Genomic DNA, 72,089 nt, shown 5'->3' on the forward strand with positions numbered 1-72,089 from the left:
TTACATTGGAAATGTGGAAATAAATGTACAATTGATAAATCAGATATAAATATAACAGTGCCTTAATAAGGTTTAAGTTCTGTAATGTTTATATCACTTGGGCCACCCTGTACCCAAACATTATTTTTAGTCCTATTCCTGCCCCAGTTTTTCTACTGTCATCGTTGTGTGAGCGAACACACGTGCTGATGATACATAGGCCACAAACAACAGAAAATTGATCATTTGTTTGTGTCTTATGTTTGTGTGCAGGTAGCCTTATGGCAACAATAACACATTTTTAAATGGTACTTGATGTATCTCTATGCCCGAGCAATACATTAAGGGCAACATTTGGGGTCAAAATGTAGTTTGAGACTATTGTGGCTTTGTTTCTCCAGCATCTATCCCTTCTTCACTGTCACTATAGTTGAGAATAAATCCCCCTTTCAGAATTTGTTGTCAGTTGTCGGGAAGCATGCCAATAAACTGTTTGCCACATATTCTAAAATGACCCTAAGTTACTGAACTAAAAATTAATTTGCCATATTTATTTTCTTAAAGTGCCACATTATACTTTTTTTCTAAAAATTAATGAAGTTGGATGGTCTCATTAAAATGGGTAGATTTCTTTGCAAGTAGAAGCCTACACAAAGCTCTGCTGCATTTCTGGTGCTTTTACCGGCAATGTACAAAACAAGAAGAAAAATAATAGATACTTTCAAAGCACTTAGATAATTCTAAAAGGTTTCTATTCAATCTTCATCAGCTGCGTGACAAGATTGCTGTTTATTTAAAAGCCATTAATGTGCTTTCCATTAATCTTTGTAGATGCATTGCGGCTTAGTGACAATGCCTTTCATCCAGGTACGGCACAATATAACAGGATTACAGCTGCTCTTTATCTAAGTCTTATGCATGCATTTTGAAGATTTATAATTATCTAGAGGGACAGTTTAAACCTAGGGTATGTGTTCTTTGTAAAGTATACAAACATGCATAAAAAATCTTAGGCATTAAAAAAGCGTCACAATTTAATAAAATAGTAACAGGAATACATAGCCTCATTCAGATTAAGTCCTCTTCAATGTTGATCCCTAATGTATCCATCTTAATAAAGCCTTACTTCAGTGCAAAAGGCATGCACAATAGTTGAACATAAAGATTTCTATATGTCCAGCACTCGAAATGCTAATTAGAAACACCAATCTTCACGGCTGCGACAGTTGTTATGAAACCTTTCTTGTGTATCCTTCACTGGTAAGAGTTTACATTGCAAAGTTGAAGCAAACTTAGTGCCCTTTCTCATATTTTCTTCTTCAGACCACATCTATGCTCAGCAGTGAAAGGACTTTAATCTGAATGAGCCCCATAATTGCATTCACATACTATTCCATTACATAGCATGTCTCTGTTGCCCCTAAAGACCATATATTAATGTATCTTATTTTCCATGACTTGAGAGGGCACATGTGGATAAGTTTCTAACTATAGCCAGCCTCAAGTTTCATACATGTTTCAGAGGAACATTTTGTTTGGTGCCCATTCTGACCAATCAGAATCCTAAGATTTTAACCCTGACTAGTAGCGATGGACAACAAGGACTATTCTCTCTGACCCAGGTCTAAATTTGAGGCCTAACTTATCTACGGAATATCACTATATTCATTACAAAGAAAGGTAAACAAAAATAGTATGATAACTTCTTGGATCAACTAATACCTATAAATATCTAGTAAAATGCCAATCATTGAAATGCTCCTTAAGGGAGAAGATAATAAGGGTGAAGAAGATAATATTCACATTTTCTGTACAATATAAGTAAGCATAACATTCAGGGTTAAACCTTTTTTTAATTGTTATAATTCTTTGTTCCCTGTTCTTTTATGTCTTCAGACTAACTTATACTTCATTAAATAGATGATAGGTTGGTCCAATGAATGGCATCATACTATAAACACTTTCTTTGCTCACTGCACACGGAAGCCAATGTTAGTGTATACATAAGCATGCAGCATGTTAATTTTCGTATATCCCGTGTGACATGTTAAGATGTACTAAGGGTTTGCATGAATATACACTAAAGTACATGATATTGAGCAAACTGCCTGAAAGCACAATATACCTAAAACAAGAAGAAATCCATGGTAAATGTTTCTTAGAAAGACCTAATGAATCCAGTAATGATTGAGCATAAATCTCCATTTTGGTCTGAACTGGAGATTTCTGCCAGTCACATTGAATAAAGACAACCTTACATTCCAACATGAGATCTTACGACAATCATTAGCAAAGCAATTTATGGTTAGAGTCAGACAGGGTAATACACTGATAGTATATCAAGTGTGTCATGCTGTAGATTAGTAGAAGATCGATTGATAGGTTAATTGCAGATGCTCTCAGTAGAGCCTTCAGCATGCATTGGTAGTTAGTAAGTATTAGTCATTTTCTGTACAATAATTTTATACATTGCTTTCTATGTTATGAAGCGTTATGCGTGCATTTTGCATTAGTATTATTGTCACAAAGAGTTGGAAATTCTGAAGGAAAACGCTATCAATAGTTCTCAGTGAATTTTTTTGCATGCAATATCGGCATATCTGAAAAAAGGGGGGACATGCAAGATTTTCTATTTGGATGGGAGGAGAATATTTTTTTCCACAAAGAATCAGAAAGCACAATTTGAAATTTAGCATCTAAGATGCACTAAAGCAAAATACTGTTTTCCACAAGACACTGGAACATAATGGCAAACTACTCTAGTCACTAAACATTTGTTTGCAGTCAGAGGAATGACATGATTTCTGGGAATTAGATTCAGAATTTTCTATAAGAAATCTTGATGGTAATGACTGTTCATGGGTTATGGTCCTTAAGTTCTTTGCCAGTCATGCATTGGAAACTAGCGCTTATGTACTTGATGTAATGTCTTCGAATCAACTAAAGATACTATCTTTAGTATTAGAAATAAATACATGGCAAAGCAAAGGACTTCACTGCCATGGCCCAAGGTAAGTATGTGAGAGGCTATGTATGAAGCTCTTTATCTACTAGTTCTCATCAACATTTGTAAGAACAGGCATATTTGCATACTCTTAGTAAATTTTGTACTTTCTAATAGTATGGTCTGAACACTTTAACTTGATAATGCTATATGGATCATATTAAGTGTCAGACTGGACAAAAAGTCAGTCCAAAATTCCCAAAAAATTGTAATATAATATAAAATGCTTTCTGTGTTATAAGGTCCTGAAGAGGACAACTCATTTATGCTTTGCCATGAAGTTTTAAGCATTTGTTTGATCACAAATTAATTAATTAAAAAATACAAATATTTCATTTTTGTAAATGAACAATTTCTACGCAGTAATGGTGGCGAGAGAGTTTTTTGAAAAATTGCATATTTTAAGCCCCAAATATCTTAGCTGATATTAGCAAATAAATCTTCATACATAGCCTCATTCACGGTAAGCATATATACAGTAGTAACCTTGATCAATAATATTAGGAGTATGTTAAAGGGAACCTTTCACCAGGACAGGCCCCTTTTACATTTATTACATCTGTAAGAAGCCTTAATGATGCTGAACTAAAAGTGCAATTGTACCAACTATACCAAAATGTGCCAAAATGTAGATGGCTTTAAAATATCATTTATGTCATTCTTCTGCATGAGTTTGCCCAGTCATTCCATGGTAACCAAAAAGTGTTATTCAGTATACTGCATAGTTACAACCAACTCCCAAGAAACTGCAAGTAGTGTACATCTTGAGATACATATGGGGGGTAGGCTTACCTCTTATTTGGCCTCCCTGTAGCTATTTGCTACAATTGCACATAATTGTTCAGCTTTATTAAGGCAACTTTCAGGTGCCCTAATCTAACAGGAACCTATTCTGTAACATTTTCTCTTTTTTGTTTCTCAATTAACTGAAACCTGGTATATTGGTCAGTGTGAATAGCACAGAACTGTTTCAGTACATTAGTGTGTTAAATATTGTTAGTGTTGTTAGTAGTCGTAAATGTTAGTAAATGAGCATTGCAGACTCCAGATCATTTCCTCTGAGTTGTCACACTCAGTTGAAACACATCACCAGACAATTGAAAAGACAGGACAGGCAGTTGATGTTAGTGAGTTTGCTATTTACACGTTAGTAAAAAGAGAAAAAACGGGCAGAGTCAGTAACTGGAACAGTTTGCTGTGTCTCTGCATGGTTAGTAGAAAGTGAGGTTAGTATAGCATGCTTTAGTTCCTGGTTAGTTTTGTTAGTTAATATTAAGTGGTGTTAGTTTTAACCAAAGCTGTAGACTCAGTTATTGCATTTACTGTGTGTCTGCAGTTGTTAGTATGTTAATACACATGCAGTTGTTCACCAATAATACGACTGGGATGCACACATAGACTGGTTACAACAAATATCAAAGTCATTTGATTGACATTAATCTTGTATAGACATTATGTCAATCTTGAGAACCTTGCATCATAACTCAAATTAAATTTTATAATATTAAAGATTCCATTTTTTTTTCTTATTGGCCTGCCATTCCCTATGTATCATAAATGCTCAAACCATGAAAATATGAAGAAAACATGTAATAAGTCACATGATATAAAGAAGGGCTAACTTGTAAATTCAACTATTTCACGGTGATCAACTATTTCACAGATGATCTGTTTTATGTCACAATGTCATTCCTAAATTTTGTGACTTCAGTCATTGATTTGGCCTTAATCATTTATAATGGTTTCATGAGGACAAAGCAATACATAGAATATGTAAAGTAAAAAGAGCTTTGGACAAGAAGGAATGAATATGCAAGTCAACACACTCAAAAGGGCTCTATAATCGTTGAGTTCAGTCGGAACATGATCATCAATTCCAATAAATGTGGTGTAAATGGGATGGGAGATGTTAATTGGTGCAATGACCCTTGCAGTATATGAAAATGATGTCATATCATCTCAAGGTCTGCTAACCATATTAACTTCTAATCAGGCTGCAAGTGACCTATATTCTGCACATGTACTACATCATCTCATCATACTTCCCCCAACCTAGATTTGAGTTGTTCTTTTTCATGTCTCTTTTCATTTCTAACTGGTTAAAAATAACTTTCAATTTGAAATTCAAACACAATATATCCTGAAGTACTACTGCATAGATTACTAGAGCCATAAGTGGCAATTATTTCAAAATGTGTAATTCACCATACTTATCATTGCAGAGATTATAGTGGTGAGGAACTTGTATATCTCCTAATGACATTCCTCATACGTTGAAGAGTCTAAAGTGCTCAAGAGCAAAACCCTGAGGTAATGGCTTCTTTTCTTTAATACTGCCTTGAAAATGTCATTTTTACAGATCATTCGAACCGTTGACATACACCAACAAGATAGAGGGTTTTAAGTGCAAAAGAATAGAGCCCTGAGAGACAGCATATTATACTTTGACCCATAATTGCCATATTCACTGTATGATCATTGACAATTTTTTATAACCTCCAGGTACTAGAGGATAATTAATGTCTACAGAGAGGGGACAGATATGTCATTGGTTGTGCAACCTATGGTGAATATATGGCTTAAATTCACCTTAACTAATTGACCCAATTTTACTACAAGTATATCAGTATAAAATGAGATTGCAATACATTGTATTCTGCATGTACTCCATATTGTTAGGAGCCAATCTTCATAATCTCTTTTTACAGTACCCAGTCTCTTAAATTCTTCTCCAGCACAAACATTCTAACTACAGAATTATCCATAAACTAAAAGACAATAACCTGATGGTTATAGACTACTGTTTGACTCTTCCAACTAGAATATACTGGTATAAAATGAGAGAAGAAAGCTGCAACAATTTCCTTCTAGCACAAAGGGAATCCAAACAAAAGTGTGTCTAATGTATCTCATTCCCTGTCCACTGTATGCCCATTACACTACATTAAAGCTCTTGATATAAATGTAACATTAAAGCCAGATACTAATAAGCTGCCTACAATGACTGTAATTATCCCTTGCCTGAAATCTCCATTAGATGTTCTTTGATATCTTTTAAAGTGTTTTGGCATTAACATACAATGGCCAAGGACCTTTCTTTAATAATCACTATGGATGAACCATCTCCACAACCTCAGAGGAAACTAAGTACAGCTAACTACTTTATTGTATGCAGCAGATGAGTAATCTACTAATTCAAGCATAATAAAAAATAAACAATCAAATAAGAGCAGATGACATTGGAGAGGAAATTAGCTTAATTGTCTTTAAGCATCAAAGGAGTGTGAAAGCTTATTTCGGAATGGAATATGCATTCCGACTTCTAGTTGCTAATTATTCCCATAAAGAAAACTGCATTTTCCAAGATAATCTGCTCAAACAAAACATCTGCAGATCATTTGAAATCACAAAAAGGTTCCAAAAAGCCACAGAGCACCTTGGATAATAAAAGGAAAATGCATGATAGAAAATAAACATGTTTGTCAACAAATCTATTGAGTTTCAAGGTTAAGAAGAGACTAAATGCTCCACTGGATTGAATAGCCTGTGCGATAATATAGATATTATGCTACTCGTATACACCACATTTAACAGATTCAATGAATTGGTAGATTTTCAAATTACTACATACTAAATACTTTTTAGAAATCAGTTTATAGTAATAGATTTCTGACCTATAAGAAGCACTCTGTCAAACATATGTCAAGTACACTGCAAATGATGACATTTTACTGTAGTGTATGGGAATAGAAATATGTTTAGTATCTTACTATTAGCAGTGAAGGTTTGTTGAAATTAATTCATCTCTGATGGCTATGTGTGTGTGTGTTTGTGTGTTTGCTGGTAGTAGTGCGGTTTACATAGAGATGCTCAAATCTCATAGACTGTTAGCTCTTGTGAGCTATTGGTTCATATGACTGTTTGTACTCTGTAATGTAGTATATTTGTATATGTCCCCTATGATTTGTAAAGTGCTATGAAATTTGATAGCGCTATATAAATAAAGATTATTATTTATTAAATAGCAGCCTCTATGGATGTGATCAGGGGTGTAACTACAATTAAGCAGATGCAGTTATTGCAGGCAAATTTGTGAACTTTTACTGTTTAAGAGTAGTGATCTGACAATGGGGGCTGTTGTACTGTAAATTGAGCATATCAACAGGTATCATATCTCTACAGGTTGCTATGTGGATTTATGAAAGTGAAGAAACACACAACCCACTTGCAGCAGGTCAGCTCCCAAAGACGCTTAATTTCCATACATACTGTACTACATACAGCACTATTTCCCAGCATACATCAAATGTGTTTGGTAGCCTACATAATGCAGCAATTTAATTCGCCATTCTTCATTTCCTTTTCCTGAGCTGAAATTGGAATTCCAGTTTTCAATCATGCACAAGAAACCATCTGTGTAGGTCCTTAAAATAAAATATCACTCTGCTGATGTGATCACATTGTTGAGGTGTACTGTACGAGTACGTGCAAAGTAACGGATCGTGGCTTCTTCCCTGCATGCAGCAGCACATTGATTTCTGGAAATAGCGCTCCACAGACAAAGCACTTATCTGCAAAGAATTGAAATAAATACACCATCAAATGCCGTTCAGTTGTGCCTGCAATGTTATGTAGAAGTAATTCAATTCTGCTGCCTCCTAATTACATCTGGCCTCAACTCGCATCTTAAATTCATGCTGATTGGCAAAGTAGGTGGCAGATCATTGTCACAAATTGTATACACTTGGGTCTTCAAGGCTTAAAGGATGATATTGATTAGTGCTTGTTGACATTCAGATGGAAGAAAAAAAAATAATTGGTTCTGCGGATTATTGTACCTTGGGTTCATTTTCCTGACACAAAGAAGGTGCGACTTATGACTGCAGGTTTAAATTTAGCTTTTCTACCATGATGATCTGACACTTTGTAAATTACCATTCAGCATGCTACCTGGTGCAATTTAATGCTGACAAGCAAATGATCGTTAGCTGATTAGTAAAATGACGGCACTTAGTTAAAGCTCCAGCCTCATTTCGAGTCAGAACTATTTACTCAGTATTCTGTCTCCTATAAGAACACCAGGATCCACTATGTCACTGGATAGGAAGTCACAGAATGTCACTATTGTAGTAGCTTGAACTCATTTTAGCATTCATTAAAATGTTTACATGTATTTATAGACAACAAAATGGAAGTAACTTTAGTTTGTTTTAACAATGACCTTACATGTATGGACAACATTGTGTTACTAATTTAACCTTTTTAAAAAAGGGAAGGTGTTATAACTGAGGTTGAAAAATGTGATCACCCTTTACCCCAGCTGAATTAGCATTTATTAGGAATTTAAAAAGGGATAATGGAATTGTTGTAGGAGCTTTTATAGTGACAAAGATGGCTAGATTCGCTAGATTCTGTACAGTGTAGTCAAAAAGTGGATGGTTAAGGAGGCCTCGACTATTCACATGTGGAGGAGAATAATTTATCTTGGCTGAAGGATTTGCTAAAGTGAAGAGTGGGAATCCGAATTGTATTTCTTTTGCTAAAAAATGGCACACTTGGATTGATCTTTTCTACTCGTTGGAAGGAAAGTTTCTCCTAGGCATTGGGGATGCTTAGAGATAGTAGTTGAACCGGGGGGTTGATGGTAGATCAAGGAGGAGGGGGAACTCTGTGGGGTTTTTTTTGTATTTTTTCATGGGGTGATTGGGGTATGGGAGGATAGAGCTAAGAAAATAGTGTAGATAAATAAGCCAGTATTTCTGAGGTCCAAGGTTCCAATGCGATTACCATTGTTACAAAATGTTTTTAAAAAATTATTTTGTGATTTTTTTGGATGGTATAAATGTATATCAGGATGTTTCCTTTTGATTAATTGTACTATTATAGTGTTAAAAATTGGGGAAAAAACTTTCTATAAAGGAATCTTTCGTTCAGGTGCAGACATATCAAGGGGGAAACTATGGTGCCAGTAATTAAGGTGGGGCTACTACAACCATTGTAGCCACATCCAACTGTATTCTATGTTAAATTCTGTATTGTATGCTAAACAAAATTTTTAACAAACTAGGATGACTAGGATGTCATTTTTTCCGGGACAAGCTGACATTTTCATTGCTACCGCGGCCTATTTATCACTTCTTTCAAATTTCTTATGTGTTGCAAAACGGCAAAAAAGTGCATTTGGCAGCATTTTTTTGTTATTGAGTTCACCTCCATGAATAACTGTTTTTATATTTTTATAGATTGGGAATTTTGGAAAGCAGTGATACAATCAGATGTTGTGCTTTCTTATTTATCTCCACTTTTTAAAAATTATATATTGTTTTATATGTGTTGGGGGCTATTAGGACATTTTATTTCTTTAAATTATTTTGTGTTTATTTTTTTACATTACTAGCATATGAACTAGTGATCATGTGATAACTAGTTAATACAAATGCACAGCAATAACCATGTATCAGAAGTGTCAGTCTATGAATTTATTTTCCGGAGAAAGGATCAGTGCTACCAACAGTTGATTTGTGGAGGTGCTTGGTGGTAGACCCCCACTGATCTGATATTCAGAACTTATATGTTGTTTTAACATTAATACTATCAATGTTTTTTCAGGAAATCCCCTTCACATACCATAAATTTATTGTAAAGGTATGAAAGATGTTGATAGGTGATATCTACATTGTACTAATAACATGCAGTGAGATATTTAATGCTTTTGACTTGATATACTCAGAGACTCAGGGCACAGCACAGAACGTGTTATTCCTTTTCTTAAACACTTTATTATGGCTGCAAAACAAGCACCATCTGTTCATAAGAGCTCAAATTTCCTGTAAACAAATGGGATGTAGTTTTTTATACAAAATTAAAAACTAAAATTGCAAACCTGGCAATAGTTGAAAGCTGCAACTTCGACACCAATCTTTGACACAAGCAATGCATTTGTAACAGGACAAAATGGCATAAACACAGGTCACCAGTCAACAAATCCTAGAAGAAAAAGAGAAAAAAGCAACCGACGCAGCAGAGAGAAAAGACATGCAGCGTGCTAAAGCCAATGGGTTGTCTACTATATCTGCTGTATGCTCCCATAGGTATCATGGTATGCCAGGAGTGATTATTAGTGACTTGAAAATATACAATAGACTTACTGTCATTTGGAAATTAAACTATTAAGATAACTATTTGATCTGGGAAAATGAAATCTTGAACATATTGCTATATATGTGATTAATTCATACATAATTGAACAATTAAGAAATTACGCTTAAATCAACTGTAAGAGCACTGACCTTATAGAAACGTTCATTTCCTAATGCAGTCACTATGTACATACATGGTAACTTGAAGGTAGGGATCTGACCAGCTTCACAAACAGTGATTTCTAAGGAACTAATTGAACTGTAATTACTATACATGTACATTATGGTTATAATGGCGATAGCATAATGTATATATGGAAATGCTGAAATATCTGCTACATACCTCTGAGTCTTACTAGAAAGATAAAGCTTCACTGGTGTTCTCTACCCAATGTCATACATGACGTTAAACATTTTCATGTTAGCTTGAAAAAAAAGAGAAAAAAACGTCAAACTTTATTATTATCCTATGAAGACGTCTACTAAATACAGAATTGTGGCCTATTTTGTGCCAAAATGTGTTAAATAAAAGGCATGTGGCTTAAGATGTAACAATATGAACCTACATTCTGACTCTTTACTTCTAATTATTGATTGCTAGTAGATGCAGCACGATGCTCAAGCCACTGGGAGAAATCTGTCACAGTATTACCATACTTTTTAGACCATATTATGTACCTTTACTATGAAATGCACCTAACATTTATTCATGCATAAAAAGGAAGAACATTCTTGACACCAATTAAAAATTCCCTGTTAGTCGTGCACAAGGACCTCACTCAAATCTCTGCAACATACATTCATTCCCAAACAGCTCTGCAACATCCATTCATTCATACACAGCTCTGCTACATCCATTCATCCACATACAGACATAGCCTGCTACATCCATTCATTCACATACAGCTCTGCTACATCCATTCCTCCACACACACATAACCAACTACATCCACTCTTTCACACACAGCTCTGCTACATCCATTCACTCACACACATTCACTAAAACTTGAGCTGTTCTTTATTATATCTGATTTCACTAATATTGTTTTTAAGAAAGTGAGTTTTAGACCAGTCAAGTCCTTAAAATTTGGTGTCTTTGTTTGAAAAAAAATGCTGTGAAATTATTGTAAAACTGCATGTATCTACTGTGAATTTCCCAGATAGACAAGAGACATCAGTCAATCTGTTCTACACTGGCAGGCTTTCCTATTTTCACATCATAATAGACTGCTGTTTCTTTAATATAGCATTTGCTAATTCTGTGCCACTGTTTTAATATTGCTTAAAGGACACCTGTCATCAGGTCTGTGTCACTTGTCCTGTCACTACTACCTGTTGGAGCAGATCACAAGGATCCCATCACAGCCTTTATCTAGTAATTTCATACATTAATCATTGTAAAATCATCTATTTTTTATCATGTAAATGAGGCTGGTCACATGGTCAGAGGCAGTGATGTCACCCCTGTTTCCCCCTCCCCTCTCCTCCCCCTGCTCATGTCTGTGTGTAATGTATAGTAAAGCATGGCTAGTGTGTGTATGTCATCTGCTGACATGCTGCATCCTCCTAATACACAGACATCAGCTACACATGTATCTGACATGTTCTGCTGTAACATGTGTGAGACACAGACATCAGCTACACATGAATCTGACATGTTCTGCTGTGACATGGCTGCCTGGAGCTGCTGTATCTCTCCTAAGCACACACACATGCACACACAGGCTGCAGGGGGCGTGGCCACCAGCACCAGGAAGCACATCATTATACAGCCTCACATCATTATACAGGCTGTCAGTCAAGCACTGGGGGTGTGGCTGTGCCTCCCACTCATGAATAGAGTGGACAGCTTGAATATGCTAATGCTTCATTGGACATTTCACAGGTCATTTGCATACAGCTTTAGGACCTCTTTGCTCAGGTTTACAGGCTTGTAGAGGGACAATAAAGGGATTGAGGCAATGCTCTCTAATGGCAGTTTATGAAAATATATTTAGTTTAGGGGGGTTATTTTGCATGACGGGTTCTCTTTAAGGGTGTTGAAACTAGACATAAAATCCAAATCAGATAAGTCAGCAATAATATAATGATTTTTTTCCCAGGTTGCTTGAGGCGTTTCTACCTTCTATTGTCTTCATTTTAATGTAATTTCTGTTAAAGAGAGAGAGGTCTGTATGAGTAAACGGAATATATTGCTGGGAATATATTAATTTTATGCTAATATGACTGAATAATAGAGTAGATTCTCCAAAGCTGGAAGGCACATTTACATCCTGATGGTGTGAATAGTAGTTCTAGCATGATACACTAGGCAGTTATGGCTCGTGCTAGATAGACAAGCATACAGTGATTCATCCTATCAAGCAACGGGCCATCTTATAACACAGTGTTGTTCTCAACTGTGTGATATCAGCAGATTTCCTGTCAAAAGATAATTAGCAATGTGCCTTCTATGTGACAGCGCGGGCCTAATTACAATATGTTCCAGGCTACATCCCTACACTGCATTTAAATATGAATACAGGCGGTCCCCTACTTAAGGACACCCGACTTACAGACAACCCATAGTTACAGACGGACCCCTCTGCCCACTGTGACCTCTGGTGAAACTCTCTGGATGCTTTAAAATAGTCCCAGATTGCAATAATCAGCTTAAAATTGTCTGCAATGAAGCTTTATTGATAATTCTTGGTCCTATTACAGCAAAAAAATTTGAAACTCCAATTGTCACTGGGGCAAAAAAAAAAATTGTCGGGAACTACAATGATAAAATATACAGTTTCGACTTACATACAAATTCAACTTAAGAACAAACCTACAGTCCCTATCTTGTATGTAACCCGGGGACTGCCTGTATATGCTGTCATTTAGTAGACATTCCAAAAGTTGTAGTAAACTTTTTTTTACACTTAATATGATGATGAGTCAACAAGTAGACTTAAAGGAACTCTGTCACCAGGTTTTAACCCTTTTAAACTACTACCCTCTTCGTGTAGGGTATGTAATGTCCTTTCTAGAATTCCCTCTTATGTGAAATCTCACCCTTTTTACCTATAAAAATCTCCTCCAAAGTCCAAAGATTAGTCAAGTTTAGAGTCTGCAAGGGAAGTGTTACTTCAGGTGCCTCTGTATTCAATTCTATTATACCTATAAATATGCTTTTGAAATTATATTAAAGACAAAAACTACATCACAAAAGGGTGTTTCTAGGTTTTATACTCTGAAAATAAGAGCATGTGAGATGGCACTCCCCCCACAGCCTCTAAACTTGTTTAACTGTAGGCAAAATCTTATAAATCTTTTATATTAAAAGTCAACTGTTTACTTTTTATCTGAGATCAGATCGAAAGGCTCAGAGGGAGCATCAATTCTTGAGCACTATAGTAGCTAGAACTATAGTTCTGGTATCATATTAAAAATGAGAATTTCATCTTTCAAAATACATCAGGAGTGTGGTTTTGTATGCCAAATGTAGTCCACAAAAGTAGTTCAACGGTTATACTGGTAGTTAAAGACATACATGAGAAGGTGAGCTACAGATTGACACCTAAGTCTTTGACTCCTTATATATCTGCTCAGCACCAAATCAAAAATCTACATACTCCACCATGTATCAGCAATTTTACACCATTATTTATCCCTTCATTTATCCTCCATGGAAAGTGGGCATGGAGGGGTGTGAAGGGATGCACCCGGCAGCAAAGCGGTTGGCTCCCTACATTTGCACATGACTTTGGAGGTGATTTATTTGTTGGTAAATGGCTAAGTTTTAACATAAGTGTGGGATTTCTAGAAAGGACCGTCACATCCAACCAGAGGTTGATTCTAGATTCTAGTCCAAATAGTCTGACCAGTATGAGTATATATTCCTCAAGATGTTTGAAGGTGTCCTGTAGTGTCTACCACCAAGACTTTTGCAGGAGCTTTTGCTGGTACCTAAGGTCAGAATGGATACTACTAATAAGCTGTGATACATTTTGTGTTCTACAGTAACCAGATCTAACTTTTTTGTTACTTTGTGCTCCAATAGTCTTTCTGTGGGATTGGACCAGTTACATCAGTGGGCACCATTGACCCTGTTTCTTGTTCACCTGCTATCCTTCACAAGATCTGCTTTTATGGAGATATGATCACCGATTTGTAAAGCCATCTAAATTTGTTCTTCTCAAGGTCACTTGCATCTTTACACTTCCCTTTGCATGTGAGTAAAGAACTGTACATTTAAACACCATTGTAAAAACATAATCAATGAAATAGGAATTCCCATCAGTTGCTGTTTGTTTCATTTTGTAATCTTAAAATTTCATTTTGTATTCTTTAAAGTCAATAAAGGCTTCTTTGATGGGCCCAGTTACTGTCTCCGGCCATTGGATATTCTGACTTTAGAATCATAGTTTCTAGAAATAATAGAGAGCCTAACCTCTTGACACCAATTTAATGTATTTTAAGAGAGGCTTTAGTGCTACTGAGAAGCACAGATGAAGATTTATAGTCAATTGTTACTAAGCCAGCTATTTCTCCATACCAATTCAGCCAAGTATGCAAGTGTTTGTTATAGAAGTAGGAAATTAATCTCACAGTCAAAAAAAATATTGCCACCCCTTTACTTCTTTTGCAGTGTGTATGCCATCATGCGAGATCCTCTTACACTTTATAAAGGCACTTGATTCCATCAAAACCATCAATTTTAGCCAATCTTTGTGAATGATTGTGCACGGCCAATTTAATAAGTGCTAGCCCAGTTAATGTAGATAGGGTAATAGAAAGAAATAATTGGAGCTAATATTATATTTTAAATAAAATTCCCAAGTGGAAAGGTACTGAAAAAGTGATAAATGAGTTATTCTCTGAAACATAGGCACGGATTTTTTTGAAATCTGGCATAAATATATTGTAATTTTTTTGATTTATTGGCCCATGTATGCCATGAATACATAGGTGCAAGCAGACTCAAATAGGGCTAATTTATCAGGACTTCTGTGGCGTAGAAGCCTGGAAATAATTGTGAATGCTAGCGTATCGCTATCGTGTGTGGGGCGGTGTGAAGGGGCTGACAGGAGAGTGTGCCAGCGCAGGGTTTTACGGTTCCCCACACCGGCCCATTCACTTCAGTCAGCAACTTCTCAAATTTGACACCTTCCTGATCATGTTTCCTTCATGGTTCAGCGTGGTGGCATCATGTAGAAAATGTACTTTGAAGTGAGATGTAATATGGTTGTATAAAGTCAAGTAGGTGGAGAGCTTATCACTGAAGTCAAGTTCTTACCACCTAAAAACAACACCTCCCGTGATTCATGATCCTAAATCCAGGGTTAACATTAGCTAGTTCTTCTGAAGTCTGGTGAATGACATCAATCACAACAATAGGGGCGTTTTGAGGTGGAGAGAGCTTGAGCTTATAAAACCAATTTACACGTCCCTTCATGAGTACATTTTCTGGATGATGCCACCACACTGTGAACGGTGTTTAGTTGCTTGACAACATACTGGTAGTAATTTATTAGGTCAATTTTTTCTGATAGATTCCCTTTAACTGACCTGTTTATGCTTAACCCCTTGCCACTGATGCCCTTTTTTGATTTTGCATTTCCATTTTTTGCTTCCTTCCTTTAAAAATCCCTAACTTTATTTTTCCATTTACAGGGCTTTAAGAGAGCTTAACAACTTGTTCTTTCTAGTGGTGGTATTGAATATTCCATGCTGTGTAGTTGGAAGTGGGAAAAAAAATTCCAAATGCAATGAAATTGACAAAATAAATGCTTTCACACAATTTTCTTGTGGGCTCTGTTATCACAGCTTTCATTGTGCGCTCTGAAATGATACCTCTACTTTATTCTCTTGGTCAGTATGATCATGGGGATACAAAATTTATATAGGTTTTATAATGTTTTAATAGATTTAAAAAAAATTAAAACCTTTTGTATAACTTATAATAATAATAATTCAGTGTATGGAGCTGTATAAGGCATACTTTTTACAGATCTGTGTAAGGCTACATTCACATGAACGTATGGGGGACGTATATACAGGCAACGTATATGCGGCGTATATATGTCGCCCATACACTTTTATGGCCTCACCGTTCTGTAGCCCATAGAAAGATAGGACATATCCTATCTTTCGATGGAATACGACATTGCACGCTGTGTATTCCTATGGAGAGGGGTGGGGTGAGCATTGCTCATCCCCTGCTCCTCTCCCCGGCGCCAATGTATGCCCGCCGTACAACGGTAAGGTGGGCCTACTTCGTATGAATGTACTTTTTTATGGGGATATTGCAGATGACCAGTAACAATGTGCCACCAGCACACATGAAGAGACCTATAGTCTTACATAGACTCTGGGCTGTCATGGAGACAGATTGTCGGACCCTAATAACGTCTTGCAGAGCAATGATCCGATCTGATCATTAGCTCTCAGTGTTTACTGTAGTATGGTGTAAAGTATATCTGTAAGGAGAGGGCTCAGCCCGTGAGCCCTCTCTATACCACCTTAACGGACATGTGATGTAATAGTATGTCACATATCGTTAAGGTGTCAAACATTAAGACTTAGCCACTTTAAGTTACACTTTTGGTTGAACATTAATATAAAAATATATAATATAATTTTATCTTAAATATTAAATCAATCGATTAACTTCAGTATGACAAATTTTGCAATTGTACCAGCAGTATATAAATCGTGTTTTTTTTCCAGTTATGTCCTTGGTGGTGACCCTTTTATGGTGTTAGAAGTATGTTTAAGGGATTAGCCTCATATAAAATGCATTGGACATTTGACACTAGTGCAAACTGACAAGGGGAAATGCACGTGTCACACTTTAAAAGGTCATTGTGATACCTTTACTTTGTTCTACATCATGGTTTATAATGGGCTTCCATGAACCTGTTACATATGACATACTTTTTATTGCAGATCTTTCAATGACTCACCTTCTTGTTATCCTTCAGAAACTTTCAAAACCCTGAATATTAACAAGTAGATTTCTTCCCAGGGACAAGAAGAGCAGTGGAGCTTAGCAAAATGGGACTTCATTAATTCTTTCTTTATATCTAAGAAAGAACAGAAAAAACAAGCTTTTTTTTAAAAAAAGATTTCGCTATATATGTCATCTTAAATACTTGTCATCGGAATAACATGGGAATGGACTAATTAGTTGGGTTTATTATAGTCTTCTGGTGAGGAAACAAGTTATTCTTGACCAGATATATAAAAGGATAACTCTAAAAGATATCATAATCTCTTCATGTATACATTCGATGACACTAACTCCAACTATTTGCAGCAATGTAGTAACATTGATACTGGAGAAGCTTTTGTTCTCTAATACCCAACATTTCCAAGCAACTAAGACAATAAAGTGAATGACGCAGAATTAGTAAATATGGTGAAACGTCCATTTTCAGCTGGACATAAAATTCGTAATTGACATATTTCATTATTTCAAGAAAAAATAATTTGGCCCAGTTCTACTTTCTTTAAATGATTTTCTTACTTGTTCACTAACATGGCTTGTATATACATTACATTTATCACAACCAAAATGAACATTTCTACTACAATGTACAGTATATAATAGCATCCATCATATGATAGTATAGTACCAGTATGGCTGTTTTATAGCAATGGGGGACATGTATCATTATTTCTCCTAGTCAAATTGTCATATTTTGTCGTATTTGCGACTTTTTTGCGTCTTGTCACTTGTCATTTTTCAAGTACGCCTTGGTCTGCACCTTGTGCAGTGCCTTATGTATCTTAGTTTCCCAGATGTTCCGTGCAACTTTTCACTCATGTATTGGATTTTTTGCTTATTTTTGGGACTTTTTAGGCGCAAATCTACACCTGGTCCAGGGCAGGTGCAAAGGAAGGAATTCATGGACCTTATTTTAACATGTAAATTGGAATTATTTCACATGCTTTAAATGTTTAAAATTTTGCACAGCCTGTTTTTTTTTTAAATTCTGACATTTTTGCATTTACATTTTTATTTTAATTTATTGGTTACTACTAAGGGTGAGGGTACATGAAGCGTTTTATTTGCGCTTTAATTGCATTTACTATTAACATTACTATTAACATTTGCGTTTACAAAACGCAATAAACGCAACGTTAATGCATGTGTTAACATCGCGTTCTCTAAGCATTTTGTAAATGCAAATATTATAAGCTGTTATAATAGGTTTCAAAATGCAATCAAAATGCAACGTGTCACCGCACCCCTAACGCCACGTATGACCGCAGCCTCATATGTTGTCATCTCAATGGGGTGTGACTAAAGTGCTTAAAAATGCAGGACACAGCCTCAAATCCAAAATTAACAGTAGTGTCCACTCCTGAATAAAACATGGCTTGTGTCTGTGTGGATTTGAGACATTTGCAACAAAAAGTCTCAAAAAGAAGCCAAAATTTGCCAGGATAGGAAAAACTGAACATGTATCACAATTAAAAAAGATATGATCATACATAAGGCACAAAAAAGAGCAGCCAAATGTCTCAAAAATTCACCACGGAGAGACAAAACTATGATACATGTGCCCCAATGACTTATGAATGGTTAATGTATGTGTTCAGGATATCACCTATTAAAAATCTTCAAGAATGTTGCAGTACATTCTATGTTAATACCAACTGATACAGAAACAGATACAATACACGTGTATACAAAAGCTAATCAGCGTTTAGATCAGTTTTACAAGTCTATACATATGATCTCAAGTGTTTTTATCCTCTATCGACTTTAATGGGAAAAAATAGCCCGTACATGTTGTCAAACTGAGCAAAATGCAGTTTATATGGAGTGTGTAGAGAGCACTGTGCATAAACCCATATAGTTATGAAGCAAGAGTTCTCCTTACGCAGACTTTACCAATTAAGGCCGCCATGTAGGCATGTGGAGACTTATAGCATTTTACGCTCTACAGGAGGTTTGGGGGAAAATATGCAAATACGTTTTCCACAATGGATTAAGGAAAACCATTCCTCTTTTAGTTTACTTCCCTACCTTAGTCAAAAGCCTCTCACCAGCTCCCTACATTGTACTGAAGAGCTATCTACAGTTGGGAATCGGTTCCCTCTGGAACAGATATACTGGTTTGTTTTAATCCCACATCACGTCATTAGGCTTCCTGAAGGTCATGCTTGATGTCAAGGGAGCTGCATTACAAGGTAGCTAAAAGATTTTAGGTATTTTCTATGTTTAACACATACAGATCATGAATAGTTAAATGAAAACAAAGCACATTCTTGTAACTTGTCATGGTTTTTCTTCTGTTCAGTTACACAGAATTAACATAAAGACATTGTTGTCGTATTTGTAAACAAGTCTCATAAATGATTTTAATTTTTTCTTGAACTTCTCAGATGCTGTACTGCGTAGCTCATTAGATCCATTTAGCATCACTGCCAAGGGTTTATGTTGCTCAGAAGATTTCAAAGAGGCCTCTGGAAATCAAAGTAACAAGAAGATTTTGTCTGGCAGATAACTGACTAGCATGAGGGTAATGAATCAAGGGACTCTGCAGACTGCCTTTAACGTTGTGTCATCAAAAAGGCCACATTTTCATTGTGTATATGAAATAGATGTATTCTATCCATCGTGTTTAAAAGTACTGACTATAAAGCTCGTGAGTATTCTGCTGAAGCTTCAGAACATTTAGTTCTAGGTTAGAAATAAAAAAAAACTTGTTAAAAACCGTGGCATCTTGTGAAATGAAGTGGCTTTGAAATCAGGTTATTTGCATTCATAATGTATCGGCTGTTTGGAAAGGGCTATGAGATCATTTTTGCTCATCATATAACACAGGGGCATGAGACTAAGCAGGTACTGTGTACATATTTAGTGAATTATGGTTATGAAACATCTATTTGGATATAATTTTAATCTTTGCTATAAGTACATATCTATGGCTCATTGACAGAGGGCACTCATATCAGCTAATCAGGATAGAGATTCAACCAGTAGATGGGAATGGTAGATGGGAATGAAGGGGCACATATATCATATTTTTTTTTTCCTTGGTGAACTTTTGAGACATTTGGCAGCTCTTTTTTGCGGCTTTTGTATGATGATATCTTTTTACTTGTGATACATGTTCAGTTTTTCCTATCCTGGCAGGTGCAAATTTTGGCTTCTTTTGAAGACTTTTTGTTGCAAATGTCTCAAATCCACATGGACACAAGCCATGTGAGGGGGTTATATGCAGGAGTGGACACTACTGATAATTTTGGGTTTGAGGCTGTGTCCTGCATTTTTTAGCACTCTAGTCACACCCCAGGGAGATAACGACATATGAGGCTGTGGTCACATGTTGCGTTTTGATTGCATTTTGAAACCTATTACAACAGCTGAGGAGAGGTGATTTGACTAGTTATATTACTGTTTACATTTGCATTTTAAAAAACGCATTGCAAAAGTGATGTTAACACATGCGTTAACATCACGTTTATATTGCATTTTGTAAACGCAAATATTAACAGTAATGTAATTAGGCAAATCTCCTCAGCTGTTGTAATAGGTTTCAAAACGCAATCAAACGTGTGACCCCACCATTGGAAGTGAACACTATTGCTTATCACGTGGTACTACAGCACATTACAGGGGTTTATTGACATGTCTGAGAATAATGCCCTGTCCGCAGATGAAATTAACCCACTTGATTGAATGTAATATGAATGACTGTAAAAAAAAAATCTTATTACCTGCAGAATGTGGTCAGCCATTCAAACCAAGCATACAGTGGGTACAGAATGTATCAAAAAAAGTTCAAAAATTTAAAGAGATCTGAAAACTTTCCATACCCACAGTACAGTACAACTTGCAAAATCTATAATGGGATCCCAATCAATTGAACACCAACTGTTTTCTTCTTATGTGCGAGTGCTGCCTTAAGACCCCCTCTGACTTCAGGGCCAGATAATGACTGCAACTTTTGCTACCACAATAGCTATATCCAATCATGTGTATAGGGTAGATGATTAGATACATTCCCTTATATACTTCTGTGTAATGATATTGCCAAACTGAGGTTCCTAGCATCTACTGGAAATATGCAGATTTTACAGTAGTACAGGCGGTCCCCTACTTAAGGACACCCGACTTACAGACAACCCATAGTTACAGACAGACCCCTCTGCCCACTGTGACCTCTGGTGAAGCTCTCTGGATGCTTTACTATAGTCCCAGACTGCAATGATCAGCTGTAAGATGTCTGTAATGAAGCTTTATTGATAATTCTTGGTCCAATTACACCCAAAATTTTGAAACTCCAATTGTCACCGGGGCAAAAGAAAAAAAATTGTCTAGAACTTCCATTATAAAATATACAGTTTCGACTTACATACAAATTCAACTTAAGAACAAACCTCCAGCCCCTATCTTGTATGTAACCCGGGGACTGCCTGTAGTGTGATGCCCGCTCTCTGAGGTTTAGAGGGGGGTTGGGGGTTAGTTTTGTGATTGAAATAAAATGGACATCAAATTTAGTGATGTATTTGAGGCCTAATCAAAATTGAAAGTTATGATAATGTTTGTCTAAATACAAATAATGCATATGTAAGAAATGGGGCACTTTTCCAAAATTTTCATTGTGTGTTATGTTTATTAAAATTTATGGACAATGGGGCACATTTATTAAAGGCTGTGCGCCAGTTTTCTATTGGACTTACTACTACTGTGTAACTACTTACACAGGTATTTAAGAAGTGTCAGAGACACATTTGTGTCGCACATGACCCTTTTGTGTTGCGGCTGCACTATTCTTCATGCAGCACAAATTTCTGCACTGAAGGGAGCATATCGGTGCTCAGTCGGACCATGAGCCAGATTTAACATGCAAAGTCCAACAGAAATGTGCTTCAATCCCCATGTTAATTGAGTTGCAACAAAAAAAAAGGAGTGCACTCTGTCGGAGGGCACCAGATTCATGAAGAACGTGCACCAGAAATTATGAATCTGGTGCCCTCTGAGCTCTTAGTAAAAGTCCCCCAGTATGTCCTGAATAAAAAGCAACATTATATCCCTAAGAAGTTCACCTTGAAGGAAATCTACCACATGATTTAACTTCTACAAAGCACCACCAGTGCTTTGTAGAGGTTAAATATCAGCACCCAGCATACTATTGTCGAAAATATTAGTCGGTTGAATGATGCTAAAAAAGTCTTTAATCTTTATTAATATTAGCCTGAAGTGCTCCATCCTGCCGTCTGCTGAGCCGGCTAACGTCATTGGGAGGGAAGAGCTGAAGGCATCAGTGGGGGAGGGGGTAAATGTAACGAGAACCCGGAGGTGCTCTGCTAAGGCCCCCCTCCCTGGAGCCCTTCAAACTAATTTATATTATATATTGCATCAAGCACCCACTATTATTACCCACAGTTGTTGCAATTGTCACTCCCCTGAATGTCATCGGGGAGCGGATATTGGTTGCCATGACAGCCTCAGGTCTTCGTCTTGTTTCTGGAGTTTGGTTACAATGAGCTCATTGTAATGAATACTGTGTATAAATGCCATATACTGCAATACAGTAATGTTGCAATTTATGGTAGAAACAATCAGACCACCTAGGGTTAATGTGTTATTTGGATAGCACAGTTTTTTCCAGCTTCCCAGTACACGGCATGGAATTATAAATAACGTCATTAAGAAGAAATTTTGTATGCAGAAAATAAACCCTCGCACAGCTCTGTACACTGACAACTGAAAAAGCGAAGGGTTTTTGAAGGTGGAGAGTGAATAATGAGCAAAAAAATCCTGTGTCCTTAAGGGGTTAATAAAAAAGTGATCAAATGGTCATACAGTCCCAAAACAAAGAAACAAAGACATGCTCAGCACAAAAGGTTTTCATTTTTCAAAACCTCATAAAAGCCAAATATATTTGGTATCCTTGGGATTGTACTTACCCAAAGAATAAAGCAGAGGGCTCATTAGAAGCAGTGAAAGCCTTAAAAAGGAGGCCCACAAGAAAATGGTGCAAATGTATTTTTTGTCACTGTCACTGCATTTTCAATTTGTTACACAGAAAATAAGCCCTCATACAGCTCCATACACAAAAAAATTAAAAGGTTATGGGTTTTTGAAGGAGGGGAGCGAAAAAACAAAACTGGAAAAAGTCCATACGGCAAATACCTTCTTCAATCAACTCACTAAATTAACTAACATAAATTGTTCTCCAGGTTGGTTCAAGCACACATGGATCCTTTGATTTTATCACCTATAGTTCCAAATATTATTAAAATACAAACAATAATCTATTGTATAGAAATAACATCATTTGAAATTATAAGCCATTTAAGCAACCATTTCTATTGTCAATGTAAACCATTGTTAGTTTATAACAAATGCTAAACTGAATGATAAAGAACTCTTCTTCTAAATCTCTGCAAGGATAGTATGTACATTATAAATGGAGATGTGAAGAGGCACGTGTTCCACACAGTTAGTTTTAATTAACGCAGAATGCTGACTCAAACATCAAATGTTCCAGGGGAATGAAAAATAAAGGAAAAAAAAAACCTTGCATTTGTGCATCAGTAATGTTTTCTTTAGCTGTCACAAGATAATGAGCTTTGACCTTGGTAATGTTGTCTAAAACAGCTTAAAAGCTATGTTCCTTGTGACAAAGGTATATAATGACTTTGTCAAGGTCACCGTGTGGTTATTAATATAGTCAATGTACCCAACTTAAAGAGAACTTATCACTTTTCTCTGCCTTACAAAAATTACAAGAATTTCTATTATTTTGTTCAGTTTGTACTTACAAGATTCTTTGCATTTTCATATAGAAATGTTTTCTTTCAGACTCAAGAAACCCGGCCAGCAGTCACCCCCCTGCCTTCCCCCCAATAAAACTGCTAATATGTTTGCCATTTATTGTTCTTATATAATTATCCTATTTTTATATACGGTATAAAAAGTGATCTAAAAAAAAAGCATGGGAACATTATGTATTGTTTATTTAAATCCCAGACATAAGGTAGTATACAGACTAATACAGACTTAATGCAGTTACTGCCATCCTTACTTGATATGCTCTGGGTATTAGACAATGTAACCTTAGTAACTAGACAGTTTAGCGACTTCACTTATCCTAACACCAGAGATAACAAGAAGTTAAACTATACTGTGTATAGCAGTTAAGACATATACTATAGTATGGGGTAGCCTAAGCAAAAGGAGACAGAATTTTAATTATAATAATTTAAACCTCCGGAAAACCCACAAAATGCACATTTTCAAGCGTTTTAAACACCTTTATGATATTTAGAAAGGGTGTGGCTTATCATGAAAGGGTGTGTTCTTTTGTAAAGTGGGTCTAGCCCCCAAAGATAGACTAAGGCAATATAACAAAGTTAAATTATACTTTCTAGAACAGTTATATTATAGTGTGGGGGAGACTAAGCAAAAGGAAACAGAATTTTGTAATAATTTTAAAAAACTGCATGACATGTACTGTGCAAAGTATTTTTTAGCTCTGTCTACCTTTCAAAAAAAATCAACGGATCTTACTTTATATTTTATTATAGAATGAATCATTATTCACCAATTATCACAATGCACTAAACTTTAAAATGTTAATGGCCGGATCTTCCAAAGACCAAAGTTCAAACAACTCTGTTATAATGGCCCAGGAAAGGCCATTGTATGGTAAAAAGTATTGGAAAAACCTAAGACAGATATAAATGAAATAATTTATACATCTTATCAGTTATTATGATAAATAATTCATTTACATCATCACAAAATAATAACAATATAATAAAGCCCATAGGTTAATAATGATATTATATAACCTTATTATTGCAATTACACACACTGCCGTCACCATTGGCCTACTTTAATCATCTGCATTTTACCTTAATAATAAGGTAATAAAAAGATAAAAATGAGATAAAAATTATTGCAAGATAAACACTTCACTGGTTATAAATTACCATTTACATGCTCCTAACTTGTGAATTATCACAAGAACTGCAAGTATAAGCAGAACAGAAGGATTTGCTGTGAATCTTTGGCAGACACTTCTCTAGGTCTGGTATTTTAAGCTTACTATTCCTATGAGCATCGGCCTTATTTACAAGTGTGAATCCATGTGTAAATGACTGCATGAGGAATGGAGGGTAAAATGATAAAAAAAAGTACAGTACAAATACTTTTCCCAAGGCCCCCACTGTTGAAGGCAATAAAAAGAAACAAAGACATTGAGCAGCATTTATTGTAGCAGGTTCAATCATATCCATTTTAGCTTCAAGTCCCATAAATTTCTTGAACATTTAGATTAAATTCTGCATTCAGTTGATCTCTGGAAATGTCATAAAAGACATGGTAATGGATGTTACTAAAGATGAAATGATTGAAAACAATGGAGATCCTTTACTGTTAGAATGGAAGTGAAAAGTGGATTTTTTAGAATATTTGTAAACATATATTGATATATTTTAAATGCAGTACTTTGCAAAAGTTTTAGGCAGGTGGGAAAAGAAGCTACAAAGTGATAATTCTTTATAAAATACATCTTGCAACCAAACAAAAACATACATCCAATGGGGGGGTAGACTGTCCCCAAACGGATGCTCGTTACCTTAGGGGTGATGGGGCACTCATGCCAGCATGCTCTGGACCATCTTCTATAATTAAAAATCAACGTATAAAATACATGCAAATGAGCTGGAGGCGCTCGGCTACCTGAGGGGCCTCCTGCCTACGTCGGAATCTAATTTATTCATGCCCCTCCTTTTTTCCTCCCTCCATATAGGCTGGTAGACAGCCAGTGACATCACCTGGATGTTCAAGGAAGGTAGCTACCACATATGTGCAAGATTAGCAGACAGTCGACTGACGTCACCGGCTGTCTGCAATACTTGCGGCCAGCCTACATGGGGGGGGGGGGGTAAGGAAAACAGAAGGGGCGTGAATAGATTAGATTCCGACATAGCCACCATAGGCCTTTAATGTGAAAAAATGAAGCAGGAGCCCTGACAAAGAAGATATTGGGCCAGAGATATTTACCCCTTCCTGCTGAGGCCCTTTTTCATTTTTGCATTTACATTTTTCACTCCCTTCAAAAATGGAAAGGGTTTAGTCCCCCAGTGATGCTTAATATGGACAGTGACATCAGCAAATCCTCTGTCCTGCCAAGTGACATATGCATTCTGAATACACTGCATCCACTCCCCATAGCCGTCCATTGCCTCTACTAAGTGCATACGCTGCTCAGCTGGAGGATGCAGGATTAAAAGACGTAGCTTGTTACGTCTTTTCATCCTACATGTTTTGATGGATAGGACGTATTATGGCCAGACACAGACAACAACTATGCATCGATCTGCCACTATTTGTCAATGTATACGCTGAGCATATACGTCAGGTGCTTCACCAACATATACGCTTAGCGTATACAAAAAAAAAAGTGGTGTGGACCCAGCCAAAGAAGTGCTTGCAGCAGTTTTAGAATGCAGCTGCACTGTGTCCAACAAGATAGAAAAATGTGCACCTAAAGGTGCGACTTAGTGCTTGGTCTTAGTTTTCAACACATCTAATACAGTGACTCGACAGAATTGTGTCACCCACTGTATAATAAAGGTGTGCCACACTACCAGGGCAGTGCAGGGTGCACCAGATGATTGAAGCCTATGTGCCTGTATTCAATAATCTGCAGCACCCTGTACAGGAGTGATAAATCACTATTGATTAATCTGGGCCATTGTCTCACTGAGCATCAGCAAGTCTGTCTGTCATTAAATGAAGAGACAGAAGGATTTTGGCATGCCTACATTCTCAGTTACCATAAGATGTTTGGAACAACCTCCCTGCCAATTATCTTCAAAAACTGTGAACGTTTACACCTAAGAACTGATGGTGTTTTAATGCTAAAGGTAGGTCACACCAAATAATGATCTGATTTAGATATCTATTTGGTTCTTTCATTTTGGATTACATTAACTGCATAATATAACTAATGAAAGCATTGTCACTGTAAGCAACTAGTGACCAGTTGCTTCCTACTTTATTGACTGTAAACTACATTGTTGTAATGCAAAAAATGTACCGTAGTTTTCCTTTTACTATATTTAACCACTAATGGATAGAGAGAAGGGTCATATCACAAGTCAATGTCTGCTTGAGCTGTTTATGTGCTTTATACAGTGGTGTCCTAGGTTGAATTTCTTAATTATGTTTTATTGATAATATTAAAAGTTTGTCTGAGAACCCAATATGCCCCATTCTACTTTCTAAATTTATATGAACCCATCCAAAATAGATACACTATAAATAAAAAAAAAATTCACTTCTCCGTAAATGGTGCCATTCAATGGTTGTAATGGTAAAAAAAAAAAAAACTGTTTGTAGACTTATAAGCAACTCTCCTGATGTGAATCGAATGATATTAATGGAGTCCTGCTTATTAAAGTTTACTTGCATTGCCCTGCCTCCCTGATATGTCTCACTGCTAATACATGCTGCTGTATGGAACATTTGGAGAGAGCTTTGTTACATCATTGATTAGTTCATGTCATGTGACCAGGGTAATGTCATCTAAGGTCTCTTACCTAGTTACATATGCAATGTCTACCCCATGTATGCATCTGATCATGTGAAATCACAATATGCCTCCAAGGAAGCATGCTGTAATTTCATGTGATCAGATACATACTTGGGTTAGATGTTGCAAACCTTAGAACTTAGATTACACCACCCTGATAACATGACATGCTGAGAAGAGGCATGGGGCATGGAAAGGAATAGATCGGAAGGGTCACCTGAGCAGGGCATGCCCCCTCTGATGCCATGTTATATAATATGAATTTGATTTATGTGAATGTATAGAAAACTATTTTTAGCTAAAAGAAGAGTGTCAGTTAGTTATTAAAGCTCTATGGAAACCTACCATTGGCTGTATTTGTGAAAATGTGGTGACAGGTTCCTTTAAAGTCTAAGGGATGGTTTTCATCAGGAGTGCATTCACATATGCACATCTTTGTAGATTGTAAGGTATCCAAAACCTTTTCTTTTTTACATTGAATACACAGACATTCCAAATGTTGCACTGGCAAAAAATGGAGATTTCCATTCCTCAATGCACATCCTCCACCACTTCACCGCTCCAAAAAGGAGCAAGAAAAATAAAAGCAGATAAAATAGATTGCCTACAGCACTTTTTGTGCTGAGCATGTTTTGTTTATGGGTCAAGATTGATGCATCTAGTGTACTCAAATATTATCAGCTTTGTTCATCTCCATCATAAAACTGATAGCTAGACACACATAGTGATATAACCGTGAATGCATATACTCCTATGAAACAATTAACCATATCAGGGAAAAAATTCTTGACTATAAATATGACAAAAAATCCTAGATCAATAACCAATTGTAGGAATGTAGTAACCACAATTTATAAAACTATTTAAAAACCTCCATAGTCCCTTTAAGGGGGTTTGTTTTTAAAAACAAATCTTGGAGCCTTGCTGGGGAGGGCTTTTAAAAAAATTAAATGTGTACTTCCAATGTCCAATGCCACGGTCCATCAGAACCGTGGCCCTGTATGTTGACAGGGACACAGAAGCTCCACTCCAACTACTTCCGTGCAGCCGGGCACACCCACCTGTCTCCTGTACCAGTGCTATATCAGGTGCTGGGATGCGGTGGCGGGTGAGCATGCCGGGCCACCTGGAAGTAGTTGGAGCCATGGCGCGTGATACTGGAAGCAACGGAGGAGGTGAGTACACATTTATTTTTTTTAAAAACCCTCCCCAGCCCGGCTTCAAGATTTTTTAACACTTGTTAACAATTGTTTAACAATTTTGTTATTCTTTCAATGGTTAGGATTGCTGTATATAATGATACATTAATAAAACCAATAACAATTTAGGCCGAATACTCGGAGTTCCCAAAAGTGCATTGTCCGACGACAATGCACTGTGCCATGATTCAATAAGATTGTGCGCCCGATTTCCTAAATGTGTCGCTTCCCTGATCAGATCCACAATTGTATGTAAGTGTTTGATCTTGCAACACAATTTTAAAGTTAAATACCGTGCTTAGTCCGAATCAGTTGGATCATCTGACGCCCCCCCATTTAAAAGCTGGCGCATCTGTCCAAAATCCAATCGCGTGCGCCAAAATCCCCTTCTAAATAGCTGTCACAGTGGTACAATCCCTGAAAACATCAGAAAACCTGAAGGAAATGTGATCCGCGGACTCTATGTAATTAAGTTCCATAATGTCACATTGGTAGTGCATTCAACAGCATTATAAGACGTTTCAGGTTGAGTAAGGGAGAACCACTAATGAGTTTTCATCTTGTATCCTTGTGATTTTTCAAATATGGTATGCTGTATATTAAAAATAATATAATTCAGAAGGATTGAAATATAATATTCTTACCAAGTACTAAATATTTAATATTTTGTCATTTGAGTCTATAACAATTTGTTGAGAACAAAACCCCATTTAGATGGCAGTACATTTCGAAAATAAAAGCTGCAGTTGCTTTGTCTCATTATATTGTATACTGGCTTGTGTTTTAGCTTCTAAAGTTTTTCAATCTGCTAGTAATAGACTGAATCACAGTTCAGACCACCTGAAGACATTTTAGACAGTCGGGTAATTTGAAAGGACGCTTTCTAAATTACAGTACAGCTTTTTCACCACAGGGAGAAAATGTGAAAGGTCAAAGAGTTTTTACCATCATCTAGATGGTAAAATGAAAAAAAAACAACATCTCACCCATTACATTGAACAATATCAAAATATGGATATGTAATAAATAATTATTTGTCTCCTTGAAGGAGTTGGATAGGAATAAGATTAATGGTTTGCCTTTTCTATAACAGCATCACTTTTGTCTATAGGCTGTGCCTGGCATTACAGCTCAATCCAATTCTTATATTATAAAAGTAATAATTATAACAAAATTTTAATCCTTATGCATTCCAACCCAATATATCAGATGTAGTAATAAAACAAATTGTCAGGGAAATTCAAATCATAGAAGAACATGTAAAGACCTTCAACCAATTATGTTCATGACTTCATATTTACAATTCTTGGACTCCTGTTTTTATGGTTTACTAGAAAATGATTATGTTTCGATATTTTTTATTGAAACTTTATGGAAAACACACATTCTGCTATTCCTGATGTGAACCAAATACAATATTTAAAAAGTATATAATCTCATAGTGACTGATAATGTCTACCACCCATCTGATATATCCTGTTGTCAGTAGTAATGTTTGGATCTGTTACTTTAATCATTTTGTTCATGTTATGTTTTTGCAATGCAGTTATAAAGGGGAGATGTATCAATGTGTATGGCTGTTTTTTGGATGAATTATTTTGTGACTGCTTTGTCACTGTTTGGTTTTTGCAAGTGGTTACATGACATATAAGTGAAATGCACGCAAACTCACTGGGACTAATTTATCAATGAAATCACTGGGTTTTGCACCTCAAAGGACCCAATAAAAACCATCAGTCATAGCATTACTGTGTCCATTGGTGTATAAATTTGTGTTCTATTCATATGTTGTCTTATTACATGCCTGATGAAGAGACCTTAGTAGTCTCGAAAGCTTGTAACTTTCATAATGCCTTATAGTTGGCCAATAAAAAGTATCAACAACTGAGAACTCTCGTCTTTCATCTATTTAACCACTGACTAACATGGTAGAAATAACCTGTTGCTCATTGATGATTTGTTTCACAATTTGGGAGATATATTGTTTTGTAGGTGCAAAGAGTCACAAATTTCCCGCCAGTTATACAATACATTGGATGCAAGAAAATACATAAGCCAAGTGCCTAAAAGCACTCAAAAAGCCAAAAATAATGATACATTTCCCCCAAATGGTCTCTGTAACTGGGAAGTGACATGAGAGCATGCTTTAGATAGGAACAACAAGAGTTAATATATGGCTCTAATACAATCATGATTCAGTAGCTAAATTGTAGTATGTGGGAAATGTGGAGCTTATCAATTTACATCCCACCCTAAGAAACCTGGCCCAGGAATGATGGCACAATTGATGCAGGAGTTTGGCATCTGAAGTTAACCCCTTAAAGCCAGAGGGGAGAATTCAACTAAGATGCATTAAGTCTGAAATAGTTTAATTGCTGATGGTGGTCCTGTCAATAAATGATTCTACATTTGACTGCACAGCTTGACTGGTCCAAAAGGACGAGTACTTGATGCCCTGAAATGCTTCATCAGTTTGAGGCCTGTGTCCTTCATGACTGCTTTTCAATGGTTGTGAAGTGACCTATGGAAATATATTGTGATCAGCTAGTCTGTTGCTTTCTAACGATTTATAGAGACATAGAAAATACAACACTGAAAATGGAGTGCGTTCTGGCCTTGACCTAATGCATGCAAAATGTATACAAGGCAGCAGCCAGGCCAAGCTGCACAAGGATGCTATCTGTAAGCAAAATGAGCGGCTGCTGCTGCACTGGTGGGCTATAAAGTGTGCTTGTGTGTTGTTTCTGTGAGCATCTGTCCAGTGGAATATAGCTGTTGGCAGCCGCCATATGGATTACGACTGATGGTACAAGCAATGACCCACAGTATTGTGTTCTACCGGGGGATTGTATTTTATGTAAGATACTATATTCTGTTTTATTAAACAGTGTGCTTCTGCCAAGAGTGACAATGCAAAGCATTTTGTCTGCATTGAGAGCTTTTCATGTTACTGCTTTTTATTGGACTCACATAACCATTATGCCTGTTGTCACCTGTAACACTGTTTTGCAGCCACCCATCTTGCCACCTTAACTTTAGTAAAACTGTTCAGTTCAGCTACCATTTCTACTTGAGTTGATTTGCCATACCTAAGTGGAACACTAGAAAGAAATCTTGGGCTTCAGATCCTTATAAGAACTGTTAAAAAATTTTAAAGCAACAGTAAAACATGGTTTGATGAGCAAAATTGTGTCACTATCAACAGTGTCATTGAACAGTCATGTGTGCCCTACAAGTGTCTGGCTTGAGTGTCAGAGCACTTACCTATGGGTTATGGTAGTTCCCCTGCATTACCCCATTTATGGACTCTATATTTTGTGATTGAAAAGTTGATTTCCACACTAAAATCTGCATGGAGTATGAAAAATCTGCACAGAAAGGCATTTGCCATACACTTCGCTGGTGTATTATGTGCAGCTTTCCTGCATGGAAATTCTTTGTGGGAAATATGTCTTTCTTTGTGGTTTTGTGGTGCATCCTTCTAATTTTTTACCTACTTTTGCCTCTTTAAGAGTTGCCTATTTCAAATTGTGAAGATATATGGGCAAAAACCATCCACTCTTAGTGGCATATAAAACAAGCCAAGAAAAATACAAAACAGCGCCTATTCATATAATTTCCCCAAAATTCAGCAAAGATTTACAAAATTGTATCAGGTCGCTTGTACCGTTCTGATAATACAAGCCGGCCACCAGAGCCCATGAATTATTAAAGCAAGAGAAAAAAGGAAGTAAAGGGAACAAATTTAATATTTTACCAATAGTATTTAATAGATTCTTCAGTTCATATAGAAATGAATTACACAGCTTTTATTGGTCTCAACTTTTTTCAACACAGAAAAATACTGATTGCTTAAAGAGAACCTGTCACCAACATTACACCGCACCTTTTCAATGTTTTTATACATGTTGCACTGAGGCCATTATCGATTGGGATAATAGCCACGATTCTTTAAAAAAAGACTTTTATCGATGTCTGGTCATGGGGGCAGGGAGCTGCAGTACACAGTCAAGCTGCCCAGTCTCCTCACTGAGGCTGACACTGCTAACTCAGCTGAAGAGAAATCCTGATAGAGGAGCAAAGTGGATTTCTCTTCATATAACCGTCAAGACTCTCACCTCTTTCTTGAGAGAGTAGTTAATGATGTAGCAGAGACAGATCTACTCTGTCTCTCGCATGTGCTCCTCACTCCATCTTCAGGAATTCTCTTTAGCCTCACAAAAGGTGAGTAGGTGTATATGTCTGTAGTTGAATATTGGCAGATGGTCCCTAAGCACTGGTTCCATATCAGCAGCAGCAAAACCTGTCAATCAGAAACAGGGAGGCAGGGCAATGCATTGAACTCCGTTCCTGTAATTGGACTCTCCTCATGTAAGTAGCATATAAGTGTGCAATCTTTTTATTTAACATTGAAGCCATGGAGGGGAACCATTCGGGGATAAGGGAAATTATAGTTTTAGGGTGTGTTCATTTGAATGGCAGGTTACCTTTAAATGTACATTACAGGCAGTCCCCGGGTTACGTACAAGATAGGGTCTGGAGGTTTGTTCTTAAGTTGAATTTGTATGTAAGTCGAAACTGTATATTTTATCATTGTAGATCCAGACAGAAAAATTTTGGCCCCAGTGACAATTGGAGTTTAAACAATTTTTGCTGCAATGGGACCAAGAATTATCAATAAAGCTTCATTACAGACACCTTACAGCTGATCATTGCAGTCTGGGACTATAGTAAAGCATCCAGAGAGCTTCACCAGAGGTCAGAGGGATCTGTCTGTAACTATGGGTTGTCTGTAAGTCGGGTGTCCTTAAGTAGGGGACCGCCTGTATATGTGCAAATATTCTTGTAATACAAAATGAAACAATCGCTGCATAAATTCCTCAGGATTAACTGAATTTTGTACTGTAGCCTAGGTTGCAAAAAACTACACTTAACACCCAAAACACTATTAATACCAAACATACAATTTACCTAATCTGCACTTTGTGAAAGGGGAAGTTCAATATTATTCCCCTATCCTATAACATCGGCATGGCCTTACACTACAGTTCAATATCTCATACATGTACACAGCTTAAGCATACTTCCTTATTAGGAAAAAGAGTATGGAGCTATCCATTGTAATTTACATAATTAGAAAGCCACTGCAGTCATAATCATAAAATGAGCCAACATCAGCCTACATGTCATTCCTTACATATGAGACAAATGCTATGCATTTCTACAATGGTAAACCAATCCTGCTTCAGTCTCTAAAAGACTATATAAAGTGATGATAAAAAAAATCACAATATATTTATTTAGGATCATCCTCCACATAAAATAAAAATTGCAGAAAAGAAGAAATAATGTTTATGACATTTTATAATAAATTATAGAATGTAATTAAACAATATTATACAATATTCTGACGACTAATGATGCAATGACATGTTACTAAAATGTGTATGTAAGCTTCATCTTATGCTCTCAGTGTACACAGTCAGTAGTGTCTTACTCTAATCTCCATTATCTGCTTGTTTTTCCCTTATGCGCTTTATATCTGTACTTGCACAGATGATGGCTGAGTGAACGCCTCATGCACCATTATTTATGCATCCCTATTGTACTCCAATGTGACCTGTGCCTTGTAAAAAAGCAATCACTTCTAACTAATCTGTCACTAGCCTTATCTCCTTTAGATCATATGCTCCAATGAGCTGGGTCAACATTTGCTTATATGTTTGACTTGGTGCCTATTCCATTCCCTTCTATTTTTATTTAGACAAGGGCTTTAAACACGAAAGATATTATAAGAAATTGGCAACTTTTTAATACTGCTTAAGAATCAATTGTGTTGCTTGTGTTGCGTATGTATGATGACTTTTTAGTTTCTCCAAATTCAGGAGTAATGTTTGGCTGTTCTCTCTATATTGATGTGAAGCTTCTGGTTCAGTTTATGCTTCATATCTTCTGTATGGGATAACCATTTTTGTTCTTAGTATTTTACTGATATTGTTGATGATAAAATTAAAATTTCCTATAAAAATCTACATATTAAAAAAAGAATATAAGTTCTGTTTTTTTCATGGTTTCATGTACATAAAGTTTATAATGGATTTTGGATTTCCAGTAAAATTATTGAGATTGTACTAATTGAAATCCCTGTATAGTTATAGGGAGTAAAGCAGCAGCCATTTTATTTTTCCATTTACTAAAGTAATTTCAATTCTATGAGAGAGTGTGAAAATATTCATTTTTAATGCATCCCCAAAATGGTGCACCTACCTGTTCTTTATAGCCTAGTCAATCATTGTCATCAACAGCTTAAAGGTAAATTACTACTTAAAGGTAAGTTACAGCATCTGCACAGCTATTCCTTTACACATTCAAAGCATTAGAATAAGTGGGCGAGGTTTTGAGGGCAGGGGTACATTTTTTTTTTTTTTCGAGACTGGTGCATAAGTTACATTATCAAACAAACTATCAATAAATATATGTAGATCAAAACATGGCTTATTTTATATATCCATCTTGAAAAGTGGGCAGAGTAAAAAAGAAGAGTGACAGCTTTTAAGCTGCCTCCTGTGGCTCTCTACTGTATGGAATTGGAAATTCTTCTCAAACTCCGCCTCTTCCTGAGGATGTTCTTGATACTAATTTTTTAATATAATGAAATATTCAGGATTACCTATACTCATTGTAGATATTTTTCCTTTTTTGAAAGGTCTATTCTATAAAAATCTCTCATGCTCATCGACATAATGGCAAAGAGTAATTTGCAAAGATGACCAATTTTGTTCTTACAGATTCCCTAAAAATTCTTTATGGCTATTTTCAAGCAAATCGCTATCCAATCTGACCTAAATTAGATCATGGCATTTTAGGAACTCCATAAATAGGCATACAGAGAGTTATAGTTTATAAAGGTGAATAATATAGAAATGAAAAAAAAATGTCACCACAGCATTAAAGAAATTTTATACCATGACCCACATCTAAAGTTAGTCATTTACATAACTATTGTCCAATTAAATGGTTTCCTTGGAAATTCAAAGGGATGTATTCATTAAGCTTCATTTCTGAGGTTGAAAATATTCATTTGCAGATATATTTGCATCCTGTTTCACTCTTGGTGCCTTTATTATGCATCCAATCGAGTAGAAAATAGACATTTTTGATTGACATTTGGCTGAAGCTCTGCAATTCAACAAGATGAGCAAGTGGTGGATATAACGGGTATAAATCTGCAAATGACTAAATTACAATCTACTGAAATATTGCCAGCTCAGATCCTCGAGAAACACTATTAAAATATCAAATAAAAGAGATGAAATACAGGCTGCACAGTTCAAAGCTATTTTTATACGAAACAAAATTTGAGATGATTGCTCGGCTATGGGAGATATATATATATATATATATATATGCTACATTGTGAAATGAGAAAATGTGTAGATGATACATTACATTATGTGTATTTTGTGTATATGTGTGGTACTCTATTAGATTGTTGCTAAATTTTAATAAAATCTCAATGGTGAGTTAAACAACAAGTTAAGCCCTGTTACATCAGTAGAGGATATGCAAATAGTGAAAAGCCAGCCATTTGTTTCATGAGCATAATTTGTAATAAATTTTCTTTGAACAAGAATGTATTATGTTATTATAACGCAAACCCTAAAGTATTTGAACCCTTGTTGACGCAACATCTCTAGTTTGATGAACTACAGTACCATGTAAGTGTTTTGTGCGGCTATTACAATCTGTTCAAACAGTAAAATAAAAATTCTGTACAGCACTGGCTCTATGCAGCAGCTGTCGAGTATCTGGAGCAGATAGCTCTGCAAATCTTGTACTCCCAGGAGATTGTGGGACAATTAAATTCACATTTCTGCCAAATCAAAAGGGGGGAGATGAATAAGCTAAAGCCAGAAATGCAATAAAATACGACAATTGTGGAAAGAAAACCTAATAATTCCTACACGTATATGTTAAACCTTCCCAACGATGGATGTAAGATTTTTCCCTATTAAAACACCACATGAGTCAGCATCATGCCTTGGTTATAGGTATAGTGCATACAGATTATTAACTTTTCTACTGTAAGACTTAAATCTAACTTTCCTTAATGTATCTCAATCTCAGAATACCGTTTAGGCTGGTAACATGTCATCATGGGTAATTACCGACCCCCAATGCTCTAATACAGAATTGGACAAGTGTATAGTCAGAAACGCCTCCAAGCTATAGTAGGATAAATGAGAGGAAAAAAAAAGAAAAGCTGTTGTGTTCTTTCATCTTAAAATCCTATCCCAGAGCAGCAGCTAATTGCACAGATGCCAACATTAAGAGGGCAGCACTGATATAATGGACATCACAAGAATAAATGCCAAGAAATCCAGGAATAATCTGCAGCTTCTAATTAGCTTGATCCTCAAAACAACAGAATTGCCTGAACTTGATCAGCCTTTGTATATTTCTTGGTTATCTTAAGCTATTTCAATTTAATAGTTGAAAACTATTACAACATCATGACGGATAGAAATATAGATAGATATGAATTTGTAGGTTTATGTTGTAGTCACCATATGCCATTCTTACATTTAATAAATCATAAACAGCCAACCATATCAAACATTCTCTGATTCTAGACCATTCTATGCAATATATTCTGATCAAGACATTGCATGCTTTTCACTGCAATGCCCACAACTACCAGCCTTATCCCCAATTGTATAAGAAAATAATGCTATACCTCCGCATATAAAAGAAACCATATTATAATAGCAAGGAAATAACTGCAAAATGTTGTATTAACAAAGTTATCCAATATTTACCTGCTAGTGAATTCATTCTTCACTTAGTCAGCAAAAAGTACTCTCTGAAATATGGAGTAGAAAAAATATTAATAAAGATGTGATTACATTTATAATAATGTTAGTTGCAATGATAATGTAATATTTTACTATATTTTACTATACACTGTTTATTAAAGAGTCTAAATAATTGAATGCACATATTGTCAGAGAAGGAACATAAGAGACTTGCATGTCTATTGGATTTTGCAATGTGTAGGGTTAGTGGAATTAGGAATGTACACCTACTGACACACAACAGCAAGATTAGAATATACAGAACTCACATTTGCAGTGTACACTGTATAGGCAGAATAAGTCAAGGATAAGGTACAGTAGCTGTTTTAGCCCTTATTCTGATCACTGCAGAGCAACCGTATCTATTTGTAAAAAGCTTCATGTCCTCTATTGAGACTCTATTTTGTGATGCAGATGAATTAAAGGCAATAAATACATTTAAATACAAAGCCATTTTGTTTCCAGACAAAGAGAAACACGAGCTAAATACAAAACCATGTATGCTAAAGTACAGTCAGAAAATGCATGAAACATACACACACGTAACGCAATGATCATTTCTAAATGACTGATGATGAATACAATGCCGCTTAGTGAATGGTCACCTAGATTCTTTTGGTCTTACCTGATCTTGGCAAATCTTCCTGCACTGACAGGTTGTGCAGCAGCCAAGCGTGTGATGTCTGTTGAAATACACGGATCTTTCCTTTGTGCTGAAGCTTAGCTCTTAAGAAAAAAATACAGGGGAGATTTTGTCTGTCAATCTCCTCCCCCTTTTCAGTAAACGGATCTCCTTATAAGCACAGCCCATAGAGAAAGCAGAAGGAAGAGAGGGAGGAAAAAAAAAAATCTGCTGCAGATACTATTAAATTTTAATGCCAAAATATATCCAAGTCACCTTCGCAAGGGCCCGATCTATAAAATCGTTTGTACTCTGCTTGGCTATTTTACCCAAGGAGCTAGGAGCAGATCTGCTGCGGCGTGTGGCGGATTCAGTGTGCTGTTTTCCCTCAGAATGAGTGCAGGTCATTGCATGACAATCCAAAGTAATTAGTGTCTACGTGAATAAAGGGGGACCACTGAAAAGCTTCGAATAATCAACCCATCTGTACTTTGTTGAATGGGCTGTGTCGAAAACCAGCTGCTTGCTTATTCAACAAAGAATGCATGTCTATTATTCACCTTCTGCTGGAGCCTAGAGTTAAGTACCATCTGTGCTACCATAGCAACATGGCGTTTACATCGAGGGATAGTAGGGATGTATTTTTTAACAAAAAAAAAAGCCTCCACAGATATTAGTCTTTTCCTAATCAATTTTCCTTTAATTTTACCCACAATATGAATATATGCAAGACGTGGATCGTTTCAATGTGTAATTATGTGTATTTGGAATGGAAACTTATTATTACTGTAAACATGTGGTTAGGTTTTCTGAAACATCAATTCTAATAATTATACATTATTAATGCTACATATTAAAAAAAAATCACTTAGTCTTACCATTCACATTTTATAGGTGGGCTTGATCAATAAAAGATGTAAATGAATCTGAAATGTGTTTTCTCTGTATTGTTTGTTCTTTGTAACGTGAACATTTTGCATCTACACCCTCCAGGATGTATAAGCAAAGCAGCTGTGTAGGAGATCCTATTTCACATACACCTGCAATAGACCTGTTTGTACAAATGATGGCAAACAGCAACTGTTCAGCCACACCTCATTTTGTGTAACTGCTGGATCCTGAACGTAGAATAACTTATTTCTGTACTTGCTTCATTGTAACTACTCTACTCCATATGTTCTATTACCTTCTAAAGAATTTTTGGCACTTGGCACATAAGCATAAAGCGAATACACAGGAGGCAAAAAATATATACAGTATACAAGAATGATGTATAGTAGACTGTAGACATTTCCTAATTGTATTCCATTATGTTATGTGCATACTCATGAAATTCAAGTTCTCCACTAGACTGTAAGTTTTCAGTAATCGGTGGAATAAGTCATAAACATAACTATCATCAAAAAGTATCCAATGATAAATTTCAATAAAATGTTCATTAAATATGAACCAACACACTAAGCTCAAATGCTCCTGTAACATTTGGGGTAAAAAAAAAAAATACAGCAGGAGCTTGTTGTGACATATTACTTCTGATCTTGTTCACTTTAAAATACCAGATATGAGCCCAAAACTATCGAAGAAACGAGACAGTTTCTATTAAAAAAAAATTAATGTAGGATTAAAGGCAAATTATTTGGCAGATGTCTATCCTTACAACTTTTGATACATTTGATCCCCTCAAGACACCTTTTCAAAAAGTGGCTGTGTGAGGGTGGGGCTTAGTTTAAGTAGGTGTGGCATACAAAAGTCCAACAGGCTGTGTTAAAAATTAGCGTAATTATATGGGCAGGAAGTGCAGCTCTAGATAAACAATGATGAAATGTTTGAATAGGATCTCTAGCAACCCTAAAAGATAATGGAAAACACTATGGGGCAGATTTACTTACCCGGTCCATTCTCGATCCAGTGGCGCGTTCTCTGCGCTGGATTCGGGGCCGCCCGGAATTCATTAAGGTAGTTCCTCCGCCGTCCACCAGGTGGCGCTGCTGCGCTGAAAAGCATCGGAACGCGCTGGAGTTCACCGAGCCGGGCTGAGTGAAGGTAAGTGCAAATCCGCGACAGATTTTTTAAAAAAAATGCAACGGTTTTTCCGAATCCGTCGGGTTTTCGTTCAGCCACGCCCCCCAATTTCCGTCGTGTGCATGCCAGCGCCGATGCGCCACAATCCGTTCGCGTGCGCCAAAATCCCGGGGCAATTCAGTGGAAATCAGCGCAAATCGGAAATATTCGGGTAACACGGCGGGAAAACGGGCCCTTAGTAAATGACCTCCTATATTTTTCAGTACTAAACATATTTATTTGTCAAGATTTTGAATGATCTACACACCTAATAAAAGGGCTCTGCTTAAAGGACACCTGTCATCAGGTCTGTGTCACTTGTCCTGTCACCTCTACCTGTTAGAGCAGCTCACAAGGATCCCATCCCAGCCTTTATCTAGTTATTTCATACATTATTCATTGTAAAATCATCTATTCTTTATTATGTAAATGAGGCTGGTCACATGGTCAGAGGCAGTGATGTCACCCCTGTTACCCCTCTCCTCCCCCTGCTCATGTCTGTGTGTAATGTATAGTAAAGCATGGCTAGTGTGTGTGTGCTGTATCTGCTGACATGCTGCATCCTCCTAATATACAGGTGAGAGACACAGACATCAGCTACACATGAATCTGTGGTAACATGGCTGCATGGAGCTGCTGTATCTCTCCTATACACAGACACACACATGCACACACAGGCTGCAGGGGGCGTGGCCACCAGCACCAGGAAGCACATCATTATACAGCCTCACATCATTATACAGGCTGTCAGTCATGCACTGGGGGTGTGGCTGTGCCTCCCACTCATGAATAGAGTGGACAGCTTGAATATGCTGATGCTTCATTGGACATTTCACAGGTCATTTGCATACAGCTTTAGGACCTCATTGCTTAGGTTTACAGGCATGTAGAGGGACAATGAAGGGATAGAGGCAATGCTCTCTAATGGCAGTGTATGAAAATATATTTAGTTTAGGGGGGTTATTTTGCATGACGGGTTCTCTTTAAAACGCAATCAAATTGCATTGGTTTAACCCACTACAAAATATCCTGTAGCTAACCCTTGGTGTTATACAGTAGTGAGATAGTGGATGGGATATAAATAAATCCCATCCAAATGCAGAAAATAAATTATAGTTGCAAACTCCTTCCTGTCAATCTTGCTTCTCAAAGTTTGAAAACTGAACCAGCCACATTAAGTTGAGTGGATTCCACATAGTTTGGGTTTCTTTTTGCCATGGCTGAATCTACGCATGTGCCGCCAGCCTTATCCACATTAAACGGAGACACCATTAAATTCCATCAGGAAACTTTAGCAACTCATTTAATTAAATGCAGCTAAAGCAGCTAAAACTTTCTAAAAAGGTATTTTTTTTGGTCATTGTTGGTCTTATTAATCTTTCCGGCTTTGCAATGAAACCAACAGCAATAATTGACATTTTGTACGATATAAACTCACTGGGCAGGTCACTTTCAGCTATGGGTTATAGTAGCTGTGGGTTATAGTAGTAACATATATACTACTATTATATAACATAGTGGGTTAGCTAGTCATAAAGATGACCTGTCACCTTGAGGGTGCATCCCCATGTTCAGGTGTGGATCATAATGAGTGAGGATTTTCATTGAGAAGAGTTACTCCTCCTCTATTTTCACTGCACTCTTAGTTTGGACATCAAAAACTGCATCTGAACGCACCCTTACGGACACATCATGTACTCCCAGGGAAGAGACAAATCTGGTGTGTTCCAAGATGTATGTGCAACACCCTCGCCACTGCAAGGCAGAGGAGTGGTTGCGAATACGTCCCACCATGTAGCTTGCGGCCTGTGTAGGGTCTGATTAGCCTCACAGCATGTCACTACATAACACAGATGAACTCTGCAGTGGTAGATCCTGCCTGGTAAGGCAGGAGTTAATTGCTTTATGTGATGTCATATGTGTCAGCCAATCACAGGTGTTATACTTTGTCTCTGTGAGCTGAGCTGTGAGCTGAGATGTAATTGGAGGAGTAGCCACCACCTGACCAGGGGAGTAATAAGATCCCTGGAAACTTCCAGAAGAAGTTAGTTATCTCTCAGAAGAGAGTGCAGTGTGAGGAGAGAGTTCACTCTCTCAGATTAGAGACTCAGAGGAGTCTGTGCAGTCAGCACACCAGACCAAGAGCAGGTGAGCCTAGCCCCTGCCTGAAGAGTGAAGCTAATAGCTAGTGAGTGAGGAAAGGGGTATCATCCTACCTTTAAGGGTGATACCTGAAGATATCCAGGATAAAGCTGAAGCATCCTACAAGGACACAGCTACCTCCCAGCCTGCCATTGCATCCAGGCTGAGAATCCCTCCTGTGGCTCCCTCCAACTTGCATCTCAGTACTCCACCATCTTGTTAAAGGCACGTTGCTGATGTTCCTGTCGGTTCCAATAAAGAACTGTAAGTGTTTCTGTTCAACCTCTGCCTCCGTCTGGTCCCTGCTACTACGGCTGTCATCATCACGGGCACCCTGTCCACCACACAGAGACTCATACTCTAGACACCAAAGGGTTGCCCCAGGGAGATCCGCTATAGCAGCCTCTCCCTCATCATTTCTTGCCAACACCACCCTGCTGGAGACCTGCCAGGCTGTAGGACAGCCCTCCGGTTCCCCATACCAAGCACCGTGACACAAGCGTGCTTAGGCCGCAACCGCCAGCCACTCAGGTACTGCGGGCCCCGGCTGACTCCAGGCCCCGAGAAAAGGCTAGGCCCCGGTGGGGGATGTTGCAAGTGGCGTCACGAACAGGATTGATACTTCTGTGCCTTATTACGGCATTAAAGACTTTCCTTTATTAAAAAGACTGTGCTGCCTAACCCTGCTGCCATTCGGGTTTAGGCCCAAGTAATTGCGTGTTTCTGGATTGAACTGTGTTAATGCTGCCACGTGCTGTCGAGCGCCGCTCCAGCACTCAAGAGGTTAATCCCTGCAAGAACTGTACCAGCTCTGCTACATCCGGCGCTGCCGCGCCTGAAGATTTTACCTCAGAAACTGTGGCGCAGCAAGTAATTCCAGCCCGCCAAAACTTTCACTGGCGGGAAACCCAGAGACATCGCTAAGCTCCGCCCCCTGCGCGTATGGTGCGAATCCTGCGAATCCTTCGCGCAGCAGAAAATTCAGCCCGCCACAGCTCCTGGCGGGAAAGACTCAAGCTCCGCCCTCTGGCGCGAAACTCTCCCGCGCTGCAACGCCAGTGAGAGCCCACGAGGTACCTCAGAGTCAGCGCAGCCGCCATCCAGCATCAAAGAGGTTAATCGGCCATCTTGGATTTCTCCACGTGCTGTCTCCTGTCCTGCTGACATGCCGCACAGCCTCCGAGATAAGGAACCAAGTGTCGCATGGCTTGCCCACGAGCCTCGGGCACCTTCCTCTGCTGCACCGCTTACTGCTGTCTCCCGTACGCAGTCTTCAATGGCGGATTCTCCACAGCGGCTGCCTCCTCCGATGACGGACCTCCTGAGGACCACCGCGGATGTGAGTACCATGGCCCCCAGGGCCTATATCACAGTGACTGTGACTATATCTCCCTTAGCCCCGGCTGGGGTACAGTCCGGCCTCCCTGCAGAGGGTCAACATCTCCCCATAGGAGGCCCGGCTACAAAAGGGACTCTCTTAAAGGGGCCTGACCCCTTATCTAATGCTGCTGACCGTCCTGCGGAGTATCCAGGACCACCTGCTAAGAGGCCCAGGCTGTCCGGTGAGAACGCCCTGCCAGCTACAGAGGTTACCACCGCCAGCGCAACAGCGCCCCCAAGAGCTACAGGTCAGTCCAGGAACAACAATCCTTCAGCTGTCAGCAGTGAAGAAGTTACAGCTCCTGCGGTCATCATCATGCGCTCCACAGCGCCCCCAGCTACAGAAGGTCAGCCAGAGAAGTGCCTGTCTCCTTCCTTGGCTGAGATGCCTGCCGCAGATGACCTCCCTGCTGTCCCAGCTCCAGCTTCTGGGTGTCCCATGTCAGCAGTTCCAGTTTCTACCACCAGATGTCTTCAGGTGATGGAATTCAACACTGCTTTCTTCACCCAGGCTGATGATGTCCATGCTGCAGTTCCTGCTCCCGTGCCTGCAGCCATTGCTCTTGAGCAGCAAGATTAACCCCTGAAGGGCTGTAGCCCACTTCAGGTATTGTACATAATATGTATATTTCTGTCCTTACCCCAAAGAGCCAGAGACTTTCCTGAGACTCTTACCCTTATTTATCTCAGTCAAGAGACATACCTTGAACTGATCACTGCCTTGTGCTATGATAGCACCCTTCCTCTGCTGCAGCAGAGATTCTTACCCAAAGGACTCTGTCCCTCTACACCTAGAGGAGACCCTTTGCTCTTCAGTGCACTTTTCCCCACATCAAGGGCTGTACCCAGAAGATGGACTTTGCTATTAAAGACCTTCTGTGAGACTTTTGCCAACTCCAAGGAAAAGTTGCTACTTCATTGACTTATTTTTATATTGCACTTAATGCCTTCCTTTTAGGTATGGACATTCTGCATGCACTTTTATGCCTTTTCCTTTTCAGGTAAAGAGACATTTTATCTTGCTACCCTGAGTAGCCTACCTCTGTAACGTTTGTAACGTTTTAAGATGTGTACCCATTGGGCTCCTAAGCCAATGAGAATTTACCAAAATGTTTGCACACTGTCAATTTATGCCAGTAGTTTGCACTAACCTTTTATAGGCTTTTCAGATTGTAGTGTGGCTGTGTCGGACCGTCTCTATGTAAAACCCTGACCGCTATCTTATCCCTCAAACCGAGGTTTGCACGTGGGGGTAGTCCGTAAACTGCGGGTCCTTAGGGGACCGGGGGTGTTACAGAGATAGCACCTGGATGCCACTCATACAAGGGTAAGAATGTCAGTCGGCAGGTACTTATACATTTGTATAATGTTTAATTGTGTCACATATGCCAATGTAATGCATATACACACTATATATTTGTCGCTAGGGAAGAAGTGTTTATATAACAAATATACAGGCCCTGGTGCAAGGAGTGGATTACAGGACATGACACCACACCTTTCCTACTGTACAGTTCGGTTTAATGACGTTAGCGACCAACTGTCATACTTCACATTTACATGTCGTTGTTTCAGTCCGACACCAACCCAGGTGCCTGTCTCCAGGGCCATGGGCGGTTTGTCCCTACATATCCGATAGCCTGCACTTCCCAGAAGTGCCCTTATCTACCTCTGCGCCCCAATCTGTAGTCGAGCCGAGGGCGGCTCTTTCAATTGCCCCGGGGGTATGCAACACCCTCGCCACTGCAAGGCAGAGGAGTGGTTGCGAATACGTCCCACCATGTAGCTTGCGGCCTGTGTAGGGTCTGATTAGCCTCACAGCATGTCACTACATAACACAGATGAACTCTGCAGTGGTAGATCCTGCCTGGTAAGGCAGGAGTTAATTGCTTTATGTGATGTCATATGTGTCAGCCAATCACAGGTGTTATACTTTGTCTCTGTGAGCTGAGCTGTGAGCTGAGATGTAATTGGAGGAGTAGCCACCACCTGACCAGGGGAGTAATAAGATCCCTGGAAACTTCCAGAAGAAGTTAGTTATCTCTCAGAAGAGAGTGCAGTGTGAGGAGAGAGTTCACTCTCTCAGATTAGAGACTCAGAGGAGTCTGTGCAGTCAGCACACCAGACCAAGAGCAGGTGAGCCTAGCCCCTGCCTGAAGAGTGAAGCTAATAGCTAGTGAGTGAGGAAAGGGGTATCATCCTACCTTTAAGGGTGATACCTGAAGATATCCAGGATAAAGCTGAAGCATCCTACAAGGACACAGCTACCTCCCAGCCTGCCATTGCATCCAGGCTGAGAATCCCTCCTGTGGCTCCCTCCAACTTGCATCTCAGTACTCCACCATCTTGTTAAAGGCACGTTGCTGATGTTCCTGTCGGTTCCAATAAAGAACTGTAAGTGTTTCTGTTCAACCTCTGCCTCCGTCTGGTCCCTGCTACTACGGCTGTCATCATCACGGGCACCCTGTCCACCACACAGAGACTCATACTCTAGACACCAAAGGGTTGCCCCAGGGAGATCCGCTATAGCAGCCTCTCCCTCATCATTTCTTGCCAACACCACCCTGCTGGAGACCTGCCAGGCTGTAGGACAGCCCTCCGGTTCCCCATACCAAGCACCGTGACACAAGCGTGCTTAGGCCGCAACCGCCAGCCACTCAGGTACTGCGGGCCCCGGCTGACTCCAGGCCCCGAGAAAAGGCTAGGCCCCGGTGGGGGATGTTGCATATGGACAGTTTCAGACTGTGTCACCCTCATTTTCTGGGATGGGGAAATGAAATATTTTAAACCAGGACAGGAGACCAGACACCAGTTTATTTTGTGTATGTTCCCAGTAGAAAACACATATTTTTCATAAAAGATGTAGAAACAGGATCAGTATTATGACTACTGTGTGATGTAAGTGATTGTTTCAGGCAGACACATAACTATAGATGTAACCTGTACAGATACACCTGAAGTTGGACCCCCTACCCACCTATAAAAGGAATAAATTATTGAATTTTGACTTTTATTTATTTGGGTAATATAATTATGGTGCTTTATGGTTAGCTCAAGGTCCATTTTCTGGTCTGATAATACAATACAATAAGCATATATAATTTAGTCCATGTATTAATCAGTTTGGAGACAAAGTTAATCTAGAACAATAGCAGAGCATGGAGTCTCCGTCTCAGAATATGCCATTATGTGTGTGTTCATTAGCGCTTTGTGAGGGGATGGCCTGCTATGTTTCTATTTTACTTCTCGCCATCTGTATTCTAAGAAGCATGCCATTCCACTTGATTCACTATTATACGATTTCAATGCTGGAAAATATTTCTGAAAAACATCTTTAATTAAATTGTTTGAAAAACAAGAATGTAATTTAGTTGTGACTCCAGGGTCAGAGCCATTAAATTCATTTTTGAAGGCGGCTGCCATACAGAGCTTGCGCAGGCAGTTTTATGTAGCAACAGGCTGGTCTGAATGAATAAGGGTGCATTCACAAGTCCAGTTTTTATAATCCGCATCTACTTTTGGCTTCAAAAACTGCATCTGAAAAACTGAACATGTGAACGCACCTTTAAGGGTCATATGCAGCTTTGGCTTTTGTTATGAATTTTTTATGATGGGTTATATTGCAACCAGGTGTGAATACTTGGGCAATGTATATTGTAAGATCAGCTGGAGTCTGCTAACTTAAAGTTGCCGGATCAATACTCCAGTGGCACTTCTGACATCTAACATCTATGTCAGATGGAATTCTCCCGGCACAGTAAGCTGTTTCACATTGTCTAGTCTAGGGAACATGTACAGCTAATATTAAGTAATCTGTTTTACTCAGGAAGTGACAGGTTGAAGCAATATTAATGATATGAGAAATGCATAAAAGGCAATTCCGCAGTATACCTTTCCATCACACACTGGATAGTGAGAATCCTGAGAATATCTTTTCAGTGTGTGGTTATTACAGTGCCTCAGATATAGCTAATAAATCTGGTGCATACTTAGACTGTTGAGTCTAAAGTTATACTATTCTATATTAGCAGGGGTGGGGGCAAGTTAGATAACATCAGGGAACACTCAGTTTTGGTGCCTTAAAAGTTGGAACTGTTTTTAACTATGTTCGGGGCCCTAATTCTGGAAGTGATACCCGTTTTCCCCTGTCAGCACAACTTTTGGAGATCTGGCATTTCCACATTATGAAGTATACGCTGCTCAAACTGGTCGTCACTCAATATTCTACTAAATAAATTTTTTTAATGAATTTCATATTTTCAGATGTAGAAATTTTCCTTTAGGACACTGAAGCCTTGTTTCTGGGATTTTCTTCGATGAGGTGGACATTCGCGATGGATGCTTCAACAGTAATCATCCATTATATGTGTATCCCATGGTCCACGGTACTGTCTTACCATTGTATCTTTTTCTACATGAAAATGCTCAAAATCTCATAAACTAGAGATTCTAGAGAGAAATTGAAGATATTTTGGGAATCAGCAGCTCAAAAATACCCAGTATCAGGTCAAAAACTGCAGGTACCACATGGCAAAACAAATGTTAATAATGAACACAAGCATGTAACACATCTGTCAGTCAGCCCTCATATTATGTTCCTTAAAGGCATTTCAAAACACAATTCAATCTCATCTTGTGAACATGGCCTTAAGGTCCAGCATAAAGCAGGACTTCTCATTGAAAGGAATCTGTGCCGCCTCTCCCCTTCAAATTCACCTGCCCCTCACATTGTGGCCCATTTCATTTTAGCCTTATATTGTGGCCCTCCTCATTTCTTCCTATTATCATAGACCCCCCTCTCTCTCCCTCATATTGTGGCCCCCCTAGGTGTCAGGGTCCACTTGCACACAAGCTTTTGGAATGTGCAAGGTGCGTTAGATTATTGAATACTGGTGCATGGTCTTCAATTTCCTGAAGCACCCTGCACTACTTAAAAAGTGTGCACCATCTTAATTTAGGTACACCTTTAACATACTGCGAGCTACACAATTCTGTTGATGTGCTGTATTAAATTTGTTGTCAATGCTGACTAAGCACTAACACACCCCTATAGGTGCACCTTTTTTCTGTCTCATTGACACAGGGCAGTCACGACACAAAACTGGCACAGACACTTTATAAATACATGTGCAAGCAGTTTACACATTCTTTTTAGTGCAAAGTCAGACAATTCTTCGTGGCATAGATTCAACAAGGTGCTGGAAGCATTCCTCAGAGATTTTGGTCCATATTGACATGATGGCATCACACAGTTGCCGCAGATTTGTCGGCTGCACATCCATGATGCGAATCTCCCATTCCACCACATCCCAAAGTTGCTCTATTGGATTGAGATCTGGTGACTGTGGAGGCCATTTGAGTACAGTGAACTCATTGTCATGTTCAAAAAACCAGTCTGAGATGATTCCAGCTTTATGACATGGCGCATTATCCTGCTGAAAGTAGCCATCAGATGTTGGGTACATTGTGGTCATAAAGGGATGGACATGGTCAGCAACAATACTCAGGTAGCCTGTGGCGTTGCAACGATGCTCAATTGGTACCAAGGGGCCCAAAGAGAGCCAAGAAAATATTCCCCACACCATGACACCACCACCACCAGCCTGAACCGTTGATACAAGGCAGGATGGATCCATGCTTTCATGTTGTTGACGCCAAATTCTAACCCTACCATCCGAACTTCGCAGCAGAAATCGAGATTCATCACACCAGGCAACGTTTTTCCAATCTTCTACTGTCCAATTTCGATGAGCTTGTGCAAATTGTAGCCTCAGTTTCCTGCTCTTAGCTGAAAGGAGTGGCACCCAGTGTGGTCTTCTGCCTCAAAGTTCGACGTACTGTGCGTTCAGAGATGCTCTTCTGCCTACCTTGGTTGTAACGGGTGGCGATTTGAGTCACTGTTGCCTTTCTATCAGCACGAACCAGTCTGCCCATTCTCCTCTGACCTCTGGCATCAACAAGGCATTTCTGCCCACAGAACTGCCGCTCACTGGATGTTTTTTCTTTTTCGGACCATTTTCTGTAAACCCTAGAGATGGTTGTGCGTGAAAATCCCAGTAGATCAGCAGTTTCTGAAATACTCAGACCAGCCCTTCTGGCACCAACAACCATGCCATGTTCAAAGGCACTCAAATCACCTTTCTTCCCCATACTGATGCTCGGTTTGAACTGCAGGAGATTGTCTTGACCATGTCTACATGCCTAAATGCACTGAGTTGCCGCCATGTGATTGGCTGATTAGAAATTAAGTGTTAACGAGCAATTGGACAGGTGTACCTAATAAAGTGGCCGGTGAGTGTATTTGGCCCAATATTACCTATACCTGAGTCATGTGAGTTTTGGGATTAAATAACTTACATTTCCTATTCCCTTTGTGATCTGGTCCCCAGACAAGTCACATAAGCTGCAATTTGACTCTCCAATTAACCCTGCCTATCATGTGTAAATATTAAGCCAATGTAATCATTCATTCCTATGAGACACTGAAAGGGCTAGTTTTTTGTTTGCTGTGTGCCCTCCTCCCCTGGTGTTCAGCCTCTGCATTGCCAACATTGTTGGTTGAAAACTTTCACTGTATCACTGTATATACACAGAAGGTTGTCTGTCAAAGGATGAGAATTACCACGAACTGTCTGCTTTCCTGTGCTACTTTTTGAGACTTTTTTGTTGCACTTAAGACTTTTTGTTTAACTGAGACAAAAATTCTCAGCTTTAGCAAAAAATGTTTTAAGAAGTACGAGATGAAACCAGACAACTGCTGATAAATCTGCACCTTCAAGTTTGATGTTAGAACTGGACAAACCATAGGTGATTGCTAAGGACTTGCTAAGGATAATTTATCCAGTTCTACTTCACTGGTCTAGCTATAGTTAAAAAATGAAAATGTATGAAATAGAATAATTTAATAAATCTGAAATTAATACTAAGAATGATTCCCAGTTCAAATAGTACAAATTCCTGTTCTATCAACTTTGCCTGACAATAGTCTTATTAAAAAAAATGCAATGGGGCAGATTTACTTAACCGGTCCTGTAACGATCCTGCGGTGCGTTGTCCGCCGGAGTTCACCTTCTTCTTCCTGGTGCATGTGAGTGTATGAAGGACACGATTATGTGAAAACCTTACACTAATTTTCATAGCAAAGAGACAGGTTGCCATGATTGTAAATGGAACTACTGTAGAACGCAAGTAGTTCTGCTAAATGCCACATTAAAACACTATAGAACCACAATGATATTGCTTCAAGTGCTATCCCCTCCCCCCTCCGATAATGTTAAGATTTTTTTTTTAATACAAGTCATATTGGATAACCAATATATATCTATTTGTGCAATTTTGTTTTTTGGAACACTGTGAATGTGGCTGCTTTTTTCACATCCCGTCTCTTGCCAAAATTTCACAGTACGTAGGCAAGCCCTGAACATGAGCAATAACTTGCACTTCCAGCAAACAGCTGCTGGAGATAACTACGCTTTGTGGAGATTAGCAGTGTTGACATGTTCTTTTCCAATCCTGAATCAACCTGTTTATCGTGAAGTATTTGCCATTAGCATGAATTGGGCTGTCTATGAATTAACACGCTGACATTAAAACCAGTTAACTCCTTTTTCTCCCGATAAATGTGATAACGAGATAATGATAACTACACTAAAATACCTTAATTTATCTCAACTTTAGCAAAGAAGTTACCAGGAAAACCTGTTTTGTCCAAAATTTTAATGTTTAATTTATCTTTTAGGAATTTTCATTTTTTATAACTATTTTTACAATGATTTAATTCTCCACTACTGAGAATAGATGATGTCAATCCCCATAGACCTCAATGTTTTAGGACCAGGCTATTGCTGCCTATGTCTATGAGACTGTTGTAAAGTACAGGCAGTCCCCGGGTTACGTACAAGATAGGGTCCGGAGGTTTGTTCTTAAGTTGAATTTGTATGTAAGTCGAAACTGTATATTTTATAATTGTAGATCCAGACAAAAAAATCTTTGGCCCCAGTGACAATTGGAGTTTAAACATTTTTTGCTGTAATGGGACCAAGGATTATCAATAAAGCTTCCTTACAGACACCTTACAGCTGATCATTGCAATCTGGAACTATGGTAAAGCATTCAGAAAGCTTCACCAGAGGTCAGAGGGGTCTGTCTGTAACTATGGGTTGTCTGTAAGTCGGGTGTCCTTAAGTAGGGGACCGCCTGTATATAATTATATGCTGTCCACAGAGTTCAAACAAGTTGGCATCCCCCAATAATCATGGACAGATTGAAAGAAAAGTGTAAAGTTTTGTCACCTGTGTCAATGGGGGAAATATATCAAGTCCATCAAGCCTGAAATGCTAATAATAATAATTCCTTTATTTATAAGACAGCGCTAAGAGGCTCCAGCCTGGTGTAGAATTGTGCTATAACCTGCCCCAAGACCCTACAAGTCCAGTCGACTTCCCACTTCTGCCTACCCACTCCTACTTCATACTTGGCAGAGGGGTTGGCATAGGGGGAAAAAAGTCATAATTCCTTGCCGTGTCAGGAATTATGATTTTTTCATACAAAAATTCTTTATTGCTCTTTGGGAAAGGGTGGGGAAATTCTTTTGTACATAGTGCCCAGCTTAGATTTCCATACATTTCATAGACTTACAATTAAACAATTATTTATGGACAGTACACTACTATGTCAAACACACGGTGAGCTGACACTTAACAAATTGCTTGTTTGCTTGCTTGTCAGTTGCTCATGTTTACATATTACTGAATAACATACGTGGTTACATGCATATATACTCTAATAACACACTACAGGGCTACAGTTAAAATACGACAGACACGGATTACAAATATTATGCTAGTTACCCGCTACTGTGAGGAACGAAAGATAGAGGTGATTGGTTCTGGCTTTTATTAGCTAAATATTCCATGCAGCTCTAGTGGCACCAATGGCTGCCACTATTACCAGCCTGATACCTGCGGCCGCTGAAGCTTTACATAGGTCCACCAAATCAAAGTTACACTCGTGGCTACCCTGCCATTGGTTCACCTAAATAACAGAGTCTTGATTCATTGTGACTGACACTTTTGGCTCATGTGGATACGGAGATCTATTGCACCCAGTCAAGTGGCCCATGCTGTCTGTTGCAGGTGCTTCAACTGGAGTTGGCATGGGTTGGGAACAAGATGGATAAGAAGGTGTGGAATAGGGTTGTGTCCATAGTTGGCACCTCTTGACTCCCACTGTTTCAGGTCTGGACTGGAATGAGTAGGCAGCAGATGTGGTGGGATAAAGTCCAAGGCATGTATGGGGTAGGCTGATGTTCAGCCTGATGGCTGCAGAACAGTGGGATGAAGTCCATGATCTATATGGGGCATTCGCCATTCGGCCACAAGCCCAAGTGGCTGGGAGCCTCAGAGCCAGGGCAGCTCTTAGGCTTGGCAGAGGTTGATGTCCTGCAGGGGTTGGAGGCCACATGGTCAGGCATCACAGGCCTGATCCTGGCAGCTGGTCTGCAAGTGGGCCGCAGTTTCCATTGTGACAGCAGCTGCTGATGGAGGCGTTTGTCGACGGTCATAGCTAGTATGCCAGAAATCTGATGCATCAGCCATAATAAATGCCCCTCAATAAGTAAAAACTAAAATTTCTGACAAATATCCTTTGAAAACTACAGCATAAGTAAGAATGGCTGCTTTCTTTAAAACACAGTGAAATACCTGTCCACAATTATGTGTGACATCACAATCACGTTACTAAAGCCAAGCTGTCTCTTCAATTAATCTATGTGGTAATACCAGGCACAACGGTAGAAAGGCGGAAAAACACAGTTTGGATTAAAGCAGATATATTTTATTCATCACTAGTAACTTCACAGTGTTTTAATATCCAGCAAGGCATAGTTGAATGCATTAAAAGCACCTTTCTAATATAATGTGAATAAGTATCCCATATTATTATTGGAAGCTAGAATGATGTGATACAGTCTAAATGGGATCAATGAGCCAGGCTCCACATTGCAGGTTCCATTTAAACACTATAGGTGACATTTTCACACAGAAGCCTTTGTTCTGGAAACCTGTACTTAGGGATGTATGATCCACTTTTTTATTCCTTAAATGTATTTGTAAAGAGTAATATAAACCAAGAAAGAAACTGGTTACAATAGCAAATTAGATAAACACTTTGTCCTCTCCCCTGCCACCCCCCAATTCAACCACCCTAAAGGGAGACGGAAGGAAAAGTAAAAATAAATGTATTTATTATGCATGAAACACACAGTAGATTAATATGCACACAATCCTTCTGCCTTGTAACCAGAATCCAACCGTATAAATAACCATTATAGGATATTATATATTATTTCATTCTAAAATTGAAAGAAAGCAAAAGGAAAATGTGACAGTGTCTCAGTAGTCATATCCTCCTACTGGAAAATCAATGCATCCTCTCTAGAACAGATGGACAAGATTTTTTGTATAAAGGATGAGAAAAGGTCACAATATTATATGGGAGAAAAAACAAGTAGGTAGTAGAATTTAAAACTATATTCAATATAACAATAGAAAGTTAATATTAGTTTCTTATAATGACCACACTGTGTATGAATACAAGCATTTTACAATGTGCATGTCATAAAGCGAAACCATGTGATTGCTATGAGGAATGGGGTCCATGACTAAAATTGGAGAGGAAACTCTAGTGCATTGTTAACAAAGTTAAGAGAAAAGGAGTATGTCATTGCCCCATGGGGTTAACACAAGAGCTAGAGGGCAAAACTAACACCCCCAAAACCACCTTCATTTTGACACATGCTGATTTTATATCTAAATACAATTCTACATACAACCTAAAATTATATGTACTGTGAAATCACAGTGTGTATATAATGCATCATATCTGTGCTATGACATCACAGTGTATATCATTATATCCTGTACCATAACAAGACTGCTTTTATTATACCTGTACTGTAACATCACTGGGTGTATTATCCTTGTACTGTGCCATCACTGTGTGTATTATCCCTGTACTGTGACATCACTGTGTTTATTATACTTGTACTGTGACATCACTGTGTATATTATACTTGGACTGTGACATCACTGTGTTTATTATACTTGGACTGTGACATCACTGTGTGTATTATCCCTGTACTGTGATGTCACTGTGTATACTATCTCTGTGATGTTGTTTTCTTTATCCTATGTTGGAAAATATATTTGCATATCTCTGTACCGTTACATCACTGTCTGTATCATGCCTGTACTGTGACATCACTGTGAGTATTATGCCTGTGCTGTGACATCACTGTGAGTATTATGCCTGTACTGTGACATCACTATGCGTATTATCTCTGTACTGTGATTTTACTGTGTGTATTATGTCTGTTCTTTTAAATCACTGTGTTACATCGTCATGTGTATTATCCCTGTAATGTGACATCAATGTGTGTATTATCTCTGTACTGTGTCATCACTGTACTGTTATGTCAAGGTGTGAATTATTGTGTGTAATCCCTGTACTATGACATTACTGTGTGTACTATGCCTATGCTGTGTCATCAATGTGTGCATTACCCCTGTACCACGACATCACAGTTTATCTTTATAAAACCTTTTAAGATGTGTTGACAAACACCCATTCTGAATGCTGCGTCACGCTTTCCCATGTCCGGGAGTCTAAGGCTATATTCACACGATCATAGGGGCACGTATATGCATCCGCAAGCTAAATATATACATCCTCTATAGGCTGGTAATGGGGCACAGAGTGGTAGGGAGTGGTACGGTGCCACACACGTGCCGCACAGTACTGTTCTGTACCTGGGGAAAAGAAAGGACATGTTCTATCTTTTCCTGCATTACGGTGCCATGCGCCATGTATCTCTATAGAGAGGGGCGGGGGCCAGCAGCGCTCACCCCCTCCTTCTCTCCTGTGCGCCGATGTGTGCCTGCCATGCTACGCCACAGTGGTCACCAGTGGCATAACTAGAAGCTGATGGGCCCCAGTGCAAATTCTGTGCCAGGCCCCTGACTATAATGTATGGTTTATAGTAATAGTCTTCTCATATGGGAAAGTGATACCATAAGGGTCCCCTAAACTTCTTGGGCCCTGGTGGGCAACCTCTACACCCCCTCAAGTTACACCCCTGGTGGTCACATGTTAACATGTTAGTGTGAATGTATCCTAACTATTGATACCCTAGATTTCAGAGGCTGGAGGATATTCCTTTATTTTCCCTATCTATGGACTTATAATGGCTTTATTGCTATATTTTATACATCACAAATACAGTTTGAGATTTGCCTTTTCTGTTGCTACAATACTTTTACACACATTTTTACATTAGATAGTCTTAGACATGACACTTGTAATTTTGTTGTCATTTATGACATTGCCTACACAGACAGAATGTATCTGTGGTTATATATTAAACGCTTTAAAAGCAGAAAAGTGTAGCGGCATTTGAATAAACACACATGTGGTGCTTGAAACCTTTGCTTTTTGTTTTGTGTTTTTCCAAAGGAATTGATTATTTTTGCAATAAACACATTAAAAAATATCCTTGAAGTGTGACAATGACTGTCTGCAGCAGAACATATGGGGATACTCTCCAGTGATGCTTTATGAAAATGATTCCTTTGGACACTTAATCAATATGATGTGCAACTGGATTACATGAAGGTAATACATTGAAGTTACCGCCTCTAAAAAAAAAGAAAAATCTGTGGCAATGACCATTATGAACTATCTACTCTACTATTTTTTGACAGAGGATTTGTTCACTTCCCTTGTAGCTTTTCGTGGTAATTGATCAACATTGCTTTCTGTGATTTGGGCTTTGTGTTTAGTTTTCCGCTGGGGTGAACATAAGGTGGTCAACCCATTTCAACTTATCGTACATTAATCGTTTTCATGTATTTGTAATAGTTCTAGAAGTCAACAGGTGTTTTTTAGATTTGGACACAAATGCATGACATAGGAACTGTAAAATCCCTGCGCACATCTTTTTTTATTCGTCCTTAGCTCAGTGAATGAATGCCTGAATAGAAAGCGTAAAGACATAGGCCCACATTTATTAAAGCGTTTGCACCAGTTTTCTGTCTGACTTTGCACTAGAAAGAACGTACAAACTGCTCACATGTATTTTTAAAGTGTCTGCACCAGTTTTGTGTCAAGGCTGCACTGTGTCCTACAAGACACAAAAAATGAGCAACAATAGGGGCATTCTGGTGCACAGTTGGATCATGTGCCACAATTATGTCCAACGTGCGCCACAATTGTATCTGTGCCACAATTCTAAAGCATTAAAGAGGACCTGTCACCCACGAAAAATACAGGCAGTCCCCGGGTTACGTATAACATAGGGTCCGGAGGTTTGTTCTTAAGTTGAATTTGTATGTAAGTCGAAACTGTATATTTTATAATTGAAGTTCTAGACAAATTTATTTCTTTTGTCCCAGCGACAATTGGAGTTTCAAAATTTTTGCTGTAATTGAACCTAGGATTATCAATAAAGCTTCAGTACAGACACCTTACAACTGATCATTGCAGTCTGGGACTATAGTAAAGCATCCAGAGAGCTTCACCAGAGGTCACAGTAGGCAGAGGGGTCCGTCTGTAACTATGGGTTGTCTGTAAGTCGGGTGTCCTTAAGTAGGGGACCGCCTGTACCTCCACCAAATATATTCCCCTTCATTTGTCCCCTGCCCCTTTCTATTTATTAAATTTTTATTACAATTTGTGTGTGCTAACATAGTTTTAATCAATCCGACCTCTTACCAAATAAGAGGTCAGATCGTCATACAGGTCCCCGGGCAGTCCCCGGCAGCGATTGTGCAATACATGTGCTGCTGCCGGCGATTCTTACATGTCCCTGACTGACAGGGGCATGGAGGGAGTGTCAGCCGGCCCCCACATGAATACGGTCTACTGCCAGGGGACCTGTACCACGATCCGACCTCTTATTTGGTAAGAGGTTGGATCGATTAAATCTATGTTAGCACACACAAATTGTAATAAAAATTTAATAAATATAAAGGGGCTGGGGACAGGGTGAGGGGGAACATATTTGGTGGGGGTATTTTTCGGGGATGACAGGTCCTCTTTAAGAAAGTGCAGCTGAAAAAAAAGGTGTATTCTGCCAGAGCAGTGCAGGGGCCACTAGTTTTGATAATGTGGGCCATAGAGTGGATAATTTCTCCCTCCATTAAACATATTCCTTAGCTTGCAGTTTCTATGATATAGTGTAGCCTGTTGAGCTTCTTCGTATACAGTATGGGTGAATAATATTCTTATCATAAAATGCTATATATAAAATGGTATTGCAAAATATATCAACACATGTAGGATCATGCAGATATTGGGCACATTTACTAAGGGTCCGTCGGACGCATTTCCGCCGAGTTTCGCAATTTTTTTTCCGATTTTCCATGAATTGCCGCAGGTTTTTGGTGCACTCGAATGTATTGTGGCGCATCGGCGCCAGCTTGCTTTCAACACAAATCGGGGGGCTTAGCCGTCAGACAACCCGATTTATTCGGTAAAAACCTTTAAATTGTGTCGCAAGATCAGCATTCACATACACCAGGAAGAAGATGGTGAACTCCGGTGGACCTCAGCGGGGAAGCGACACATGCTGGAAATTGGACGCACAATCTTAGTCAATTGCCGCAGCTCCAAATCCTCATTGGACATTCCGGATCTGCGCCGTCAACGGGGCGGGTAAGTAAATGTGCCCCATTGTGTATTCATTTTAATAGGGATCTAATACAAGTGAAAGATCTGAGTCAATTCCATATATTAAATGGGCCAAGGGACTTGACAATAGTATACATGTATGGATAAAAAAAGGGAACACAGCATACAAACTGATAATTAACTATGTGAACTATTGACTATACATCTATAACACAGTATGGGATAACAGAAATCGGCATGTAGTATTTTGTAGCAGCTGGAGAAATATCGCAGATATGTCCAATGTTCCATAAGTGCTATAATTCACATCTGAAAAGAGAAAGGTAGGGAGACTTAACCATTTACATATAGAAAACCACGTTTAGGACTGCTTATAGCAACATATAGCATGTGTGTAGCAGAATCACGGATGAAGCTGCATATGGAGAAAGCGTTGGGGTATAGCGGGTGCCACTGGTTTAAATGTACTGATGTTAGTATTGCATCGAGGGAACTTCTGATTGTAGACCAGAAGTGACGGCATGTGCGTATCATACATCTAAATTTTTAAGCCCAGGGGAAGGCCCCATTTCTTCCCCCCTTCAAGAACTAGTTATTTTTAACAATGGTCTATGTGACTTGGCTGCTGCACACCACACTGATTTCTAGAAACCTATTGTCCAAGTGGTTTCCTCTTCTATATATGATATAAATACATTTTTCAAATATACTGGAAGTGTAAAGCTTTCGTTGTCTAATATCATGCTGGTAGCTTACAGTAGTGTTAAACCAAATGACAGACTTCCTTTAATACTAAGGAAACTACTATTCTTTTCCTAAAATAATTTGTAAGATTTCCATTAGTAGAAAATGTTGTATTTTAAAAATATTTTTCTGTCAAAGTATCCATGTACTCCAGTGTACTGATATATACAAGTATAGTAACTACTGTATCTCCGCAGACTCATTCTGGCCTGCACATCCATAACACTATTTCTAAAAACATATGTGAAGTAGTGAGTGGTATTAATTTTTCATGTGACCCCTGCGCCTTTCAGTTCCAAGACTCATTAGGGCCTAGACTGCAGCCATAAGTAACTGTATTCATAACTGAACTGCAGTATATAGACCCCGGGTTATTCATGAAGCACATCTGTTATAACAATAGAAAGAACAGACATTAGGCAGTTAAAGCTTCAGGGCATAGCAGCCTCTATGTCTTTTAATACAGGCATTGTGGTCACTTGAACTGTCGAGAGACAGAATATGAGCTGTATACAACAATTAACGACAAGTTCTTCCTGTGTCTTATAGACACCCACATAGAAATAGGGACATAACTAGTATTTTATTTCAAGTTCTTCTTCCGCATGACAGGAAAAACTGTCTGGAAACATAAAATGTTTTTATTTTCTTCAGCTAAAAATATTGAACAAATCTCTGTAGAATAGGATGTCAATATCAGATTGTTTGAGTACAAAACCCACACCCTTTTCTATGCAGCTTATAAGCAGATAGCTCCATTTTCTGTGTTGTGGTCAGACCAGGTAACTGCATGTCAGTTCCTATACATTTGCATTAAAGCTAAGCTGCAGTGACTTGGCTCAGCCACTGCAAAGTGAACAGCACTGGGGATCATTTACTAAGAGTCCTGCGGCCACGATTCTGTTAGGTTTTCCCAAATATTTCTGATTTGCGCTGTTTTCCAATTTACGCGATCGTAGTGTGCGCTCATCGGCGCCGGCTTTCAAGCGTCAGAAATCAGGGTCCTGGCCTTCGGAAAACCCAACGGATTCGGAAAAACAGCAGGATTTAAAAAACGATTTGTGTCCCAAGACACGCACTCACATGCACCAGGAAGAAGAAGGTGAACTCCGGCGGACCTCTGCGCAGCAGCGACACCTGCTAGACATCGGGCGCACGATCTTAGTGAATCCCAACAGACCCTAATCCTCGGTGGGCAACGCGCAGTGGGATCGCGACTGGACCGGGTAAGTAAATGTGCCCCACTGTTTGTGTCCTGCTTTAGTTTCTGGTAATAAGGTTCTGATAACAATTTAAATCTCACTCATCCCAAATAATAGGTTATTTGTAAAAGGTCAGTATTTGATCAGGATTTTGCATCAGTGTTTGTAAGCCAAAATCACTTCATTATACATTTTGTCTATGTAGATTTCTGCTATACTGTAGTTTTGGCTTTAAAACTCTAGTGAAAAATACTGATCAAATCCTGACTATGTGCAGATAATCTTACCCTTCCTATAGGAATTGTTGACACACATTTAAGCGATTGTCCAGAGCTTGAAAAACATGGCTGCTTTTTTCTGAAAACAGCTCCCCTCCTGGCCATGGGCTGAACACGCTATTGCAATTATATTAGTCTTTTCATTTTTATACAGCTGATCTGAAATACTGGAACACACCATGTTCAGATGTGTCACTTCTTTGGAAGAAAGAAGCCATGTTATTCATGAGCTATGAACTCCTTTCAGATACCATACATATTCTGTAGGTTCAGCTCTGGGAACTTTTGTGCATGAATTATTGGTACAAGCAAGAATGAAAAAAATAACAACTTAAAGGGAACCTGTCAACAGAAACTGACCAAGTAAGCCACTACCCACACATTTTTAAACAAATGCCCAGTGTGGTGTTATCACTCAGAAAATCAACTTTGAATTGAGATGTAAATTAGTTTTTTAAAGTCAACGGGGTGGAGGGTTTAGCACTGCAGTAAAGTTCTCTTAATCTCAGAATTCCCCCTTTGCTGTGGTTGACAGTCCTATGTCCATGGACATTACTAATTCTGAAGTCTGTTGCATGATGGCAGTAGCCGCAGAGGGGGTACTCTGAGATGGGGAGAGCTTGACTTCAGTTCTAAACTGTTCAACTCTAGCTTTATACAACTAATTTATAGTTGGTTTTCTTGGTGGTGTCTTCATGCCTCATGCTGGGCCATGAAAGAGGCATGTCAAGTTGCCACACAACATACCAGTATTCATTTGTTAGGTCAATTTCAGTTTCCATTTAAATGGAAATCTTAGTATTAGCAAAAAAGTATTGGGGAGTTTAACAGTACTGTATATATGAAAATGAGCCTTTGGTACAGTTTAACAGTTCAACTTTATTATTTCAGACAATTACTTTGTCTTCATTGTAATATAGACGAGTTCAACCTAGGGGGAAGTATTGTGGCTTGCTAGAAATTGTGTTTGACAAATTGGAGCAAAGTTGGCACAAAATTCTGGTGGTGTAAACTCAAGGAGGCCATTGGGGATAAACTTTCAGTTATCTGCTGTCAGCAGCACACCTTTCCATATACACCATCTGCTGAGGATTAGCTACATATGAGGTAGCCTTTGGATCCCGATGCTTGGGGGAACCCACATGCCTCTATGGCACTAGTGCTATCAATTGTTTATGATAGATGGGGATCTTGTAATATAATTTCCATTCGAAATCAGGAGCTTCAATAAGACTTCTGCACACCTGTATTCGTAATCCATAGGTCCTCCGGAAATAACTATCTTTAGGTCACAGAAAATATACCAAATCTACTTTATATTGTTATAAGGCCCCCAGCACATAGGGTGGATCCACTTTCTGCTTAGTCAGCAGGGTGCAGGAAATAACAGTTATTGTTACTATTTCTCAGGGGCTACATCCAGCCCTAGCAGTGTATGATTTATCTCTTGTGCTGGAAGAAGGAGATTTATGCGAAATATTGACCCGTTCACATATAAATTAATGGAGCATAACTTTTTGGTATTTATTTTTAGCTCTTTCAAAGAAGCTGCCCTTTAGGATAATTCTACAAAAATAAAGTCATTTTATTATCTAAATAGCAGCCCTTAATTGAGCTATCATTAAAATATCACCCTGACATACTATCTTTTAGATTCTTTTCATCTACTTCCACTTTCTGTGCTCGCTTGTATTCACAAAGTTTATAACCTCTACATAAACCCTTTGATCATTAATCTGCAGTAGTTATTCAGGTATTTATGGTCGGACCTCTTTTACTCTGTCATTGCATTGCATCTGCTTAATTTGAATGTCAGGTACAGTAAGAGGGCAAGTGTTTTCCTCTTTATTGCTCAAACAGCTTTCTACAAGGGTAAAAATACCATAGCAGAAAAATATATTGGCCCAGATTTATCAAAAGTCATTCACACTGCACTTAGTGCCCCTTTAAAGGGCTAATCCTCACATCCCCGCAATCTTTTAATAACTTTAATTTCCCTAATATGCAGATTTTGTAAAGAGGCTACTGGGGCGTGGAGTAGCCAGAGCTGAGGCTATATGGCACGGCTACTCCATGCTCCAGTATTCTCTTTGACCCTCCCATCAGATGTCTTCACCTTCGATTTTGTAAAGAGGCTACTTGGGCATGGAGTAGCCGGTGCTGAGGCTACATGGCGCGGCTACTCCATGCCCCAGTAGCCTCTTTGACCCTCCTACCAGAGGTCTTCGGCGCGCAGCTCATCCGTGAAGCCTGCCATCTGCGCATGTACAGAACAGTAGACAGACTCCGCACCGAAGACCTCTGGTTGCAGGGTCAAAGAGACTACTGGAGCGTGGAGTAGCCGCGCCATGCAGCCTCAGCTCTGGTGACTCCACGCCCCACTAACCTCTTTACAAAAGTGAAGGCAAAGACATCTGATTGGAGGGTCAAAGAGGATACTGCGGCATGGAGTAGCCGTGCCATGTAGCCTCAGCTCTTGCTACTCCACGCCCCAGTAGCCTCTTTACAAAATCTTCATATTAGGGAAATTAGAGTTATTAAACAATTGAGGGGACGTGAGGATTATCCTTTAAAAGGGCTATCCTCACATCCTATAGATGCACCTACCACCCGATCTACGTTTATAGGTGGTGGTAGCTTTCCTTTAAATACATGTGGAAGCTCCAAAGACATTCTTTACAGTATAAAGTACAAAAGCAAAACTGGTGCAGCCACTTTAATAGATTTGGGCCATGGTATTAAAATGTTTTTGTTTTAGAGGAAATCTATAATCAAAAATCCATTACAGGCATGTACAAGATAGGTTCTGTACATTTGTTCTTAAGTTGAGTTTGTATGTAAGTCGGAAGTGTATATTTTATTATTGTAACCCCCAGCCAAATTTTTTTTGGTCTCTGTGACAACTGAATTTAAAAAATGTTGGGTTGTCATAAGAACCAGAATTAACAAGAAAGCTTAATTGCGGACGCCTTTGATAACTGTTTGAGTTGTTTATTGTAGCCTAAGGCTAAAGTACAGTAAATTACCAACATGCAAAGGTCCGTTTATAACTAGGGGTCGTATGTAAGTCGGTTGTTCTTAAGTAGGGGACCGTCTATATTATAAACCAGGGACACTTAGTCATAGATCCAGGTACTGTGAATATGGTCATCTGCTTATATTTGTTATCCATGGCTGCCTTTCTCTTAAAAATTAACTTTTAAAATTATTGTAATGGGCCTAACAGGCTACTGGTGGTTGTCATGCTGTAGCTTCACAGGTTGTTTTACTGTCTCTCCCCCCACCTTCTGCTTCCTCAGCACCTTCCCCTCCCTCAGCCTGATGTAACCTCTACAGCAGAGAGAGTTTCAGCACACAGTGGGAGGGGGAGTTAGTGCTCCTGAACTATGTAACAGTAAGTAAATCTGCAGCAAAGAGGGGCTCAGGTAACGCCACTAGGGTTCTTCTGGCTTATTACCATAATTAATGTTGATTTTAGAAAGAAGGAGGCAATGGATAAGAAATACATAAAGATTACCACAGTCACAGTGTGTGGATCTATCACTAAGTGTCCCTGGCTTATCATGCTGGATTTTGAAGGTAGATTTCCTTTAGGGTAATGTTAAGGTCTCACCACGATGACAACTAGTAATCCATAGCAATGACCCATAGAACAAATGCAACTTTTCATTCCTTTGTTTTGTAGTGCAACCAAAAGTTTTTGCAGAATTTCAGAAGAACCTGTCAAGTGGTTTACCATCCTATACTGTCGCCAACAGGCAGAGCATCAGCTATATTTCTTATGTTGACCCTCAAATTTCTATAGGAGAAAAGTCAAGTTATAAACTATTAAAACAAAAGTATGAACAGATTTGTCTTAACTAGTCACATGGAGACAGAGCAGGTTCATTCGTTCATGGAGTCTTTTGAAATTGGGACTTGCACCAAACTAAGGTCTAATGCTGACTAACGTAGTTTGGGGACAAGTGCTAGTTATTATTTTCACAGATAGCATATGCGCCTGTATTTTATATGGGTTCATAGACATGGCAATGGCACACCAATGGCACAAGACCTCTTCAATCTTCTAATAACATAATAAATAGCAAGGGACCATCAAAGCTATGTAAATATATTCATACTTGATGATTAGATATGTATATGTAATAGTCTATACACAGAAGGAAGTTACCCATATTAATAAGAGGCAGAGCAATTTAACCTGACAGTTCTGTATAATATGTATTGTGGCCTTGTAATTCTCTCCAAACAATAGGAAGCTGAAAAAAAAGAAGACAGCTGCTCCTTTTTCTTACATGTTTAGTTCTTATAATAGGAACTAAGATATTATAAGAGGCTCCGGCCTTTCAGTAAATGAATGTGGACAAAGCTCTGTAAGGTCAGACCATTTTATACTAGGTGATACCTGGCAGTTATTGATGCTTTAGTCTCCACCGGACTATAGCAATTATGTTCACTTTAGGAAAAGGATTTTTTGCATTGACACCTTCTGACTCCCCTAAATTGTTTGTAATTTCATGTATGGAGCTGTGTGTGTCATTTATTGCGGGACAAGTTGTTGTTGTTATTATTGATGCCATTAGTGTAAAATGTACAACCTTAATGACTTTGTTCCAAAGTTTTTATTGTTTTGGCAATGACTGTATGGGATCATTTTTATATTTTTATAGGTCAGGCATTTTTGGACTTAAAGGGGGTGAAATTTTTTTTACAGTTGTAATTTTTATAGCAATGGAACCATGACAGGGTTGGGCTCCCAGTTATCATGACGACTGATCTGCCTCTTTTGATTTCTGGGGTAGCAACAATCACTGCCAAAATAGGATTTAACTGGTTAACAGCTGGCATTGATGCTAGCCCTATTGCATTTGTTAAGTGTGCGATTCTGCATATTAAATCAATGGATTACCACACTTTATTGAGAGGACAAAGCTCCTGAGCCTTTTCCATACATGAGCCAACAAGGCATTAAGGGGCATCTAGGATGAAGGACTGTATGCAAATTAGCCTTAGGGGCTCCAGGCTCCATAGGTTTAATGGTGACTGGAGCCCCTCTGACTCATTTGCATACAGTCTTTTATAGTGGTGGTAGATGTTCTTTAAGGCTCAAGCAAATTTGTCCAGGGGTTTAAAGGCAAAGTCAGCAAGTAGAGCCACAGCTTTAGTTATGGTGGTAGACCAGCAGTTTGAGGCTCTGAGGAGACATAAAATTGATTTCAGATTGTCACAGATAAATACAATGTATACAATATAGCTCAGGTTTAATGACTTACTATGGCTCAATTTTAATCTAGCAGAGCTAAAACGCAAACATAGGCTGCAATAGGTCAATAAAGGTCATAGAAAGGCACTCTGGGTCCATCATTGACATCTGATGGCGTCCCTCCCAACCAGCACCTTCACAAAGGTAATATATCTAAAACGCGTAGCAAGTCAAATGGTTATTTACTGTGCCAGGAACTGAAATAATAAATGCTCCAAAGAATAGAGATTGTGTTATTCTCAGGGGTACAGTGTTAATATGTGCTGCAAAATTCATGCCAAAAAGTCAAAAGTCATGCCAAGAAAAATCATCATGAAGTCATGGAACCAGTGGAGCATCATCATCACATCTGAGTTGCTAGATGTCACTTTTACCCCTGTCTGATCGATACTGTAGTCACTTACTAACCTTCATGCTTGTGTGACAACTATTGGTATATGTGAGGTCTTTAACCTTGAACCATGTATGTTCTCAAAATTCTGGCTGATGGAGCCAAGTTGGGGAGGATCATCAGCAATTTCAAATAGTGACTGCATTCCATTAGTTTTTCTTTTTAAGGGACTTTCCTTGTAAATTTAGTGAGTATAAAGAAATAATATTAATTAAAGCAAGAAGGGGGGGGCAAAGTAAACTTTTGCACCAGGGAAGGGTCTATGTGCCTTTTGCAACTCCTCTGTACACACTTGTGGGAGATTTATTTGCAAATCATCTAACTGCAATTTATTCAGCAAAGTCAGAAGCTCCAGTACACAGTAATGAAGGTGGACATTTGGTATTGCCATGTCCGTAGCAATCTGTGTAATAAAACAGAATAGTGAACGGTGAATGCTGTAAAAATAAAACCTGAAAAAAGTTCCCAAAAAACATAACATTTTTTTAATACCCTTAAAAATGCTCTGAAAAGTGATAAGAAAATGTTACATGCTCCAAAATAAGACCACTAGAACCCTTCTTGCAAAAAATAAGCCCTTAACCAAAAAAACTTTATGCCACTGAATAGAGGGTGGTGCTAGAATTAACAAAATGTAATGAATTTTTATTCAGTAAAATTGGGAAAATTAAAAAGTCATATAAATAAGGTGTTTTTGTAATCACGGTGACCCATAGAATAAAAATAACATTATTTATGGTGAACACCAACACAAATATAGCAAAAAAATATCCACATTAAAAAAAGAAAAAAATTATAGCCTGTACAATTTGGCATACAATCTCCTTCCATTCTATGCCCGCCATGTGACCAGCACATATAGGGTATCAGTACACTCAGGAAATTGGGTATCAAACTTTGTGGAGCTTTTTGTCATTTAATCCATTGTGAATGTTTAATTTTCCACTCAAAATGAATTTATTGTTTAATTTGTAGACCACTCCTCCATATTGTTTTAACCCCTATAAAACACCTAGAGGGTTAAAAAACTCCTTAAAAATATTGTTTTCATACATTGAGGGGTGTCGTTTCTATAATGGCGAGGAATTGATACAGAAAGTATATTGGAAAATTGTCTAACTTTTTATTACACAAACAATGTCAATTATTTGCTGAAAGTGGACGACCCCTTTAACTTATATGTCTGTACATAAGATTGAAACTTGCTTGAGTTTATTTCCCAGTTGGAGCTGGCTTTGCTACTTACTTGTTATTTCATTAAACAATAGGAGAAAAGGTGAATGTCAGTGGTAGGAGAGAACCATGCTGGGCCAAGGGTTATTTAATGGACCTTTTGGGAGAGATGGCTTCTACCTTCATGTGAATGTGTATTTTTAAATATGTTGAAATACTGTTTTTTTTTCATTATTCGTCATTGGTTGGTCCATAAAAGCAGGAACAAAAGCTTCACTTGAAGAAAGTAAGGTCTCTCTGTATTCCACAAAGCTTATTTTCTTTCTCTAGACATTATTGCTTGAATTCTGTTTTCGGAATTCAGGTCTTGAAACAGGAGGCCCTGGAATATTATAAGTGATCTGCATGATAGGGAGAGAAAGGTCTCTAAGTTTTACATACAGTACATTTAACAGCTTTAAAGGGGTTTCCCCGTGCACTGAAGGTAGGCCCTAACCAGGGGGAGGGGCCTAACTTGCTGATCAGTGGGGATCTCAGTGCAGACCTCCCCACAGATTGAGAGAACAAGGGGTCCGATGGACCCCTCGCCGCTCCTCAGACTAATGGGACAGACAGTTGTGCGTGACCTTTCTGCTCCATTAATCTCTATGGAGCTGATGGAGATCAGTGACCGCAGCGCTCTGCAATTTCGGTCAGCTCCATAGAGATAAATGCAGCAGAATGTTCATGTGCAACCTTCTGCTCCATTAGTTGGTCCCTCAGACACCTTGTTCTAGCAATCTGTGGGGGTCTAAGCACTGAGACCCCCACTGATCAGAAAGTTTGGCACTATCTCATGGATAGGGTCTAACTTCAGTTTGTGGGAAAACCCCTTTAATGTCAACTAAATTTAACTCTTACCTGCACCACAATGTACTCTTAAGTCATGTTGCTGCGGGTGTGTACATACATGGCAGGTGTATAACACAGCTGACACCTGCCTCTATCTATTTCCAGACACTATCACCTTCTTATTGCACATTTTCCCTATAATCATACCCCAGTCATGACAGTTTATTTATTTTTAACCTTGTCTTGTGCCATAGGACAGGGTGAACTTCTGAGACAGCCTTCCATTTAGAAAAACATTTGCAGTGGGATTAGAGTAAAGACCTTTAATAGCTTTAAAAATGGGTCAGTAAACCCAAAGTGGCAAATAGGAAGTGCCAGTTCACCCTGTTGAGCGCTTTTCCAGTGTCAGTGGTGATAAAGGTTGCTAGGGTTTGCTCTATTTTGCAAATTTGGATGAGGTTGATTAATTTCATGAAGCCTGACTAGTCATGAGGGATTAATGCAGGGAATGTATTTTTTATTCTGTAGGCTAGTAAACGAGTGTATATTTTGATGTCTTCATTTAGTAATGCTATGGGACAGTAGTTAGCTGGGTTGTCTGTCGGTTTACCTGGGTTTGGTAAGGTTATTATAAGAAAGGAAAGCATGGGTACAGGAAATTCACCGCGATTGGTCACAGATTCAAAGTTTCGAGTTAGATATGGGGACCAAATGTTGGCAAATTTTTTATAGTAGGCGTCTGGGAAGCCATCTGGGCCAGGTGCTTTATTGGATGGGGACAGTTTTATTGTTTTTTAAACCTTGATTATTGTGAGGGGGGAGTTTAAGAGATTGTTCGGCTGTTAATTTCGGGAGCGAGAGGGTTGCTAGTTAGTTCTGGATTTGTTCCTGGGTAGGTATAATGGTATGGGCGTCTTTATTTAAGTTTTATCATTTTTCCTCTGGGGTTCATTACCTTGAACCTCTCATTCGGGTATTCGGAATTCATATATACTAGCCCTCAATGAACTTTACTGATAGTTTACCAATATAATCCACATTTACAGTTCCCTAAGATATCCTGCCTCATCTCACACATTCCCTATTCCTGTCCTATGTGTTTCAACATTAGTTTAACTGGCTCCCCAGGTACTAGAAATAACAGCAGACGCAGTGGCATTCAGTATATTGCAGCAGTAACGGCAATGGCGGTGTTCGCTGTCTCTGAGTGTCCTTATAAATGCATAGATCCGCTCTACCCCAGGCTTTACCCCATGTGCACGACTCCAGGAGACGTCCTCCACTCTCTTCAATATTCGGGCAACAAAAGGAAATAGACAAGCACTCTCTTGTTGCGGTAAAAAACGTGGAATATTCTTTATTCAAGCAGGATAAAAAGCACTATAAAAATACAGCCATGAGAATATGCAGTAGTGTCTGACGCATTTCAGACTATTAAGGTCTGAACATCAGAGTTGCTGTTGGATGCCGCCATCTTGGATGGCCAATCAGTGCCACCTGTGGCGTCATTGGAGGGCACGGATAGGCCATGACAGCCTACAGTCTTATGGAGACTCATAGGAATGTTATGTATACTGGTCTCTATTAGTCTGTGGATGGCAGGCCATTAACAATATACTGCAATACAGTAGAATTGCAGTGTATTGTATGAGCAATCAAATGTAAAATATGTAAAGGTCTAAATAATCCTCTTTCCCTAAAACATATATGAGAATAAAGAATTAAATAATGTCTGTTCTATCAAAATATAAAAAAGTTATTGTTGGCTGTAAACACTGTAATGGAAAACAGAACCCAAATGTTTAAAATGCCACTTTTTTGACATTTTTCCATCCATAGAAATTTGATTAAAACAGTCACATAGGTAACAATTTGATATAAATGAAAACCTCAGCATATCCTGCAAAATAATGCACCTTACACAGGTCTGTATGAAGTTATTGGCCTCAGAATTTGGTATAAAGGCAAAAAAAATTGGACAAAAGATAAAAAATGTTTGAAATCTATTAAAACATAATAAAAACTTTATAACTTTGGTACGGCAGTGATCATCCCAACCCAAAGAATAAATAGGAGGTGTCATTTGGAGAGTACAGTGAAAGGCACATATGAAAATGATGAAAACACCATATTTTGTCAATTTCAAGGTACCGTATATACTCGAGTATAAGCCTGACCCGAGTAAAAGCCGAGGCCCCTAATTTTACCACCAAAAACTGGGAAAACCTATTGACTCAAGTATAAGCCGATGGTGGGAAATGCATTGGTCACAGACCCCACCAATATATAGACAGCCAGCCCCCTATAGTATACAGCCTGCCCCCAGTAGTATACAGCCAGCCCAACCTGTCCCCAGTAGTATACAGCCCAGCCCATCTTGCCCCCAGTAGTATACAGCCAGCCCATCTTGCCCCCAGTAGTATACAGCCAGCCCAGCTTGCCCCCAGTAGTATACAGCCTGCCCCCAGTAGTACACAGCCTGCCCCCAGTAGTATACAGCCAGCCTGCCCCCATGTAGTATACAGCCAGCCCCATGCAGTATACAGCCAGTCCCCAGTAGTATACAGCCACCTCAGCCTGCCCCCAGTAGTATACAGCTTGCCCCCAGTAGTATATAGCCTGCCCCCAGTAGTATACAGCTTGCCCCCAGTAGTATATAGCTTGCCCCAGTAGTATACAGCTTGCCCCAGTAGTATACAGCTTGCCCCCAGTAGTATACAGCTTACCCCCAGTAGTATACAGCCACCTCCGCCTGCCCCCAGGTGTATACAGCTTGCCCCCAGTAGTATACAGCTTGCCCCCGTAGTATACAGCACCCCAGCCTGCCTCGTGTAGTATACAGCCCAGCCCAGCCTGCCCCCAGTAGTATACAGCCTGCACCATGTAGTATACAGCCACCCCAGCATAAAAAAAAAATTAAACTTATATACTCACCCTCCGGTGGCCCCGATGCGCAGCGCTGCTCCCCTGTAGTATGCAGCCAGCCCAGCCTGCCCCCTGTAGTATACAGCCAACCCAGCCTGCCCCCAGTAGCATACAGCCAGCCCATCTTGCCCCCAGTAGTATACAGCCAGCCCATCTTGCCCCCAGTAGTATACAGCCCAGCCCAGCTTGCCCCCAGTAGTATACAGCCAGCCCAGCTTGCCCCCAGTAGTATACAGCCAGCCCAGCCTGCCCCCAGTAGTACACAGCCTGCCCCCAGTAGTATACAGCCAGCCTGCCCCCATGTAGTATACAGCCAGCCCCATGCAGTATACAGCCAGACCCCAGTAGTATACAGCTTGCCCCCAGTAGTATACAGCCAGTCCCCAGTAGTATACAGCCACCTCAGTCTGCCCCCAGTAGTATACAGCTTGCCCCCAGTACTATATAGCCTGCTCCCAGTAGTATACAGCTTGCCCCCAGTAGTATATAGCTTGCCCCCAGTAGTATACAGCTTGCCCCCAGTAGTATACAGCACCCCAGCCTGCCCCGTGTAGTATACAGCCCAGCCCAGCCTGCCCCCAGTAGTATACAGCCTGCCCCGTGTAGTATACAGCCACCCCAGCATAAAAAAAAATTAAACTTATATACTCACCCTCCGGTGGCCCCGATGCGCAGC

General features: G+C 38.9%; 1 long non-coding RNA gene across 2 annotated transcripts; it reads right to left on the reverse strand.

Annotated features, from left to right (window-relative positions):
- Positions 1-6,116: 6,116 nt before the first annotated feature.
- On the reverse strand, positions 6,117-38,870 carry LOC140126837 (uncharacterized). Of its 2 annotated transcripts, XR_011854909.1 has the most exons (7): positions 38,342-38,870; positions 37,681-37,724; positions 17,058-17,177; positions 10,466-10,547; positions 10,273-10,372; positions 9,867-9,970; positions 6,117-7,554 (listed from the first exon to the last, which is right to left on the reverse strand). It is a non-coding gene; the product is annotated as an uncharacterized lncRNA (long non-coding RNA). The 2 variants fall into 2 exon arrangements; XR_011854908.1 differs by having other exon boundaries at positions 9,867-10,372.
- Between the last annotated feature and the right edge of the window lie 33,219 nt (positions 38,871-72,089).

The sequence above is a fragment of the Engystomops pustulosus genome, chromosome 1 (assembly GCF_040894005.1).
Source record: "Engystomops pustulosus chromosome 1, aEngPut4.maternal, whole genome shotgun sequence".
NCBI lineage: Eukaryota > Metazoa > Chordata > Amphibia > Anura > Leptodactylidae > Engystomops > Engystomops pustulosus.